Source organism: Rana temporaria, chromosome 2 (assembly GCF_905171775.1).
Source record: "Rana temporaria chromosome 2, aRanTem1.1, whole genome shotgun sequence".
Lineage (NCBI taxonomy): Eukaryota > Metazoa > Chordata > Amphibia > Anura > Ranidae > Rana > Rana temporaria.
The window spans coordinates 532,579,487-532,651,575 of record NC_053490.1 but is presented as its reverse complement, the minus strand read 5'-3'; the positions used below and the strand labels follow the sequence as shown (position 1 = coordinate 532,651,575).

The 72,089-nt window shown below is 45.6% G+C and overlaps 1 protein-coding gene across 1 annotated transcript; it reads left to right on the top strand.

The window, feature by feature from the left end:
* The first annotated feature begins 33,751 nt into the window (after positions 1-33,751).
* On the top strand, positions 33,752-59,728 carry LOC120928717 (cystatin-B-like). Its single transcript, XM_040339713.1, has 3 exons — positions 33,752-33,912; positions 48,940-49,041; positions 59,464-59,728. The coding sequence occupies exons 1-3, from the start codon at positions 33,826-33,828 to the stop codon at positions 59,581-59,583; spliced, it is 309 nt and encodes a 102-aa protein (XP_040195647.1). The 5' UTR covers positions 33,752-33,825; the 3' UTR covers positions 59,584-59,728.
* The last annotated feature ends 12,361 nt before the right edge of the window (positions 59,729-72,089 follow it).

Genomic DNA, 72,089 nt, shown 5'->3' with positions numbered 1-72,089 from the left:
CTAGTTATGTACTGACATAATTATAATACTATTCACAGATATTATTACCCTAACTGGCTGGAGTAGTACTTCTGAACTACAGCCAACGTTGGGCCAAAAAGACCGACTGTTGCTTATCCCCAACGCGGTTAACCCTTTGTGAGTATGCATGCTTATTATATAGGTCATTCACATTGACCTGCAAAAAATGTCCATCTGATCTTCACTTGCTCATGCTCTAATCTGCATACTTGAATACCCTTCCCTTCCCCCCCACCTCCCCTTCCCCCTCTGTCCCATTCCCCTCCCCTCTCCCACCCTCCCCTTCTTCCCCTTCCCTTTCCCCCCCTCTCCCACCCTCCCCTTCTTCCCCTTTTCCCCTTCCTGGGTGGGTCAGCTCTGTGGTGGGCTGTCCCGATGCGCTCCCACACATCTAGCATTGTATTATGTGTATATGTATTTCATCTTGTGTATATATTATGTATTCTTTTTATATTCTTATTTTTATGAATGCTTTTTGATGTACTTACACATTTAACTTATCTATGTTTTCTGTATATATTTTAACAGATTGAAATGTCTGTGCTCCTGAGGAAGCGCTTTGTATAGCGCACAACATGTAGAGCAAGTCCTCCTACTCCTCTGGATTACCACTCGGTTACACACTTTACAAATCAACCTTATAACTATGCTTTATATCTGAGCTTTTTTATGGTAGAACTGTAATATCATTGTGAGAACCTATGTGGACCAGTTATTTACCTGATTTCTTTTGATTTTATGTTTGTAACTGTTTTCATGACATTCCTATAATAAATTGATTTAGTTTTCTTACTATATTATCGTGTGCCTTCAAAGTCCAATTCTCTAGATTCCAGCCAATTCCATAAATCCTACAGAAACTGGCACTCCTATATCGGAACAATTAGCAGATTTCAAGGGAATCGGATGAATATAATCCAAAAAATTTTTATAGCAACCACAGGAATTTACAGCCATGACCGGGGGCGACAAAGCGAGTTTGTGAAGGTTGTACGTAGATTAGATAAGAATGAATGTGCATTTCTGAATTTCCTCAGAAACTGGTCCATAAGTACTACTTATGTGGTTGGCTGACAGGGTGAGGTTCAAAGATTCAAACAATTGATGATATTTACACTGATAAAAATGATTCTGTTGGCTTGTAATTTTAACATAACATTTTTATAATTTTGAACATACATTTTTTATAATTTTCAACATAACATTTTTATAATTTTCAACATGAATTTTTTTTTAACTAATTTACTTTGATATTTTAAGTACCTTACTTAAAGGGTCACTAAAGGAAAAAAAAGTTTTGCCTAAAATTAATGTCTGCAAGGTAGACAGACAGAATAGTGTAATGATTCTGTTAAAAAACGGGTAAATACCTATTAAATTCCTTCATCTATATCACCTCCGGCGTTCTAGTTTCTGTTCTCTCATTCACTTCCTGGTTTGCATCGTTTGTTCATGTAAGAACTACATTTCCCAGTATGAATTGCGGCACGCCCAGTAATTCACACCTCCTTGAAGTCTCTAACACGTAGAGAGCGTCCTGCCGCACTGATGTAGTTCCCAGGAGGGGGTGAGCACGTTACTGACCACCGCAGTAAACCCTCCCTTCACGGTGGTCAGTAAAATCAGACAAGCAGGAAGTGAACAGAACAGAGAAGAAATAGAGCAACTTCTGATCAAAAACGAACAATGAGGAAGTGAAAAGAGGAATGTCTGCAGGTAAAGGATGCTTATAATGAAAACAAATGTTTTCCTTTACAACCCCTTTAATTTTCATTAGTTCTTAACCACTTGCCGTCGCCGCACCGTCGAAATACGTCCACAAGGTGGCTCTGCTGGGCGAGAGCACGTAATATGACGTCCTCTCTCCCAGCCGCCACTAGGGGCGCGCGCGCGCCGCCGGAGGCGCGCGCACGCGCCCCCCGCTCGCCCCCGACTCCCGTGCGTGTGCCTGGCGGGCACGATCGCCGCCGGGCACACGCGATCGCTCGGTACAGAGCGGGGAACGGGAGCTGTGTGTGTAAACACACAGCTCTCGTTCCTGTCAGCGGGGGAAATGCTGATCTTCGGTTCATACAATGTATGAACCGTGGATCAGTGTTTCCCCTAGTGAGGCCACACCCCCCCCACAGTAAGAACACACCCAGGCATACTTAACCCCTTCCCCGCCCCCTAGTGTTAACCCCTTCACTGCCAGTGGCATTTTTATAGTAATCCAATGCATTTTTATAGCACTCATCGCTATAAAAATGCCAATGGTCCCAAAAATGTGGCAAAAGTGTCCGAAGTGTCCGCCATAATGTCGCAGTACCGAAAAAAAAAAACGCTGATCGCCGCCATTACTAGTAAAAAAAAAATAATAAAAATGACATAAAACTACCCCCTATTTTGTAAACGCTATAACTTTTGCGCAAACCAATCAATAAACGCTTATTGCGATTTTTTTTTTACGAAAAATATGTAGAAGAAAACGTATCGGCCTAAACTGAGGAAAAAAAATGTTTTTTTTATATATTTTTGGGGGATATTTATTACAGCAAAATGTAAAAAATATTCATTTTTTTCAAAATCGTCGCTCTATTTTTGTTTATAGCGCAAAAACTAAAAACCGCAGAGGTGATCAAATACCACCAAAAGAAAGCTCTATTTGTGGGAAAAAAAGGACGCCAATTTTGTTTGGGAGCCACGTCGCACGACCGCGCAATTGTCTGTTAAAGCGACAGAGTCCCGAATCGCAAAAAGTACTCTGGTCTTTGGGCAGCAATATGGTCCGGGGGGTAAGTGGTTAAAACACACCTTTTACATTTATGAAAATAATGTATAATATTGAGTAATCTAGACAAAACTTTTAAGGTATGTCCATTTCCATATTCAAATTGAGTTACATTTACTTAATAAAAAATCTTTAATTTGACTGAAATTGCGGGGATGCATGTTTGCCAAACGTGCAAATGCACAAGTTTTGATTCTGTATATTTTAAAGAGTTTGACGTCTTTTGGAACTTTGAAAGCCCACACAAGGCAGTTCCCATATGTTTGAGGCCCATCGGGACAAAAGAGCGCCACCAGTGACAAGAATGTTTCCAAGTCACTACAAAGCCATGCAATGCCATTGAAAGGTAATTGAAATGAACAAATTATCGTTCACAAGCTTTAAATGTTGCTTTCATATGATCCCAAATTTTTTTTTTTATTTGCCGATTAATACATTTATAATAAATGAACATCCGTCCATTGTATACACCTATTGAGACAACTCACTAGTGCACATTGCAAAGTTTGCACTTACTGCATTCTGCAGAACGCAACCAAGATGCAGACTGAGGGACCGCCGGCTGTTAAGCTTAGAAACAATTTTGTGCCACAAAAATGTATGTTTCAGCCGGTTCGGTTTTTCAGATATTGGAATTCAAATTCAGATTATGTTTCATAAAGTCCCGCCCACTTTGCACTCAATGTTATTAAAAAAAAACAAAAAAAAGCAAAGATAGCATTTGTTTGCACTGCATCTGTGCTGATTTGTGCTGCAAAAACAAACGTATGAGCCGGTTTGGTTTCAGAGATATTGCGCATTACAGTTGATGAAACTTCTCCCACTTTGCACCACATGTTATCACATTTTAAAAACAATTATGCCTTCAATATCTTTTTATTCGTTTTATAAACATTATTACATAATACAAAAATACCACATTTTCTCATTATCTATATACATTCTCCTCTACAATTGACCTGGGACTATGTTTTAAAATGTAGGGACTATTATCCCTAGTCTTCTTCTTTATATTTCCCCTTATCAATTATTGGGATCCCTTTATAAATTCCTTTGTTTCTCATTCATTCTTGTAACATTCAAACACATACACACCAAAGAAGAAGAAAAAAGACCCCCCCCCCCCCAACACTTTCCCCTTCCTTTGTTCCCTCTTATAATAATTTTGTTAGATTTGTTGAGGACCGAAATTCATCATATTGTTGCCACATTTTTGGCATTTGATTTTTTTCAAACCCTTCTTCCCTTATCTGTCTTTCCATAGGTTGTATTATGTTCATTTCACATATCCATTCAATTATTGTTGGTGATTCTGTATTCTTCCATCTACGGGCTATTATTGTTCTGGCCGGTGTTATCATGCGGTGAAAGATGTCTGATTTTATAGTTTTTATTGATCTTGATGTTATGGATAATATTATATCTTTTATAAAAACAATAGTATATAAAAACGTCCACAGTATAAAAACTGTATCAATCAGATACTATGAAACAGCGCTATTTGTTGAGTAAGCGTGGCCAACTCCACAAAGACAATCTTTTAGAAGAGTGATGCTAAATACAGTGATTCAGAGTATTGTCCATGGGTGAGCATAGAAATCAATGTAGTGTGCACCTTCCACCGATCACTCCAATTCCACCACGTGACATAGTGTCCCCTTAGGGGGTTAAACTCACCAGAGCTAAGCTCAAAAACAGCCTCAAAGCAGAATACTCCTCTGAACCAAACCTTGTGAGCACCACCATTCCAGGAGAACACAAGATGATTAAGGCTCCAATAAAGATCATGAAACAAAAGAGAGCGCACATAGCGTAATCCCGTTTTATTTATGAAACAATAAGCGGGATTACGCTATGTGCGCTCTCTTTTGAAATAGCGCTGTTTCATTGTATCTAATTGATACAGTTTTTATACTATGGAAGATTTTATATACTATTGTTTTTATGTTTTGTTTATTTTAAACAGCTGCTTAGTTAACTTTTGATCCTGTATTGCCTGCTAAGATAACTGGTTCTTCTTTAACCACTTGCTTACTGGGCACATAAACCCCCTTCGTGCCCAGGCGAAATTTCAGCTTCCGGCACTGCGTCGCTTTAACTGACATTTGCGCGGTCGTGCAACGTGGCTCCCAAACAAAATTGGCGTCTTTTTTTCCCCACAAATAGAGCTTTATTTTGGTGGTATTTGATCACCTCTGCGGTTTTTATTTTTTGCGCTATAAACAAAAAAAGAGCGACAATTTAAAAAATATATATATTTTTTTTACTTGTTGCTATAATAAATCTCCCATTTTTTTAAAAAAAAAACTATTTTTTTTCTCAGTTAAGGCCGATACGTATTTTTCGACGTATTTTTGTAAAAAAAAAAAAAAAAATCGCAATAAGCGACTGGTTTGCGCAAACGTTATAGCGCCTACAGAATTGGGAACAGAATTATGATTTTTTTTCATTATTTTTTTTTTACTAGTAATGGCGGCGATCTGCGATTTTTATTGGGACTGCAATATTGCGGCGGACGTATCGGACACTTTCGACACAAATTTGGGACCATTCACATTTATACTGCGATCAGTGCTATAAAAATGCACTAATTAATGTATAAATGTGACTGGCAGGGAAGGGGTTAACACTAGGGGGTGAGGAAGGGGTTAAATGTGTAGCCTGGGTGTGTTCTTACTGTGTGGGGGGAGGGGGGTGACTGGGGGAGGTGACCGATGCTGTGTCCCTATGTACAAGAGACACAGATCGGTCTCTTCTCCTCTGACAGCACGTGGAGCTCTGTGTTTACACCCCATCATTACACACAGAGCTCCACGTCCCTGCTGTTACCGGCTGTGTTCCCGACGATCGCATGTACCCGGCGGACATCGCGGCCGCCAGGTACACGCATCGGGTCCCCAGCGATGCGGCGGCACAGGGGTTACCCGCCGTGCGCCCCCCAGTGGCGCGCGCGGGTAATGCATTTCAAATGACGTCCAAAGACGTCCACTTGGCACCTGAGAACCGTGCTGTTGATGTCTTTTGTCAATAGCGCGGGTCTCAAGTGGTTAATACACATATTATTGCGATACCGGTTGGATAGTTTAGGAACGGTGACATTTTCCTTTGGCGCTGAGTGGTGTAAAAAATAGGCCTTATACTTACACCTTCTTTTTTTCATTATATCTTTTATATTTGGTTGTATCGCTATTCCTGACACTTTTTCGATAGATTTCAAATACTTTACTCCAAAAATCCCTCATCCGTCCACATTCATACCAATTGTGTGCCGTTGTTCCCCTATCCTTAAAACATCTCCAGCATATCTCTGTATTCTCTTTATTTATTTAGTTCAATGCTACTGGATTCCAATACCACCTCATCACAATGTTATCATTTCTTTCTTGATGTTTTACTGCCACTGATGTTTTATCTATTATTTCCATTGCCTTCTCCCATTCTACCAATGATATTGAAATCTCCAATTCCTCCTCCCATTTCCTCATATATATCAGTTCATTGATAGGTCCTGAGGGAAGTAATAGTTTACAGACTTTGGAAAGATTTCTGCTCCCTTCTTGATCGTCTATCAACAAGCGTTCAAAATCTGTTAATGGTCTATTTATTACTGATAATTGTATTTTTGATTCAATAAATGTATTAAATTGGTGGTATTGTATCCATCTGTTTTTATATTCTAGTTCCATATCTTGTCGTTTTGGTAGTTTACCCTCCACCAGATCCTGTGCCAATCTTGTAATCTCTAAACTAATCCATTTAAAAAATTTATTGACTTTTTCTGCTGGAGGGAAATCCGGATTGGAGAATAATTTAAAAACAATTATACAATTTGTTTTTGCTGATTTGTACCACAAAAGCTAAATTTATGTTTGTTTGGTTTTTGTGATATTGGACAATTTATCATTAGATAATGTACCCTAAAGCCCCGCCCACATTATTACATTTCAAAAACAAATATACCATATTTATGCTTTTGCTTTGCTTTTCATATTTATGCTGCATTGGCAGGAAAAACAAACATATTGGTATAGTGTATTTTTTTCATATAGCACTCTCATTTTATATTAGAGAGAATGATTATTGGACTCATTTATGCTTTTAGCCTGAGCTACCCTGAAAACCTAAAATATACCTTTGAAGTTTTTCAGAAGATATTTTTAGAGCTAGATGTGGGGAATCTATCTTCAAAAATTCACACTTTAATATCGCTTGCCGACCAGCCACTATGATTATACTGCGGCAGGTCGGCTCTCCTGCGCAGCATACCGCCGTAGGTGTACGTGTGTCTTTGCCCAAGAGATATTGGGCATGCGCCTGCTTCTTGCCGCGGTAGTGTGCCCACGGGTCCGTAGGACTCGAGGTTCACCGGCGACCGACGATCATGGCACAGGTAAAACGGGGATCTGCCTATGTAAACAAGCCGATTCCTGTTTTGCCAGATGACATGTCAGAGATCGTCAGTTCCCAGTGATCAGAAACAGCTATATCTGTCATGTCCCTGGTAGCCCATCCCTGGTAGCTCCATAACAGGCACTTCCTGTTATGGAGTGACAACTGTCTCCCAGTTGTGCTGCCACCCTATCACATGCACCTCTGGTTGAGACTACAGGAATCTGTGTCCACGCGCTTTGGGTAGACAATCCCCCTATTTTGTGTAATTTATGTATTTATGACCAGTAGATGGCGACCATAGGAAATACACATATTATACAAAATATGAGAATTATTCACAGTTTTTTTTTAATTGTCATCCAGTCAAGGGTTTATATCTGTAGCCACACTCACAGAGCTCGCAGCACGCGCAACCCCACAATGCCGTGTCTTAAAGGGCAACATATATATATACGTTGATCCGCCCAGCCGAGCCATTCTGCCGACTTGAGCCGGTCGGCAAGTGGTTAATCTAACATATTACTTGTCTTTGTCATGTTTATTTGTTCTATTTATTGCATTTGCTTACTCTTCAATAATACATTCATTTATTACTTCTTAAGTTTCTTGTGGTCCATCTCTGTGTGGTAGCATAGAGTGATAGAATATTAGCACTTAAAGCGGTGTTTCACCCTAAAAAACAACTTTCTAGCATGTCATTCAGCGTAGTAGCGCGAGCTACAGTATGCCTTTATATTTTCTTTGGCGCCGTACTCACTGTTTAATCACGTAGGAAAGTTTCAGACTCCCCGCGGGGAATGGGCGTTCCTATGCAGAGGGCTCATGATTGACGGCCGGCTATGGCGCGTCACGCTTCACGAAAATAGCCGGAGTAGGTCTCGGCTCTTCACGGCGCTATACGGCGCCTGCGCACAGACATCGGAGCTGACTGTGCAGGCGCCGTGAAGAGCAAACTCCTATTTCGGCTATTTCCGTGAAGCGTGACGCGCCATAGCCGGCCGTCAATCACGAGCCCTCTGCATAGGAATGCCCATTCCCCTGAAACTTTACTACGCGATTAAACAGTGAGTACGGCGCCAAAAAAAAAATATAAAGGCATACTGTAGCTCACGCTACTATGCTGAATGACATGCTAGAAAACATTTTTTTTTAGGGAGAACCCCCGCTTTAAACTACACTGGTTGGAGGAACTTCTGTAGGTGTGTCGGTGGGGGCCGAATGGATTAAATAGTTGTGGCAGTGAACAGAGGGCCAATCATACTAAGCAGCTCCTGCGGGGGTAGCGCTACACATCTATTTTATGGGAGATGAACACCTAAATCCTACAGAAACTGGCACTCCAATATCGGAACTATTAGCAGATTTCAAGGGAATCGGATGAATATAATCAAAAAAAATTTATAGCAACCACAGGAATTTACAGCCAATACCGAGGGCGACAAAGCGAGTTTGTGAAGGTTGTACGTAGATTAGATAAGAATGAATGTGCAATTCTGAATTTCCTCAGAAACTGGTCCATAAGTACTACTTATAGGGTTGGCTGACAGGGTGAGGTTCAAAGATTCAAACACTTGATGATATTTACACTGATAAAAATGATTCTGTTGGCTTGTAATTTTAACATAACATTTTTATAATTTTGAACAAAAATCTTTTATAATTTTCAACATAACATTTTTATAATTTTCAACATGAAAATGTTTTTAATTAATTTACTTTGATATTTTAAGTACCTTACTTAAAGGGTCACTAAAGGAAAAAAAAATTTGCCTAAAATTAATATCTGCAAGGTAGACAGACAGAATAGTGTCATGATTATGTTAAAAAACAAGTAAATACCTATTAAATTCTTTCATCTATATCACCTTCTGCATTCTAGTTTCTGTTCTCTCATTCACTTCCTGGTTTGCATCGTTTGTTCATGTAAGAACTATGGGCCAGATCCACAAAAACCTGGCGTAACTTAAAAAATCCCATTTAAGTTAAACTGCCTTAAAGTTTCTACCTAAGTGCCCGATCCACAAAGCACTTATCTAGAAATTTCAGGCTGTGTAACTAAAATTCCGCCGGCGCAAGGCGTTCCTATTCAAATGGCGCGAGTCCCATTTAAATGAGGCGCGCTCCCGCGCCGGCCGTACTGCGCATGCGCGAAGTTACGTTACGCCAAGTTTTGAGGATCGCGACGGCTTAAAAAAGTTGCGTTGGGAAAAAAAAATAAAAAATGACAGCGGCATGCATTCCTGAGGGAGAACTCCATGCCAATTTTCAAAGAAAAAAACGGCATGGGTTCACCCCCCAGGAGCATACCAGGCCCTTAGGTCTGGTATGGGTTGTAAGGGGACCCCCCTACGCCGAAAAATCGACGTAGGGGGTCCCCCTACAATCCATACCAGACCCGTATCCAAAGCACGCTACCCGGCCGGTCAGGAAGGGAGTGGGGACGAGCGAGCGCCCCCCCCCTCCTGAGCCGTGCCAGGCCGCATGCCCTCAACATGGGGGGGTTTTGTGCTCTGGGGCAGGGGGGCGCACTGCGGGCCCCCCCACCCCAGAGCACCCTGTCCCCATGTTGATGAGGACAGGACCTCTTCCCGACAACCCTTGCCATTGGTTGTCGGGGTCTGCGGGCGGGGGCTTATCGGAATCTGGGAGTCCCCTCAAATAAGGGGGCCCCCAGATACCGGCCCCCCACCCTAAGTGAATGGATATGGGGTACATCGTACCCCTATCCATTCACCTGTAGGCAAAAAGTTAAAGTTAGTAAACACACAACACAAGGCTTTTTAAAATAATTTATTATTCTGCTCCGGATGCCCCCCCTGTCTTCTTTATTAGCTCTATTAGCAGGGGGGGCTTCTTCTTCCGCTCTCCGGGGGTCTTCTCCGCTCTCCGGGGGGGGTTTCTTCTTCCGCTCTCCGGGGGGGGGGGCTTATCCGGACTCCGGGGGTCTTCTTCCATCTTCTCCCCTCTTCCGCTGTTGACTCGGCGAACCCCGGTTCTTCTGCAGATGTCCGGTGCCTTCTTCTTCAGCGCTGGCTGCCTGCTATCTTTGTGTGTTAGCTCAATTTCTAACAGGCAGCCGGCACGGTCTTCTGTGACGTCAGGGTCTTCTCTTCCTTTCTTCCGATGTTGCCTCGTCGCCTGTTGTCGCTGTAATGATGGAAGCGCGCCTTGCATCCCATTTATATAGGCATCACCGTCCCATCATGCTCCGGTAGGTACCCACGTGGTGGGTGCACGTGGGTAGCATGCTCGTAATTGAGCTAACACACAAAGATAGCAGGCAGCCAGCGCTGAAGAAGAAGGCACCGGACATCTGCAGAAGAACCGGGGTTCGCCGAGTCAACAGCGGAAGAGGGGAGAAGATGGAAGAAGACCCCCGGAGTCCGGATAAGCCCCCCCCGGAGAGCGGAAGAAGAAACCCCCCCCGGAGAGCGGAGAAGACCCCCGGAGAGCGGAAGAAGAAGCCCCCCCTGCTAATAGAGCTAATAAAGAAGACAGGGGGGGCATCCGGAGCAGAATAATAAATTATTTTAAAAAGCCTTGTGTTGTGTGTTTACTAACTTTAACTTTTTGCCTACAGGTGAATGGATAGGGGTACGATGTACCCCATATCCATTCACTTAGGGTGGGGGGCCGGTATCTGGGGGCCCCCTTATTTGAGGGGACTCCCAGATTCCGATAAGCCCCCGCCCGCAGACCCCGACAACCAATGGCAAGGGTTGTCGGGAAGAGGTCCTGTCCTCATCAACATGGGGACAGGGTGCTCTGAGGTGGGGGGGCCCGCAGTGCGCCCCCCTGCCCCAGAGCACCCAACCCCCCCATGGCCTGGTATGCTCCTGGGGGGGAACCCATGCCGGTTTTGTTTTTACAAATTGCCGTGGAGTTCTCCCTCGGGAATGCATACCAAATGCCGTCGCTGGAATGGGCTTTTACATGGTGTGACTAGTTTACACTTTGTAACATCAGCCCTAGTTTTACACTTGCAAAATAACACTTACGGCGAAAAAACGAAGCTGGAAAGCTTTGTGGATCGCCTTAAGTGCTAATTTGCATACTAGAAACGGCATTTCGACTCGAAATGCCCCCAGCGGCGGATGCGGTACTGCATCCTAAGATTCGGCAGTGTAATTCAATTACACATGCCGGATCTTCTGTCTAACTTTGGAAAAAGCCTTTTGAGGATCGTTTCCAAAGTTAGACACAGACTGAACAGCAGTTAAGTCTGCGTATCTCTTTTGAGGATCTGGCCCTATATTTCCCAGTATGAATTGCGGCACGCCCAGTAATTCACACCTCCTTGAAGTCTCTTAGGCCCCATATACACGGGAGGATTTATCCGCGGATACGGTCCAGCGGACCGTTTCCTCGGATAAATCCTCTCGAGGATTTCCGCGGATTTCTATACGATGGAGTGTACTCACCATCGCATTGAAATCCGCGCCGAAATCCTCTGGCGATGACGTGTCGCGCCGTCGCCGCGATTATGACGCGGCGACGTGCGCGACGCTGTCATATAAGGAATTCCACGCATGCGTCGAATCATTACGACGCATGCGGGGGAACCCTTCGGACGGATGGATCCGGTGAGTCTATACAGACCAGCGGATCCATCCGTTGGGATGGATTCCAGCAGATAGATTTGTTTGGCATGTCAGCAAATATTCGATCTGCTGGAATCCATCCCAGGGGAGAAATATCCGCGGAAACAGATCCGCTGGAGTGTACACACCATAGGATCTATCCGCTGAAACCCATTTGCTGGGATTTTTCAGCGGATGGATTCTATCGTGTGTATGGGGCCTAACACGTAGAGAGCATCCTGCCGCACAGATGTAGTTCCCAGGAGGGGGCAAGCACGTTACTGACCACTGCAGTAAAGCCTCCCATCACGGTGGTCAATAGAAACAGACAAGCAGGAAGTGAACAGAACAGAGAAGAAATAGAGCAACTTCTGAGCAAAAACGAACAATGAGGAAGTGAAAAGAGGAATGTCTGCAGGTAAAGGATGCTTATTATGAAAAAAAATTGAGGATACCGAATCAGACTCATCTATTTCTGTTTCTTCCCTACAGCATTCACAAGGACGAGGATTCAACACGGTACACAACGGAGACAATACAGCGCACAATGGTGGACGTAAGAGAACACATGGTGATGGGCACTACACACCCTATTCTAAGAAAAGACCTGAGAACCGTGACATTAGACCCTTTGACCAAGCACTGCATCACGGCTCAACACCTGTTAGTGGTAATGGGAATAATTCACAAAACAGACATATAGGAGCTACGGCACAACAAGCACTACAAATATTGAGTATGCAAAACCAACCTCCTAATACTGATACAAACCCTTACCCTTCAGGCCTTGGGCCTACCAACATGCAAACATCTACCGTTTCCATAGACACTAATCCTCAGGTTTTACCTCTGAGTATACCTAATACACCGAGTATACACCCTACAACTCAACTACAAACATTCAGGAAACAGAGTACACTAGACTCCCACATTAGTTCCAACAGCTCTCAAATACTAAATTTTCCAACACTGGGGATCCCTCTGCCTCCAACATAGAACGTGACATACTGAATTTAACCCCTTACCAGTTCTCCATTGATGAAATGGAGGTATTAAGATATGGTCTGAGTTTCTACCCCTCTGAAACGTTAGACAAATACGAATTATTAAAGGACATTTATATGTTTATTAGAAACCTTACTTTTAAATTAATTTTTGACAAAGATCGTTCACGAGCCAGAGAAGAAAGGGAGTTTTCTGAGAAAATCAAACACTTTAGAATGGAAGAGTTTAGGGCACTTTGTGACCTAATATTACTCTTGGAAGAAAATGTCAGTAGTGCATCAAGTGGGGAAAATACAGCTAACATCTCAATCCCAACCAAAAAATTCAAACTCAAATCCAAAAACTTTCCCGACCTTACTACCAGTCCCAAAGCATGGGCATTTATGTGCAATATCATCAGTGACATAAAACGTTTTAAAATTCCCTTCAAACACGACAACCTTACTCGACTACAGCGCCAGATCATCCCTAGGCTACAGAAGCATCCTGCCGTTATTGTCAAAGCGGCGGACAAAGGCGGCAATATAGTCCTGATGACTAGAGCATTCTATGAAGACATGTGTCTTAAAATCTTACAGAATGATGACTGGTACTGCCGCATTTCTCCAACGTGTAACGTCTTATTTAAGGATGAATTTTTGGATATCATCAATGATGCTTTCCAAAAGGGTCTGATTGACCAGGAACTATACGATTACCTGAATGTTCGGTCCCCCAGGGTGGCGACATTCTATGCACTCCCCAAGGTGCATAAGAACCCCTTGTCGCCCCCTGGGAGACCGATCATTTTGGGGATTGGTTGCCTCACGGACAACACAAGCAGACTTGTAGACTCCGTACTCATGCCACATGTTGTAGCCCTACCTTCTTATACTAAAGACACCCTAGCGTTTCTCAGACAAATTGAGGGCATGGTCGTTCCTCCCAACTCCCTTCTCGTGACTTTGGATGTGGAGGCTTTGTACTCCAGTATCCCTCACGAGCGGGGGGTTGGGATGATACGTACCTTCCTCAATAAAGAGGACCATCACCATTGGCCTTATAATGAATTCCTCCTTCGGCTTTTGGGTTTCATCCTCACTCATAACTGGTTCAGCTTTGATCTCTCCCACTACCTCCAGATGCAGGGCGTGGCCATGGGCACTTGCTGTGCCCCGGCTTACGCCAACCTGTATCTGGGGGGGTGAGGAATATTTTCTCTAGTGAACTTATGTCACAATACACCGATCGCATCCTTTGTTGGATGCGATACATTGATGATATCTTTTTCGTATGGACAGACACTAGAGAAATGTTGGACGAGTTTATCAAAAAATGTAATACCAACACCTTCAATTTGAATTTTACATTTAGCTGTGATATCAGCAAAACCAATTTTCTTGATTTGACTATACTTAGAAGTGAGGATGACTCCCTTGTAGCCGATCTATACTGCAAAACAACTGCTGGCAACACTCTGTTGCACGCAGCTAGTTCACACTCTCCGGCTCTCATTCGAAGTATGCCATACGCACAATACATCCGACTGAGACGAAACTGCACTTTACTATCAGATTTTCAAAAACAGGCTAGACTACTCCAGGCCCGCCTACTTGTACGTGGTTATAGTAAGACGCTACTACATCAGGCCTATAATAAAGCAGTAAATCAAACAAGAAATACCCTGCTATTTAAAACCAAAGCCAAAGCATCCAATACTACGGTCAAAGTGATAACCAAATTCTCGTCTCACCACGAGGACATTAGTAGTGTTGCTCACGAATATTCGCATTGCGAATATTCGACTCGAATATAGCATATTCGAGAAATCGCGCTATATTTCGAAATTCGCGGTGAATATTCGCAATTCCGAATATTCGATTTTTTACAATTTTTTTTTTGAATCAGATCACATCCTAGATATCTCCATCGACGTCTAAAAGCATTGCTGGTATCATTAGAGACCCTGGGCCGAGTAGCTGAAGCGTTCATTGAATTTTCCAGAAAGATCGCAATGCGATTATTCGGCAAACGCAATATCGCGCGATTATTTTCCTCGCCCCGATCTTCCGCATCAGAGCGATTTTTACAGTTTCATTTTTAAAACAGATCACATCCTAGTGATCTCCATAGACGTCTGAAAGCATTGCTGGTATGATTAGAGCCATTGGGCCGAGTAGCTGAAGCGATCATTTTATATTGCCGAATATTCGCAATGCGAATATTCGGCAATAGGAATATTGCGCGATTATTTGCTCCGCCCTTTTGCATCAGAGCCAATCAGAGTTCTCCTTCCACACTCGTCACAGGTTAGCAACCAATAGGAACCTGCCTGCATGGACATTATATAAGCTCACTCCCAGCACCATTTCATTGCAGATTCAGAAGCTTGCTATAGAGTGTGGAGGCTGTTTCTGTGTTCCTGGTTTCCTGGTTTCCTGTGTCTTTGTTCTTGATTGATTTAGATCATCACCAGCATTGCTATTTAGTGATTCCAGTGGATCTTTTCCAGTATATCAACTGCTTTTTTCAAAGCAATAGACCCAAGAGCTTTTTTCAAAGCTACGTTTTGTGCTGTTTTGTGCTGTTTTTTTCATTTGTGTTACTGTTTGATCCTGCAATCCTCCCTGTTCAGTTATATTTGCAAGAGATTTCAGAACACATATTGATCTGAGCTTTATAAAAGAGCTTTTCTAAAAGCTAAGTTTTGTTCATCTTGTGTTACTGTCAGATCTTGCAGGTTCACTGTTCAGTGATATTTGATAGGCATCTCAGTTCAAATTTTGTTTAGTTTTCCCTAAAGAGCTTTTATAAAAGCTAAGTTTTGTGTTCAGTTTAGTTAAATTTTGTGTAGTAAGTGTACACACTGTTAGTGTACATTTATTTCATCTAGCTTAGCTTAGTGTGTGTTTAGTGTCTGTGTTTTGTGTTTAAAAAAAAAAAAAAAAAAAAAGTTAGTGTTTGTTTAGTGCTTTTTTTTTTTTTCTTTAATTTTGTAGTCCTTGTCTGGTGTACTACTTTTCTTATAGTTTAGTAGCTGTCTGTGTACGTCTTTGTCTGCGTGCCTGTCTTGTAAAAAAAACACAAAAACACATTTTGTTCACATTTTCCCCCCCAATAAAGTTTAACCCCCCCACACACATATCAGCAATTATGAGCGGCATCCGTGGCCGTGGCAGTAGGGGTAGGGGAGTTACTCCCAGTGCTGGATCGCTGCCAGCACGGGGTACCTCTCGTGCCCCTACTAGTGGTAGAGGATCGGGTGCAAGGGGAGTACGCCTGATCCGGGAGTTCTTCCCATCGGGCAGCCGCCCGATATTGCCATCTCAGGCTCAAGTAGTGGTGGACTACATGGGGCACAGCAGTGCCACTGAGTCGTCGGTCCCGACTCACAGTAGTACCACCATTACACCGTTGCCTGTACTACCCCCCCTCAGCCCCCAAGAGTCCAGCATCTTACTGTTCGACAGCGACAGTGATAGGGATCTCTTGGGGGAGGCCATGCATCAGGCAGACCTCCAGCTCTGTCCTGATGGTCAGGACCTTTTTGAAGGGATGGATGAGGAGGATGGGATACCTGCTGGCAGTATCCCAGAGACATCCCTTCAAACTGGTGCTGCTGTTTTGGTGCAGGAAACAGCAGCACCTAGTCAGACCCAGGCGTGGGTGAGGGGACAGCGGAGCCAGGCTAGAGGCTCCATGTCACGTGGTTCCCTCAGACCAACACATCTCAGCCCTTGGTCTGACATCTCTGGGGGCGAAGAGGGTGACCCATCATGGTTGCCATCTGACGCGTCGGCTCACTACGTCAGTGACGACGGGGAAGGTAGGCACCCTGGTGAAACGGTGCGCCAGGTCACCACCAGGGAGACCATCGTCAGGGTCTCCACTGGTGATGGCAGCAGGAGGTGTCAGGAGGAGGAGCAGCAGCAGCAGCAGCAGCAGCAGGCAGCTCCACCTGTGCGCACCGAATCCCAGCAGGTGCAAGTAAGCGTCACCCCATCTGACAGGAGGGCGGTGCTGAAGTCACCTGTCTGGAATTTCTTTACCCTGGTGGCAGACAACCCTACCGTGGCCATCTGCCGGATTTGTAAAGTGAGGGTGAAGAGAGGGAAGTGTTTGGCTCGGGTGGGTACCACAGCCCTGAACCAGCACCTCAGGATAAACCACTGGGCGTTGTATGAGGAGATGAAGCGTGGTGGTGGTAGCAGCGCCACCACCACAAGTGAGCAGGGTACAGCAGCCCCTGCCACATCTTCATCTGTTTCCAGCAGGTCATGCCCCCCCGCTCCCTCTAGTAGAGGTACTGGTACCGGCAGCCAGACCTCTACTTCCACAGCACCCTCCACGTCTGTGTCCCGCACTGCCGTCCGGCGCCAGGCGTCGATTTCAGACGCCTTTGACCGCACCACTCCCTTCCCCCCTGGAGACCGACGTGTGCGTTCCCTCAATGGGCTCCTGGCAAGGGTTATTGCCCAACATCTGCTGCCCTTCAACATAGTTGACAGCAACCCCTTCAGGCAGATGTTGGAGCAGGCCCAACCCCAATGGCGTGTCCCCAGCCGCCATTTCTTTGCCAGGACTGGTGTCCCTGCCCTACACCAGCACATTGTTCAGAATGTAACCCTGTCGCTGGATCACGCTGTCAGCGACAGGGTTCATCTGACAATGGATGGCTGGACCAGCAGGCATGGGCAGGGACGCTACATCAGCTTCACGGCCCATTGGGTTTCCCTCCGAGGCGTCGGTGAGGGATCGTCGGCAACCGATCTTGTGGTGCCGCCCCGGGGTGTCCAGGGGAGAACTGCTGGTCTCCCTCAAGCCACTGTCTCCGCAGCTGCTGAGCCTCCCAGCAAGCGCCCCCGTAGCTACTCAAGTGTGGGGCACGTGCGCTGTCAGGCCGTGCTCCAGCTTGTTAGTTTAGGGGACCGGAGACACACTGCAGAAGAAGTGCTGAAAGCACTTCAAGCTCAGGTCCAGAAGTGGCTGACACCCCGAAGGCTCCAGCCAGGTATGGTTGTCTGCGATAACGGCAGCAACCTACTCGCCGCCCTCCATGCTGGCAGTCTGACGCACGTGCCCTGTCTGGCACATGTCCTCAACCTGGTGGTGCAGAAGTTCCTGCGCACTTATCCAGGGTTGAGTGACATTGTGGCAAAGGCGCGTAGGATTGCCAGCCACTTCAGGCGCTCCCCAACCGCTACCGCGTCCCTGTCCAAATTGCAGCGGAAGTACAATCTGCCCCTTCACAGGCTGATTGTGGACAGTGTGACGCGGTGGAACTCCACCCTCCACATGCTGAAGAGGTTGTGGGAGCAGCAAAGGGCGGTGAGGGAGTACCTGATGGAACTAGGCACTCAGAGGGCTTCACCACAACTCCCTTTCATCGCCTGTGCGCAGTGGGGGCAGATAAACCAGGTCTGCCAAGTGTTGTCCTCCTTCGAGCAGGCGACCAAGATGGTCAGCAGTGAGCAAATTGGCCTCAATAGCGTGCTGCCAATACTGTTCATGCTGGAGAGGACACTAGATCGCCTGCTCGAGGCTGGGGAGAGTGCCTTGGTGGAGCAGGAGGAGTCAGCAATGCTCCACCGAGACCAGGGCCAGGACCAGGAGGAGGAGGAGGAGGAGGAGGATGATGATGAAGAGGAGGAGGAGGTGGTTGCTGGTGTCGTCCCGGAGTCAGGGCCTGGTCAGGAGGGAGAGCCGGTGTTGGGGGCACCGATAGTCCGGGGGTTGGGCATGTCTGAGTTTGACCAGCAGCGCCTCAGGGAAGAAGAGTCGCACCTCATTCACCTGGCCAGCATTGAGGAGTCACAGCGGGCTGTGCTCTTCCCCATGGCTGCCCACATGCTCAGATGCCTCAGGAGGGACCCCCGGGTTAAGACCATCAAGACGAGGGATGATTTCTGGATGGCCACCCTTTTGGATCCCAGGTGCAAGGGGAAACTGGAGCAGTTCATCCCAGCCAGCCGGAGGCAGCACCGGATGGAGGAACTGCAGGCAGCCATTGTCAGACGGTTGGAGCAGGCAACTCCCCGGCCTCCAGTTGTCCCCCCTCATCTCACCCAGCAGGTGGCTGCACCCAGCTGCAGCCGAGCAGGGGACCTAATGGAAGAGATGAGGATGTTCTTCCAAACCGAGCGACCCAGTACCACCACCAGCAGCAGCAGCAGCAGTCACCACCAGCGGCTGGCCCACATGGTGGCAGACTACATGGCGTCCGTCGGTGCTTCTGACAGTATGAGCACCGACGACCCCATGGAGTACTGGGTTGCCAGATTGGACACCTGCCGCGAGCTCGCTCAGTATGCGCTGGAGTTATTGTCTTGCCCCCCCTCCAGCGTACTATCTGAGCGGACATTCAGCGCGGCAGGTGGGGTGGTCACGGACAAGAGGACCCGTCTGTCCACAGAGTCCGTGGACAGACTCACATTCATAAAGATGAATGAGTCCTGGATCGGCGGTGACTTTCTGGCACCCGTCGTCGGTTCAGGGCGCTGAAGGGTCCCTTGCCATGCATTCCCTGATGAAGCCCCGGACCTGATGTATTTACAGTGCTGAATATAACTATTTCAACATCAGAGAAAATCAATGTTAATATTTGGTACAGTAGGCTTTCTTTGCAATTACAGCGGTCAAAAATTTCTTGTAGTTTTACACCAGCTTTGCACACACTGGAGGAGGGATTTTGGCCCACTCCTCCACACAGATCTTCTCTACATCAGTCATGTTTCTGGGCTATCGCTGAGAAACACGGAGTTTGAGCTCCCTCCAAAGATTCTCTATTGGGTTTAGGTCTGGAGACTGGCTAGGCCACGCCAGAACCTTGATATGCTCCTTACAGAGCCAATCCTTGGTTATCCTGGCTGTGTGCTTTGGGTCATTCTCATGTTGGAAGACCCAGCCTCGACCCATCTTCAAAGCTCTAACTCAGGGAAGGAGGTTGTTGCCCAAAATCTTGCAATACATGGCCCCGGTCATCCTCTCCTTAATACAGTGCAGTCACCCTGTCCCATGTGCAGAAAAACACCACCAAAGCATGATGCTACCACCCCCATGCTTCACATTAGGGATGGCGTTCTTGGCATGGTACTCATCATTATTCTTCCTCCGAACACGGTTAGTGAAATTATGATCAAAAAATTATATTATAGTCTCATCTGACCACATGATTTTCTCCCATGACTCCTTTGGATCAGTCAAGACAATTATGTCAGCAGTTATTTCACACCCTATATACTCTTATTAAGACTGCTGTACATCATGGCAACTCCTGCCCATGTGATATGACTCTGTATCAACTACTACTGTTAATACTACTACTGCTGCTTCTGCTGCTGCTGCTGCCCAGTCAAGACACCTATGTCAGCAGTTATTTGACACTCTATATACTCCTATTCCTACTGCTGTTCATCATGGCACCTCCTGCCCATGTGATATAACTCTGTATCAACTACTACTGTTAATACTACTGCTGCTTCTGCTGCTGCTGCCCAGTCAATACACCTATGTCAGCAGTTATTTGACACTCTATATACTCCCATTCCTACTGCTGTTCATGATGGCACCTCCTGCCCATGTGATATGACTCTGTATCAACTACTACTGTTAATACTACTGCTGCTTCTGCTGCTGCTGCCCAGTCAAGACACCTATGTCAGCAGTTATTTGACACTCTATATACTCCTATTCCTACTGCTGTTCATGATGGCACCTCCTGCCCATGTGATATGACTCTGTATCAACTACTACTGTTAATACTACTGCTGCTTCTGCTGCTGCTGCCCAGTCAAGACACCTATGTCAGCAGTTATTTGACACTCTATATACTCCTATTCCTACTGCTGTTCATCATGGCACCTCCTGCCCATGTGATATGACTCTGTATCAACTACTACTGTTAATACTACTGCTGCTGCTTCTGCTGCTGCTGCTGCCCAGTCAAGACACCTATGTCAGCAGTTATTTGACACTCTATATACTCCTATTCCTACTGCTGTTCATGATGGCACCTCCTGCCCATGTGATATGACTCTGTATCAACTACTACTGTTAATACTACTGCTGCTTCTGCTGCTGCTGCCCAGTCAAGACACCTATGTCAGCAGTTATTTGACACTCTATATACTCCTATTCCTACTGCTGTTCATGATGGCACCTCCTACCCATGTGATATGACTCTGTATCAACTACTACTGTTAATACTACTGCTGCTTCTGCTGCTGCTGCCCAGTCAAGACACCTATGTCAGCAGTTATTTGACACTCTATATACTCCTATTCCTACTGCTGTTCATCATGGCACCTCCTGCCCATGTGATATGACTCTGTATCAACTACTACTGTTAATACTACTGCTGCTGCTTCTGCTGCTGCTGCTGCCCAGTCAAGACACCTATGTCAGCAGTTATTTGACACTCTATATACTCCTATTCCTACTGCTGTTCATCATGGCACCTCCTGCCCATGTGATATGACTCTGTATCAACTACTACTGTTAATACTACTGCTGCTGCTTCTGCTGCTGCTGCTGCCCAGTCAAGACACCTATGTCAGCAGTTATTTGACACTCTATATACTCCTATTCCTACTGCTGTTCATGATGGCACCTCCTGCCCATGTGATATGACTCTGTATCAACTACTACTGTTAATACTACTGCTGCTTCTGCTGCTGCTGCCCAGTCAAGACACCTATGTCAGCAGTTATTTGACACTCTATATACTCCTATTCCTACTGCTGTTCATCATGGCACCTCCTGCCCATGTGATATGACTCTGTATCAACTACTACTGTTAATACTACTGCTGCTTCTGCTGCTGCTGCCCAGTCAATACACCTATGTCAGCAGTTATTTGACACCCTATATACTCCTATTCCTACTGCTGTTCATCATGGCACCTCCTGCCCATGTGATATGACTCTGTATCAACTACTACTGTTAATACTACTGCTGCTTCTGCTGCTGCTGCCCAGTCAATACACCTATGTCAGCAGTTATTTGACACTCTATATACTCCTATTCCTACTGCTGTTCATCATGGCACCTCCTGCCCATGTGATATGACTCTGTATCAACTACTACTGTTAATACTACTGCTGCTGCTTCTGCTGCTGCCCAGTCAAGACACCTATGTCAGCAGTTATTTGACACTCTATATACTCCTATTCCTACTGCTGTTCATCATGGCACCTCCTGCCCATGTGATATGACTCTGTATCAACTACTACTGTTAATACTGCTACTGCTGCTTCTGCTGCCCAGTCAAGACACCTATGTCAGCAGTTATTTCACACCCTATATACTCTTATTAAGACTGCTGTACATCATGGCACCTCCTGCCCATGTGATATGACTCTGTATCAACTACTACTGTTAATACTACTACTGCTGCTTCTGCTGCCCAGTCAAGACACCTATGTCAGCAGTTATTTCACACCCTATATACTCTTATTAAGACTGCTGTACATCATGGCACCTCCTGCCCATGTGATATGACTCTGTATCAACTACTACTGTTAATACTACTACTGCTGCTTCTGCTGCCCAGTCAAGACACCTATGTCAGCAGTTATTTCACACCCTATATACTCTTATTAAGACTGCTGTACATCATGGCACCTCCTGCCCATGTGATATGACTCTGTATCAACTACTACTGTTAATACTACTACTGCTGCTTCTGCTGCCCAGTCAAGACACCTATGTCAGCAGTTATTTCACACCCTATATACTCTTATTAAGACTGCTGTTCATCATGGCACCTCTTGCCCGAGTGATTTGACACTGTATTGTCAATGTCTACTACTACTATTACAGCTCAGTCAAGACACCTGTGTCCCAATTTTTTGGTACACTATTGACTATTATGACCACTACTAATGCTGTAAAGTATTCCCCAAGTGTTTTTATGCTATGTATTACTATTACCACTACTGCTTGTAAATCGTGCCTGTGTGATACTTAGTGGGAATGCTTTAATAAGCATTCCTAGTATGGATACCCGTAAATGTATTAATCTTAATTAGTGTGAATGCTTTAATAAACATTTCCAGTATTGATATCCGTAAATTTAGTAATCTTATTATTCCTTACGTTTTTTGGTTCAGCGTAACTTCGGCATACTTTCAGCTATTGAGACCATTCAACTGTAAAAATGTTCGTCTCTTTCAGCAAATGATGGGACTTGTTCAAGTTTTTTCCTACTTTTTACACTTTTATAAATTTTTAGCTTTTAAGACCCTTTTTTTAACATTGAAGTCAATGAGAACATCCTTTTCCCCTTTGAATTCACATGCCCTGCCAAAAGTTTCAGCTACTTCATACTTTCACTTACAGACACTGAAAAAACTGTAAAGCGGTCACAAAATATTTAGCTATCCGGCTATGACTTTTCAGATAGTTAGCGTTTACAATTTTTTGGTGAAAACGCAATTTACGTTTTGCGAATTTTTCACAAAAATGCGATAGGTTATAATGTAATCCTATGGAGGGGATTTAGAGTCTGTCATGTGACCTTAACATTCTAGATCTTTGTAATTAAAAATATCTTTACAAAAAGGGGAAACAAATTGGTCTCACGCCCACAAGATCTACTTTTCATACACAATTTTTAGATCAAAACGTAGCTATGCTTGTCTGGTTTATGGCAATGTGATCAAGTCTGCGATACGTATTTTAGTTTTAGTTATTGGAGCAACAGCCAGAAATTATGTCTCATAGACTCTCATGTTAAATTATCTAAAAAATGTTGCTGCAGAACTCACAAAGACGCTCTTTTCTAAATCGCAGACATGGCCACATTTTTAAGTTTATCTACATAAATTTCATATCGATGCGTTTACAAGGGCCGTGTATTTCAAACGGTGTAGTCGTTGTATCAATTGCATGTACGTTTGAGGATTTATTAAGCTTTGTTTGGAGGCTTAAATCATGTATTAGATCTGTGAATTAAAAGCGTTTGTAATGTTATTTCTTTCTATAAATCACTTTCCTGACCTCAGTGCAATATTCCTCCTCACTGACCTGGGGAGGAGGGGAAACCTATTGAGGGGGGAGGGGCGACCAGGAAGTCAGCATACGCTATACTTTGCAGATAGAGAAAGAAGCTGTGTGTCCTAAAGATAGTGTAGTGGTTATGGTGAATGTCTTTGGCAAGGGGCTCACCAATTAAGCTATTCAGCATTCCCACTCGCATTTTCCTCAGGAAATGCATTGTCTAGTTATATTATATTTTAATACTCCTGCTGCTGCCTCCATGCTGAGTAAAGCTTCATGACCTCTCTGGCACAGCGGATCCACCAACAGCCTCCGCTACAAGCTACCAGACCGGATCTAAACAGCAAGTGTAACTATAACAATGAACCTTATGTTAAACACTGTTTTGCGGCATTTATACTGCAACCATTGGGCTGTCTGCAAGAGCTCATCTGCATTCTCTCTCTTTCTTGCTCTCCCTCTCTCTCTCTTTGTATATATATATATATTGTTGCTTTTGTTATGTTCATTTTTCAACTGTTTATTTTGTGTTCGTCGTGTCTGTGTCGTGTGCTTTAGTTTGTCCTAGGTTACTGTTAAATAAAATAATAGTATAAAATGTTTTTGCTTATTATGAAGTTAAATGTGTTGATGTTGATTTGTTTGATGTTAAGTTAGATGTGTTGAAAAACCTACAAATCTATCTCAAAAAGAAATGAAACATTTCCAAAAAATAATATTTATTAATAAAAACATAATTTCAGATATAACTCTGATTGAGCTTCTGAAGGCGCTCCAGCTTCTCAATATTTTTTAATTGCTGCTGCTCCAGCAGCACATTTTGCTGAATAAGATAGCGGATCTGGCGCTGATTTGCCTGGATCCTCTGGTGGGTTGTCTTTATCAGCGCGGTCTGCCTCCTCATCTTTCCTGATACTGTTAGGATATAATAAAAAAAAAAATTGGATTTAAAATAACGTTACCAAATAAATAAAATTTTTTTTTTGCTTATTAATCAATCATTATCATGTGTATACACTTGTTATGTGTCTAACACATCCCGGGAGTGCAGAATTATTAGGCAAATGAGTATTTGGACCACATCATCCTCTTTATGCATGTTGTCTTACTCCAAGTTGTATAGGCTCGAAAGCCTACTACAGATTAGGCATATTAGGTAATGTACAACTCTGTAATGAGAAGGTGTGTGGTCTAATGACATCAACACTCTATATCAGGTGTGCATAATTATTAGTCAATTTCCTTTTCTTTGTCAAAATGGGCCAAAAGAAGGATTTGACAGACTCTGAAAAGTCCAAAATAGAGAGATATCTAGCAGAGGGATGCAGCACTCTTAAAGTTGCAAAGCTTCTGAAGCGTGATCATCAAACAAAAGAAGCGTGTGGAAAAACAAAGGTGCAAAATAACTGCCCATGAACTGAGAAAAGTTAAGCGTGCAGCTGCCAAGATGCCACTTGCCACAAGATTGGCCATATTTCAGAGCTGCAACATCACTGGGGTGCCCAAAAGCACAAGGTGTGCAATACCCAGAGACATGGCCAAGGTAAGAAAGGCTGAAAGACGATGACCACTGAACAAGACACACAAGCTGCAACGTCAAGACTGTGCCAATAAATATCTCAAGAAAGATTTTTCTAAGGTTTTATGGACTGCTGAAATGAGAGTGAGTCTTGATGGGCCAGATGGAAGAGCCCGTGGCTGGATTGGTAAAGTGCAGGGAGCTCCAGTCCGACTCAGACGCCAGCAAGGTGGTGGTGGAGTACTGGTTTGGGGTGGTATCATCAAAGATGAGCTTGTGGGGCCTTTTCGGATTGAGGATGGAGTCAAGCTGAACTCCCAGTCCTACTGCCAGATTATGGAAGAGACCTTCTTCAAGCAGTGGTACAGGAAAAAGTCACCATCCTTCAAGAAAAACATGATTTTCATGCAGGACAATGCTCCATCACACGTGTCAAAGTACTCCACAGCGTGGCTGGCAAGAAAGGGTATTAAATAAAAAAAAGTAATGACATGGCCTCCTTGTTCACCTGATCTGAACCCCATTGAGAACCTGTGGTCCATCATCAAATGTGGGATTTACAAGGAGGGAAAACAGTACACCTCTCTGAACAGTGTCTGGGAGGCTGTGGTTGCTGCTGCACGCAATGTTGATGGTGAACAGATCAAAACACTGACAGAATCCATGGATGTCAGGCTTTCGAGTGTCCTTGCAAATAAAGGTGGCTATATTGGTCACTGATTTGTTTTTGTTTTGTTTTTAAATGTCAGAAATGTGTATTTGTGAATGTTGAGATGTTATATTGGTTTCACTGTTAAAAATAAATCATTGAAAAGGGTATCTATTTATTTTTTGGTTAAGTTGCCTAATAATTCTGCACAGTAATAGTAGTCACCTGCACACACAGATATCCCCCGAAAATAACTAACACTAAAAACAAACTAAAAACTACTTCCAAAAAAATTCAGCTTTGATATTAATGAGTTTTTGGGGTTCATTGAGAACATGGTTGTTGTTCAATAATAAAATGAATCCTCAAAAAATACAACTTGCCTAATAATTATGCACTACCTGTATACTTCTAGCATCAATACCATATTATGGTTCTACAATCTGACAGGTGCGCTTTATATGTTGTCCATTTTTATATCTACATTTTGTTGTTGAAATGTTATTAATCATTGTGCACATATTTACCTTCCTGAGCGAGGCTCACAGGACCGCTCTCTTCCTCCTGCTCTTCCGCTTGAGAAGTTGGGGTGGTGGGGGGGGGAATCTCCTCAGCTTGCTCCTCAGCAGGAGCTGGGGTTGGGGAGTGGGAGGGCCCTGGCTGCTCCTCCTCATCCATCTCCTCCTCTGCCGCATCCTCCTCTGCCGCATCCTCCTCCTCCTCCTCATCGGCCTGGCGCCTTCTGCGCTTGGCGCGGATAACTGGCATTGGAGCTTCTATAATAACACAATGTTCATATATTATAAAAATGTTTTCTAATGACGTATGCAAATTCTGTGTACTCTGCTGTATTGTATATGAATACAAATTGATTTATATAGACAGTTAACCAATGGGACAATGTTATATTAAAGGGTCTTGTGGGCACTACAGGGGACTGAGCGTGAGCTGGGATGCAACCATGTTAAAATGAGCTGTTTTTGTCTACTTTGTTTTGTTCAGACCATCTCATGTTAAAAAAAGGGCCTGATGGAGCACACGGGATTACTATAACAACCCCACTCCTAACACAGGAATTTAGTGGTAATCTATATATATAAAACTCAACGTGTGTGTGTGCATAAATGTATGTATGTATGTATGTATGTATGTATGTATGTTCCAGCATCACGTACAAACGGCTAAAGATATTTATATGAAACTTGGCACACAGGTTACTTATATGTCAGCCACAAACATAGGATAGGTGGTTTAAACCTTACCCACCCCCACTTGCCATGGTCGGGGTTTTTCTTTAAAGTCCCATGCAAAGCAATGGGAAAATTATGTTCCCACATAACTTCTGTGTTCCTGTCTGCTGCCCCATGTCTTTTTTCAACAGTACTATGAATACCTTGGCCGGTGGTGATATATGTTAGCACAACATGGCATCTTGGTTAACAACATCTGACCTTACATGAATTACATATGACCTTACATAACTGTCACCAAAGGAGCTGCGGTGGCTCCACGCGATTGCCACTGCACTGACAACTGATTCACCTCTGCAGCTAGGGGTTCGGATCCCGCTCTCGGCTACCTGTGAATTGAGTTTGGTGGTCTCAGCCCCGCCACTGGTGGGTGTGCTATGCGAGGTTGGGTTGGGAGGACCCCCTCACACCCGCCATTGCCAACCGGGGCATGGAGAAAGGTGGCAGATTGCCTCTGGGGGAGGCCTCCCAACTCCTGCAGGCCGGCTCCTCTCTCTTTCGAGTTCACGCACAAAATACACTTTTTTAAAAAAAAACATAACTGTCAACAATAACTTACCTGGATGATATTTAGCCCGAAGACGTCTGACATTACCCATTTGGCGCCTCTTTAGATCAGACCACTTCTTAACAATGGCCTTGTGGTCATGATGGCCGCCAAAGTCAGCGATTAGGGCGCTGACCACAGCCCTTTTCTGTGGCTGCCGCCGCAGGTCATCGTATCCTGTTTCCAGGAACTTCTGCAAGATGAAGAACAAAGTATATTGTAATACTTCTGTTGACAGCCTTATGGATATATGACGTAAATGTATGCTATTCAACAATTGGAAGCATTCTCGCCTTATTAATCAATGACAGGGGTAACATGAAAGATTTTATATCCTGCCATTTCGGTCGCCACCTTTTTTGCATAAATATAGCAGCCATTATCATTTGCATAATTATGAATATATTATTAACAACACAGGATACACGTATAGGGGAGATATGCGTTGCTAACTCTTTTCCCTGTCAGGAGCCTAACGCCCCGGGGGGTCAGAGACGGGACCTTTTTCGGAGGACCACTGACGTATGTACCAGTCGCAGTTTTTTGTGATGTCACTCTTTAGGTGTGTGCACATTTTTCACTGCATCCGGGTGGAGTTTTTGGGTTGTGTTTTGCACGCCACAGGCTTTTCAACAGGAAAAAAACAGCTGGAGGCAGAATGGTTGCAAAACACTACGTGTTTGTTACTTAACTCTGGGTTTCAAGACCAGTCCACCTCCAGCTGTTGCAAAACTACTACTCCCATCAGCCACGGTCTGTCAGTGCATGCTAAGAATTTTACTTTTGCTGCATTTAGGGTGCCACAGTTTAGAGACCCGTGCATAAAGGCCTGAAAAATGGGGGCCTGCAGAACTTACAATACTAGAAGTGCCAGCATTCCCAGGCATGCTGGAAGTTGTAGTTCTGCAACATCTAAAGGGCAATATGTATTCGAACGTCCTTGGGCCTTGAGGACACTGAAGTCAGGACGTTCGCATACGTCCTATGTCCAAAAAAATTTTAAATTCATTATGCTAAATAACAAGGAAAAGTGCCAATATACACATTTGCCAACCAGGGTGTCTGCAGCTGTCCAGGCATGCTGGGACTTGTAGTTTTGTAAAAGCAGGAGACACATTTTTTGTGAAATACTAATATATGATCATATATACTAACTTTTAAACTAGACTTAAATGCTGGGCTGGGCTGGGACTTGTAGTTTTGTAAAAGCAGGAGACACATTTTTGGTTAAATACTAATATCTGATCATATATACTAACTTTTAAACTAGACTTAAATGCAGTTGAAGATGATGAAATAACAGTGGTCAAAATACTTACACAAATCAGCAACTTTTCCTCAGACTTAGTGAAATTGCTTCCAACCATGTTGCTGTGTGATTGCGCTGCGATCATAAGTTGGAAACTGGCAAGGCTCCAGGAAATGGTCGCGTGTTGTTCGCGTGTTGATTGCGCTGCTTGGACCGAGATGGGTCCATATGGCTTCGGCTGTATGGACCACAGTAACTCTTTTCCCTGTCAGGAGCCTAGGAGCCTAACGCCCCGGGGGGTCAGAGACGGGACCTTTTCGGAGGACCACTGACGTATGCAACCGTCGCAGTTTTTTGTGATGTCACTCTTTAGGTGTGTGCAAATTTTTCCTTGCACCGGGTGGAGTTTTTGGGTTGTGTTTTGCACGCCACAGGCTTTTCAACAGAAAATAACCAGCTGGAGGCAGAATGGTTGCAAAACACTACGGGTTTGTTACCTAACTCTGGGTTTCAAGACCAGTCCACCTCCAGCTGTTGCAAAACTACTACTCCCATCAGCCACGGTCTTTCAGTGCATGCTAAGAATTTTACTTTTGCTGCATCTAGGGTGCCACAGTTTAGAGACCCGTGCATAAAGGCCTGAAAAATGTGGGCCTGCAGAACTTACAATACTAGAAGTGCCAGCATTCCCAGGCATGCTGGAAGTTGTAGTTCTGCAACATCTAAAGGGCAATATGTATTCGAACGTCCTTGGGCCTTGAGGACACTGAAGTCAGGACGTTCGCATACGTCCTATGTCCAAAAAAATTTTAAATTCATTATGCTAAATAACAAGGAAAAGTGCCTAAATACACATTTGCCAACCAGGGTGTCTGCAGCTGTCCAGGCATGCTGGGACTTGTAGTTTTGTAAAAGCAGGAGACACATTTTTGGTTAAATACTAATATCTGATCATATATACTAACTTTTAAACTAGACTTAAATGCAGTTGAAGATGATGAAATAACAGTGGTCAAAATACTTACACAAATCAGCAACTTTTCCTCAGACTTTGAGAAATTGCTTCCCACCATGTTGCTGTAATATTGGGAAACTGGCAAGGCTCCAGGAAATGGTCGCGTGTTGTTCGCGCAATTGCGCATGCGCGATCGAAAAATCGCAATCGCAATATGTATTTTGGTTAAAATATCATACATATTCGATTTCAGAGTGCTGCTACAGCAGTTTTCGAAATATCTGCAATAAATTTCGCATTCGCATGTTGCGATATTTCGATAAAATATCAGGAATATTCTGAGCCAATCAGAGCGCTCCTCCAGCATATCTCGAAATTGCGCAATAAATATCGCATTCGCATGTTGCGATATTTCGATAAAATATCACGAATATTCTGAGCCAATCAGAGCGCTCCTCCAGCATATCTCGAAATTGCGCAATAAATATCGCATTCGCATTTTGCGATATTTCGATAAAATATCACGAATATTCTGAGCCAATCAGAGCGCTCCTCCAGCATATCTCGAAATTGCGCAATAAATATCGCATTCGCATGTTGCGATATTTCGATAAAATATCACGAATATTCTGAGCCAATCAGAGCGCTCCTCCAGCATATCTCGAAATTGCGCAATAAATATCGCATTCGCATGTTGCGATATTTCGATAAAATATCACGAATATTCTAAGCCAATCAGAGCGCTCCTACCGCAGTTATTAAAAAAATCGCAATTATTTTCGCATTCGCAATAGCGAAAAATCGCATTCAATTAATTTCGATAAAATATCACGAATATTCGAATTTAGCGAATATATCTCGAATATTCGAATATATATTCGAGATATATCGCGAAATCGAATATGGCATATTCTGCTCAACACTAGACATTAGGTCATTACTAGAAACCCACTGGCATTTGCTGAGGGAAGACGTGACGCTCAACAAATATGTGGGGGTATCCCCACAAATAACATTCAGACGTGCTACCTCTATCCGCGACAAACTAGTCAAAAGTCATTATACCAAGCCAGACACTGCCTTGGTATACCTTCCCCTAGGGACCTCTCGCTGTGGCAACTGTTCCTTTTGTAGGTGGCTACTACCCTGGTATAGCGGCAGAGTGTCTTGTGTGGGGGTATAGCAGCAGAGTGTCTTGTGCGGGGGTATAGCGGCAAAGTGTCTTGTGCGGGGGTATAGCGGCAGAGTGTCTTGTGCGGGGGTATAGCGACAGAGTGTCTTGTGCGGGGGTATAGCAGCAGAGTGTCTTGTGCGGGGGTATAGCGGCAGAGTGTCTTGTGCGGGGGTATAGCGGCAGAGTGTCTTGTGCGGGGGTATAGCGGCAGAGTGTCTTGTGCGGGGGTATAGCAGCAGAGTGTCTTGTGCGGGGTTATAGCGGCAGAGTGTCTTGTGTGGGGGTATTGCGGCAAAGTGTCTTGTGCGGGGGTATAGCGACAGAGTGTCTTGTGCGGGGGTATAGCGGCAGAGTGTCTTGTGCGGGGGTAGAGCGGCAGAGTGTCTTGTGCGGGGGTATAGCGGCAGAGTGTCTTGTGCAGGGGTGTAGCGGCAGAGTGTCTTGTGCGGGGGTGTAGCGGCAGAGTGTCTTGTGCGGGGGTATAGCGGCAGAGTGTCTTGTGCGGGGGTATAGCGGCAGAGTGTCTTGTGCGGGGGTATAGCGGCAGAGTGTCTTGTGCGGGGGTAGAGCGGCAGAGTGTCTTGTGCGGGGGTATAGCGGCAGAGTGTCTTGTGCGGGGGTGTAGCGGCAGAGTGTCTTGTGCGGGGGTATAGCGGCAGAGTGTCTTGTGCGGGGGTATAGCGGCAGAGTGTCTTGTGCGGGGGTATTGCGGCAAAGTGTCTTGTGCGGGGGTATAGCGACAGAGTGTCTTGTGCGGGGGTATAGCGGCAGAGTGTCTTGTGCGGGGGTATAGCGGCAGAGTGTCTTGTGCGGGGGTAGAGCGGCAGAGTGTCTTGTGCGGGGGTATAGCGGCAGAGTGTCTTGTGCGGGGGTATAGCGGCAGAGTGTCTTGTGGGGGGGGGTATAGCGGCAGAGTGTCTTGTGCGGGGGTATAGCGGCAGAGTGTCTTGTGCGGGGGTATAGCGGCAGAGTGTCTTGTGCGGGGGTATAGCGGCAGAGTGTCTTGTGCGGGGGTATAGCGGCAGAGTGTCTTGTGCGGGGGTATAGCGGCAGAGTGTCTTGTGCGGGGGTATAGCGGCAGAGTGTCTTGTGCGGGGGTATAGCGGCAGAGTGTCTTGTGCGGGGGTAGAGCGGCAGAGTGTCTTGTGCGGGGGTAGAGCGGCAGAGTGTCTTGTGCGGGGGTATAGCGGCAGAGTGTCTTGTGCGGGGGTGTAGCGGCAGAGTGTCTTGTGCGGGGGTATAGCGGCAGAGTGTCTTGTGCGGGGGTATAGCGGCAGAGTGTCTTGTGCGGGGGATTGTAAGATATCCTAACAATTTAAGTAATGTTTTCGGCAGCAATCCTCCCCCCCATGCCTTAATCTAATAAAATTCGGTACGCCCCCCCCCCCCCCCCGCTTCTCAACTTGAAAATGTCTCATTTTTTCTTCTATGCTTGGGGCCCCCAAATTCCTTCAAACGGCCCTGCCCATAATGCCTTGTCCATGGATAACTGAACCAAACAAGTTGTAATAGTCTAGTATAAAATAAACACCAGGGGCCAGATTCACAAAGAGATACGACGGTGTATCTACAGATACACCATCGTATCTCTGACTTACACTGGTCCTATCTATGCGCCTGATTCATAGAATCAGATACGCATAGATAGGGCTAAGATCTGACAGTGTTACACTGTCGGATATTTTTTTCAATTTAAAAATGGCGCCGATTTACCTTGAATAATATGTAAATCAGCGAGATAAGCAAATTCACGAACGTACGCGGACCCGACGCAGTCTTCTTACGACGTTTCCGTAGCGGCGTACCCGTCGTATACTTACCCCTGCTTTTATCAGGCGCAGCCAATGTTAAGTATAGCCGCCGTTCCCGCATCTTATTTGAATTTTTTAACGTCGTTTGCGTAAGTCGTTCTAGAATACGGATGGACGTCGTTTACGTAAGTGTCGAAACCACTGACGTCCTAGCGACGTCAGTGGGAGCAATGCACGCCGGGAAATTCCCCGGACGGCGCATGCGCATTTAAATCGGCGCGGGAACGCGCCTGATTTAAATAGTACACTCCCCCTAGCCGCGGAATTTGAATTCCGCCGGGGGATTTAGGATCCGCCGCCGCAAGTTTGGAGGTAAGTGTTTTGTGAATTAGCCACTTGCCTCTCAAACTTGCGGGAGCGGATCTTAAATCACGTAGATCGAGCGGATCTATAGATCCGCTGATCTACGTGAATCTGGCCCCAGATCTGCATTGTCTGTTGTGCCCATAATAGTGCCCCGCACCTTGGAACCTTGGAGGGTATTCTTGTTCTTTCTGTACAAGGTTGTAGGGTGCATGTGGGTTCACCTGAATGGTCACTTTAGTTTTTGCTGCAGCATGTGTACATCCCCGAGCACCTCTGTGTCCTTCTTTAGGTGGGTGGTCTGGGTAAAGGGGGTGGTAAAACAAGAGATTTGCCTGCCCCCCTTTAAATTTATATCCAGGGTCCAACAGGCTGCTTGTACCATTACACCGATTGGGGGGGGGGGGGGTTGACAAATATAAAAAAATAATGATCTCATCACAGACTTTATTGCAGCAATTACAAGATTTGTGCTGCGTCATGTAAAGTCTAGTGTCAGTTTTCTCCTGAAAATGTCACATCACCTGCACCCCCCCCCCCCTCTCCTATGGAATGGTACAGTCCTCAGGTATATAAGTCCAGGTACTGGCTGATCTACACAGTCTGCTAAGAGCTTTGCAAAAATGAGTGACGCTAGTAAGAGTCCGGTATTTGGGGGGTGGAGTAAACCCAGGTCACCTACTAAAGAGGATCAAGATATTCTTGATAAGGTAAGTGGTTGGGCATCCAATGCTAAGGGCTCATTACCACCAATCAGCTTCTGTCTTCAGCTTGTTCAGTTGAGCGTTTTGATACATTCGCTCTCTATGTATTTTGCATAATGTTTCATTTTGTATGCAACTTCTATACCTCTCTGTTTGCTGTTCCATATTTCTGATACTGTATCAGACAATGTGTAGATTGGCCAGTAGAGGTGCATCTCTATATATCCTGCAATCACTCTGCCTTCCTGATGTTAAAATATCAATTTCAAAAGATAATGCATTGTTTTTATTCGGACAGACTGGCCGCTAGAGCCACACAGCTTACAATCTGATTGTACAACCTCATTTGAGAGTAGTATAAAATGTGAGAGCTCAACTGAACCCCGTCCATTCAAATTACATTCAGGGGCAGATCCACAAAGATCTGCACCGGCGCAGCGTATCTGAGATACGCTACGCCGCTGTAACTTACTTGGCTTTGGTTTGAATCCTGAAAGAATTTGCGCCGTAAGTTACGGCGGCGTAGTGTATCTCTCGCGGCGTAAGGGCGCGGAATTCAAATGCGGCGAGTAGGGGGGCGTGTTTCATTTGAATGAAGCGCGTACGGAAAGGTTTTTTCACAGTAAAAGCTGTGAAAATGTGGAACAGACTCCCTCCAGAGGTGGTTCTGGCCAGCTCAGTAGATTGCTTTAAGAAAGGTCTGGATTCTTTCCTAAATGTACAGAATATAACTGAGTACTAAGATTTGTAGGTAAAGTTGATCCAGGGTAAATCCGATTGCCTCTCGGGGGACCAGGAAGGAATTTTTTCCCCTGCTGTAGCAAATTGGATCATGCTCTGCTGGGGTTTTTTGCCTTCCTCTGGATCAACTGTGGGTATGGAGTTGGGTGTAGGGGATTGTACTATGTTTTTTATTTTGTTTGTTTATTTTTTTGTGGTTGAACTGGATGGACTTGTGTCTTTTTTCAACCTGACTAACTATGTAACTATGTCCCTGCGCCGAACGAACTGCGCATGCCCCGTCCGTCAAAACTCCCAGGGTGCATTGCTCCAAATGACGTCGCAAGGACGTCATTGTTTTCAACGTGAACGTAAATGGCGTCCAGCCCCATTCACGGACGACTTACGCAAACGACGTAAAATTTTCAAAATTAGACGCGGGAACGACGGCCATACTTAACATTGAGTACGCCACCAGATAGCAGCTTTAACTATACGCCGAAAAAAGCCGAACGAAAACGACGGCCGCTCGTTTGTGGATCGTCGGAAATAGCTAATTTGCATACTCAACGCGGATTACGACGGGAACGCCACCTAGCGGACGCTGAAAAATTGCATCTAAGATCCGAAGGCGTACACCTGTCGGATGTAACCCAGATGCCGTCGTATCTTGTTTTGAGGATTCAAAACAAAGATACAACGCGGGAAATTTGAAAGTACGCCGGCGTATCAGTAGATACGCCGGCGTACTTTCTTTGTGTATCTGCCCCTCAGTCTTTATCTACACAATTTTCTGTTGGATAAAAGTGTAATCACATTGTATTGTGTGTATGGTCAGATTCAATTGGAGTGGGCGGTATCTATCCGCCCTGAGCGGCACTGAAGAACAATGGATGCTACCACAAAGCAGTAATGTAAAAGGGCCCTTAAAGTGGTAGTAGACCCAAAATGTAAAATGTATTTTATTGCAGCTCACCAATCATTAGGTGGTGGCTGCATTATTGTTTTTTGTTTGTTTGTTTGTTTTGGGGATGTAGCAACTGGACAAACACAGTCGTTGCTCCCAATTTGAAATCCATATAGGTCTGGGTGAATGGCCCTGAGCTCACACTCTCTGGGGCAGATCCACGAAGAAGTTACGACGGCGTATCTATTGATAGGCCGCATAACTTCTATTTTGCTCCAGGTTATCTTTGTTTTGTATCTACAAAACAAGATACGCCTGAAGCTGGGCTCGATCCGACAGGCGTACGTCTTAGTACGCCGTCGGATCTAAGGTGCAAATTTACGCTGGCCGCTAGGTGGCACTTCCGTCGAATTCCGCGTCGAGTATGCAAATTAGCTAGACACGCGAATCCACAAACGTACGTCCGGCCGGCGCATTTTTTTTAAGTCGTTTCCGTAAGGCTTTTTTCGGCGTAAAGTTACCCCTGCTATATGAGGCATACTCAATGTTAAGTATGGACGTCGTTCCCGCGTCGAATTTTGAAAATGTTACGTTGTTTGCGTAAGTCGTTCGCGAATAGGGCTTTGCGTAGAATGATGTTCACGTCGTAAGCATTGGCTTGTTGCAGGTTAATTTCGAGCATGCGCACTGGGATACCCCCACGGACGGCGCATGCGCCGTTAAAAAAAACGTAATTTACGTTGGGTCAAGAGTAGACGTATTAACATAAAACACGCCCCCATCACATCCATTTGAATTGCGCGCCCTTACGCCGCCAAAGTTACACTACGCCGCCGTAACTTACGGCGCAAATTTTTTCAGGATAAGGAAAATATGCTGTAAGTTACAGCGGCGTAGTGTATCAGAGATATGCTACGCCGGACACAACAATGCGCCACACTACGTGGATCTGGCCCTCTGTGTTCAGGGCCACACCGATGTCAGATTGGGAGCAGAGGCTATGCCTGTGCAGCCGTCGCATCCCAATTAACATGAATGGAGCTGCCTGCACGGGGATGCATGGAACACCTGTGTATCCCAGTGCAGGGAAACATGGTGTGACGGTATTAGAATGATATCCCCGTCAACGTTCCCTTCTTCCCATAACGAAAATCACCCCAATATTCCACGAGGAGGAATATCCCTGGGGTCGCCCAGAAAGCCACACATAAGACAAGCTTACTGCTGGAACAACACAGTTTAATGGTTTTCTTCTCAGCTTTTTATACAGTCCAAGACATTCAAGCAACAATGAAATCTCCACCCCCCCCTAATCACACACTAAGGCTAATTACTAAAACATTCCAGACAGGTCGGCACCGACCGACAATTATCATGTCTAATCACTGCACATTCCTTAAACAGCATAACAACAAACCACCTTCACACACTGAGTTTCCTAAGTAGACATTTCGTCCCTGCATGCAGCTTGACAACTATTAACACCTCTGAGTATCAAAAGGTTTTTAGACAGCGTTATCACACAATTAAAGGCCTTTCAAAAGCTAGCCTTATTTAACATATGAACAGTGTTCACAGAGAGAGATGAATCACACATGAAACACCTGTTACCTCTAACCCACAGCACTAAATTAGCAGGGAGAGCATTAAACTGAGACATATAGGCAATTGCATCACACATGGCCCTGCAGGGGCATACACTTTTACTTAGCTTCCAACTGTCCCTGATTTGGTACAAAGTCCCTCTGTCCCTTCTTCCTCCTCATTTGTCCCTCATTTTGGTATGATCTATATAGTTGTACAGGGCTTTTTTCCAGCAGGAAGGCAGAGGAACGCAGTTCCGGCACCTCCATCACTGAATGTATGCAATGTCAAGGGGTGCTAGGGTATGCTGAAGGGTCTATTGGTGATGGATGCTGGGGGAACTATTGTCACTGGTGGGAATCTATTTTTGCATGGGGTTTATTGTTGCTAGGGGGGTCTCATGCTGGTGGGTGCTCAGTTGTTGCTGTAAGGAATCTATTGTTAAGGGAGGGGCTTATTGTTGCTGGCTGCTGGGGGTCTCTTGATGTTGTTTGCTAGTAGATCTGTTGCAACATGGTATGGTTTGGGGGTCTTTTACAAACCTTGAAAGCTGTACGTGAAAAATTAAAACCCCCTAAATTTTTAGAGCAAATTGTTCTTATTTACAGTTTTGCTTACCTTCATATTTTACCATTTCACAAAAAGGCGCAATGTAAAATTTACAAATATTTGTTATTTATTAACTCAATACAGTTTTTTTTAATAGGAATTTGCCATGTATGTGTCCTCTAATGATTTTAGTGTATTATTAGCCAAAATATTGTTTTGAGAAACATTTACGTAAACATCACAAAGCCTAAAAAATGTAGTAGCACCTTCCTTTTATTCTACTGGTCATGTGCTTTCAGAAAAGTATGGTTAAGGGGGCCTTTTACAAACTCTGAAAGCTGTACGTGAAAGGTGAAAACCTCTGGATTTTTAGAGTAAATTGTTCTTATTTGCAGTTTTGCAGACATTCAGTGACTACCATTTCACAAAAAGGCATGATGTAAAATCTAGAAATATTTATTACCTTAATACAGTTTAAAGCGGAGACACGTGACAGGTCCTAGGAGATCGCTTGTTCACTCCGGGAGTGCAGCGCAACTCGCGCATGCACAGTGCGTGCCCGGCTGTGAAGCCGAAAGCTGTCACGGTCGGGTACCCAGAGTGTGAATGGAGGCGCCGGCTGAAAGGAGCGGGGGGAGAGGAGCCGGGAGAGGAGCGACGCTCAGTGTGGCCACATCGCTGGACCATGGAACAGGTAAGTGTCTGTTTATTAAAAGTCAGCAGTTGTACTTTTTGTAGCTGCTGACTTTTAATAAACATTAAGGCCCCTTTCACACTGGGGCGTTTTTCGAGCGTTATTCGAGCGTTTTTCGAGCGTTATTCGAGCGTTTTTCGAGCGTTTTTCGAGCGAAGCCTCATCTGCAATCCCAATGTGCTGGTAAAGCACCGCTTAGACCCTAAAGTTTTAGGGCGTTTTTGCAGTGCCTCGGTGTGAAAGGGTAAGGCGTTTTTACAGCGATTTTCAATTCATTTCAATGGAGAGGGGCGTTTTTGAAGCGTTTTTTTCAGTGCTCAAAAGCTGCTCCAAAGATGCTGCTTGCAGGACTTTTCTTAACGCCCCGCCAGTTCAACGCCTCAGTGTGAAAGGGTAAGGCGTTTTTACAGCGCTTTCAATTCATTTCAATGGAGAGGGGTGTTTTTGGAGCGTTTTTTTCAGCGCACAAAAGCTGCTCCAAAGATGCTGCTTGCAGGACTCAGTGTGAAAGGGTCAATTGAGATGCATGGAGAGCGTTTTATGAGCGTTTTAAGAGCGCTATTTTTAACGCTAAAACTCTGTAAAAACGCTTCAGTGTGAAAGGGGTCTAAAAGACTGGAATTCCGCTTAAATTTATTAGAAGTTCAACAAGCATTTTGTAAATTTTGCTGTGTATGTATACACGCATAATGATTTAAAGTGGTTGTAAACCCACTTTTTTTACTTTTACCTACAGGTAAGCCTATAACAAGGCTTACCTGTAGGTAAGGAGAATATCTCCTAAACCTGCACGGTTTAGGAGATATTCCCCTCGCAATGCGCCGCATTTGCAGGGGGGATCTACGGCGAAAGGACAGGCAGCCGCCGGACCTTGCCGAGTTTAAATCTCCTGCGCGCACGTGCGGGAGTGACATCATCGCCGCTCCAGCCAATCACAGCGCTGGAGCGGCGATACCCGGAAGACACGCCGAGGCAAGATGAAATCTCGCTCGGCGTGGACCAGGTAAGTGCTACACACCTCGTTCTGAGGTAAGTATTTCATAATGAGCTAATATGCGGTGCATATTAGCTCATTATGACTTTTGTCTTACAGGAGAAAAAAATAAATAAAAATTTGATGCGGGTTTACAACCCCTTTAAGCATATTTTTTATGAAATTATCGATTTGATGAACGTTTTGCAACTATTGCAGGGCCTAAAAAATTCAGCAGCACATTTTTTTTATTCCATAGGTCATGTTCTTTCAGAAAATATATGGTTTGATGGGTCTTTTACAAACTTTGAAAGCTGTACATGAAAAACGAAAACCTCCAAATAAATTGTCTTTATTTACAGTTTTGTGTACCTTCACTTTACACAATTGCACAAAAAGGCGCAATATAACATTTACAAATATTTGCTATTTATTAACTCCACACAGATTTAGCTTTTTTTATTAGAAATTTAACAGGACTTTTGTACATTTTGCCATGTACAGTTGTGCTCATAAGTTTACATACCCTGACAGAATTTATGATTTCTTCGCCATTTTTCAGAGAATATGAATGATAACACAAAAACTTTTCTTTCACTCATGGTTAGTGTTTGGCTGAAGTCATTTATTATCAATCAGCTGTGTTTACTCTTTTTAAATCATAATGGCAACAGAAACTACCCAAATTACCCTGATCAAAGGTTTACATAACCCAGTTCTTAATACCGTGTATTGCCCTCTATAACATAAATGACAGCTTGAAGTCTTTTGTGGTATTTCTGGATGAGACTCTTTATCTTCTCAGATGGTAAAGCCGCACATTCCTCTTGGCAAAAAGCCTCCAGTTCCTGTAAATTCTTGGGCTGTCTCGCATGAACGGCACGTTTGAGATCTTCCCAGAGTGGCTCAATGATATTGAGGTCAGGAGACTGAGATGGCCACTCTAGAACCTTCACTTTATTTTGCTGTAGCCAATGACAGGTGGACTTGGCTTTGTGTTTTGTATCATTGTCATGTTGGAATGTCCAAGTACGTCCCATGCGCAGCTTCCTGGCTGATGAAGGCAAATGTTCCTGTAGTATTTTTTGATACCATACTGCATTTAGCTTGCCATCGGTTTTGACCAAATTTCCTGTGTCTTTGTAGCTCAGACATCCCCAAAATATCAGTTATCCACCTCCTTGTTCCACAGTAGGGATGGTGGACCTTTCATCAAAGGCCTTGTTGTCTCCTCTCCAAATGTAGAGTTTATGGTTGTGGCCAAAAAGACACATTTTTGTCTCATCACTCCAAATTACTTTGTGGCAGAAGGTTTGAGGCTTGTCTCTTGACCAGTGTAGTTCGGATAGCCCAACTTCCCCCCAGAACCATCAAACCCCCCATTTGTTAACATTACCTTACCCCCCTTCTAAGATTAACGAGAGACACAGATGTTGGAGTAAAAATGGCCACGACAGCCAATTTTTATTTTTAAACCACATAAATATTTAAATTAAATAAATAAATCACACCAAACTTTATTCCTTAACAATTTTAATAAACAACTTTTTTTTTTTTTTTTAACAGTGATGTTTTATTGAGACAAAAAAAGCAGGGTTACATAGACACATGTATACAAAGCACAGTACTACACAAACATCAGGGGGAGTTTGTAGGGCTCAAAGCGAGTCCAAGTCCCTAGCCACTGCACATTATCAGGGTGAAAAACAGGATGTCCAAATCCCCACCCGTACCATAGGAAACGTATCGGGGTCCTCAACAATGCCCGCCCCCCTCTGAGGATCATACAGGAAGGGGGAGAGCAGTAGACCAGAGAGCGCAGAGAGGGGGGGCTGGGGGGGGGGAAGGGTGAGGGGGGAGAAGGCAATAAGGAGCAGCTTTTATTATACATGAATAGTTCAGCAGCCGAACCTGGAACCACCTCTAGCCCCTGGCATCAATCCACACGGACCACACTTTGTCAAACTTCGCCGGGCACTGTCTACTCTCATACGTGATCCTGTACAGCGGGAGCACTTTATTGATAGACAGGGTCCAAGAGTCTACCGTAGGCGGATCTGCCGCCTTCCACTTGAGGAGGATTTCCCTCCTGGCATAGAAGAGGGAGAAAGTAAGAAATAGCTTGGAGTATCTGTCCCCCTCCACCTCCTCCAAATGGCTCAGGAGGAGAAGTAGGGGCTCCACCGGGATCTGCAGCCCAGACACGGCGCTCAGGACCTCGGAATAAACAACTTTAATAACCCAGCTTCTTGGTCTTTGACGGCAACCTGGCTTAACCTTCCTTTTAAACACTACACTGCGAAACCATTAACCATACCGGCCCCCAGCCGACCCAGCTCGGAGACAAACTTTTTTCTCCCCGCAGTGCAACCATAACCGTATTCCAGCGGACACCGTTCCACTGGAATAATCCCCCATACTGGTCCCATCCCACCGATGAGCCCACCACCGTTTCCATCACATCTGTAACTGCCACCATCAAAGACCAACGAACACCGCCAACCACACCGCCACGGCTGTCATGACGACCTTTTCCCCATAGACCTGTAATAAAAGAAAACAAACGAACGACACCAAACGCACAACAAATAGGGAGGGTGGGTGGGAAAAACCTGCCTCCTTGTAAGTCTCCTTCCCGCACTTTGCCTCGTGTGTGCACGCCCCCCTTTATATAACACTCCTCCCCCTCTTGCTCTCACCTCGTGTTAACCTCCAGCCAACCAGATTCCATCTCCTATTAACTCCTTGTTGCCCTACCTCCACCCAGTCATGCCCGGCCCTACGTTATTCTGCCCTGCTGTCTTTGCACTCCGGGCCTCCCTTGACCAGTGTAGTTCGGATAGCCCAACTTCCCCCTAGAACCATCAAACCCCCCATTTGTTAGCATTACCTTACCCCCCTTCTAAGATTAACGAGAGACACAGATGTTGGAGTATTCCAGCGGACACCGTTCCACTGGAATAATCCCCCATACGGGTCCCATCCCACCGATGAGCCCACCACCATTTCCATCACATCTGTAACTGCCACCATCAAAGACCAACGAACACCGCCACAGCCCGAAAGGGTAACACCTTACCCTTACGGGCCGCTCCACACCCGCAGGGCCCTCTGGATCCCCTCCTGCAAACCTAGGAACCATAACTCCATACCCACGTCGAATAGGTGAATACCATCTCCGCGCAGATACAGGCCCACATTACCCTCCAACTCCGTGTGTCTCACTACTAAACCCCCATGTCTCGCCACAAACCTCCCAATCACCTTATTCACCTTAATCCGCCCTTTATTTAACCTTGCCACAGATCTCGCCATGCGCCAGGTGGTCCGAGCAATTATGTCCGACCAGACCAGCAGCATTTCAGGATAAGCCGCGCGAAAGGTTAAGACATCCGCGATCAAGTCCCCAATAGGCCTAACACCCAGGCCATTCCCCCTTACATGGAGAACCAATATATCCGGAGGACGGTCCAGTCAGGCATAATGCTGCACCTCCGGCAGCACCCTGCCCCACTCCATCCCCCGCACCCCCAACCACCTGATCCTAGCCTCCCTCCTAGAGATACCCAACTGCCTTCCTTCAGGCCTAACATCCGCCCTCCTGGCCCCCAGTAAACAAAGGAGTGCCCCAAAATCCAAACGAGGCGCTCCTGACCCCCATCTGAAAAACAAATAACAACAATGAGCAACATGTAAAATGCAAACATCCCAACGGCCCAGTTACAAACTCCTGCACACCTACGTCCCTGAGGACCCTTATTCCAGTAACATATGTGGTCTAATATATGACCTGAATCTCCTGGATTCCCACCTCCCAATCCGCTTTACTGCTGCCTCATCCAACCCGCACCGAGCCGCCTCAGTAGCCGCCCTGATGCGGAAGGAGTGCGAGGCGAATTGTTTTTCAGTGAACCCAGCTGCCCTTAAGCACTTCCGAAACACTGCCACAAACTGGAACCTGGACACGAACGACCAATCCCTATGCATTAGCAGGGGCCCCTCCAACCCTTGGTGAATAGCCCCCCACTACCCTCACCTGGCAAACTACCGACCCCGGTAACGCATATAAAAACACATCCACCCCCTTACCTGCCTGATCTGTTTTAGACCTACGCAGCCTGAAAACTACTCTTCCCTCTGCCATGCGCACGTCCCCGACAAGCAACCCCCCCCCAACTGTCTTGGAAGGACTGACAAACTCCCCCACCCGGAACGCTCCGAAAAAAAGCTATAGTGAAAACTGCCCTAAACAAACTCACCTCATACCCTGAAGAGCACACTTCCGCAGGAACTCCACAGATCGACTGCAATACCGAAAAGGAAACCGGTCTCCTAGTATCCCTGCTCACCTTACCCTTCCTGTACCCCTTTACCGCTTGTCTTACCCAGAAAGATTTAGTAAAATCCGACCTGTCCTCCAGCTTAAACAAAAACGCCAAGGCCGCCAATTTTTTATCCAGGGCAGAAACCGACCCGCCCCCCTCCATATGTCTTGCCGCAAAATACAGTACCAACCATCCCATTTCCGTATCCCCCAGCTTGGCGTCCGCCAGCCGTGTAAAACTGGACCATTCCTTCCAGACCTTGGCATATGCCGCCCATGTAGGCCCACTCACCGACCGCCTGATCCATGTTGCGGCGATTCCAAAGCAATCCCCCACATCCACCCCGGGCAAGGCACCCCGTCTCTGTCCGCGTGCGGGGCCAACTCCCTGAACTTGTCCCACTGAAAGCGAGACAAAGCGTCAGCAAGCCTGTTGTCCACACCCGGAATATGCACAGCATATATAAATATATTCCATTGCAGACATCTCAACACCAGATGGGAAGACGTGGAGATCCGGTTGATGACTTGAACCACCCCCATGTTGTCACAGTTCAACCTGATCTTCAAATTCCTGCAAGATTCCCCCCACAACTCCATCGCCACCACCACTGGAAACAGCTCCAGCAGTACCAAGTTCTTCACCAACCCGTGACCCACGACTCTGGCCACCCTTCCGCACTCCACTGCCCTTTAAAGAAAGCCCCGTAACCAGTAGACCCCGCGGCATCCGTGACAAGGTCCAAGTCAAAGTTACTTACCGGGCCTTCCATCCACAAGGACCGGCCATTGTAATCCTCCAGAAACGCATGCTACACTCGCAGATCCGCGTTGAGCTCCTTTGTCAAACGCACAAAGTGCGTCGGTACCTTAACCCCCGCCGTGGCTGCCGACGGCCATCGGTAAAACACCCTCCCCATGGGAATGATGCGACAGGCAAAATTCAATTAGCCCAACAGAGACTGCAGCGCCCTCAGCTACACTTTATTGCGCCCCAACATACCTCTAATCTCCAGCCGAAGATTCTCCACTTTGTCCACCGGCAACCTACATTCCATGGCCACGAGTCTAACACGATCCCCAAAAAACTCAGTTCTGTAGTCGGGCCTCCGTCTTATCCGCCGCCAAAGGCACACCAAACCTCTCCGCAAAGTGCTGCAGCGTTGCCAACAAGGTCGCACATACCTTGGAAGACGGGGGACCCACGCACAGAAAATCGTCCAGGTAATGGATGACCGAATTAACGCCTGCCACATCCCTGACCACCCACTCCAGAAAAGAACTGAACTTCTCAAAAAATACGCATGAGATGAAGCAGCCCATGGGCAAACACTGATCTACATAGTACTTCCCCTGCCACCGGCACCCCAACAGCCAAAAACTGTCCGGGTGTACCGGCAACAAACAAAACGCGGCCTCAATGTCGGATTTTGCCATGAGAGCCCCCTGCCCATACCGCCTGACCCACCGCACCGCCGCATCAAACTAAGTGTACGACACCGTGCATGCCTCAGGGTCAATAGCATCATTCACCAACCCCCCCTTTGGAAAGGATAAGTGAATGAGGCGGAACTTATTCGGTTCTTTTTTGGGCACCACACCCAGGGGTGAAACCACCAACCTGGGCAAGGGCACAACGTCAAACGGCCCCCCCATCCTCCCTAACTCCACCTCTTTGGCCAACTTGTCTGACACCACCCCCGGGTTCTCCAAAGCAGACCGCAAGTTCTTCGCCAAGGGTGGCACCTCCAATAAAGAACACAGAATGACAAAACCTTCCGAGAAACCGGAGGCGAGCAGCTCAGCTGCCGCCCTGTCCGGGTACCTATTTAGGAAAGGAAGCATCCTTTCCCCCCTCACTGGCGTCCTCCCTTTTGTTCCCAGACTCCCTGGCCCGCTTCCCTTTTTTGAAACACCGGGACAAGGGATGACTGCCGCCGCATCCGGAGCATTCATGTTTAAAACGACAGGTTCCTCCATATTTGCAGGAGCCTTCGTTGAATTGGCAGCACACCCCCCACTTTTTTTCCGTCCGGCAGTCCAGAGGTGGATGTACCCCCGCCCCCCCATCCCCCCCCGGGAAAAAACTAGTTCGGAGTCCGTGGCGCCGACATCATCCGCATCCACAGACTGATGTCCTTATGATTCCATCTAAGGGAGGGGCGAACCGCCCTGCGCTGACGAAATTGCTCATCATAACGCAGCCACCCCGTCCCCCCATACACCCGATGCGCCTCCCCGATAGCGTCCATATAGCAGAACAATGCGGAACAATGCTCCGGGTTCTTCTCCCCTATGACGCTAGCCATGATTGCAAAGGCCTGTAACCAATTTACGAAAGTGCGCGGGATCAACCTGTACCTCCTCTTCCTTTTTGGAGTCATCCGGCTTGACCCTGTCCAGATTGAATTTCTCCAAAGGAAGGAGGGAGAATATTTCCACATACTCCCCTTTAACTATTTTGTCCCTCACTTCTTGTTTCAAATGACCCCCCAGAGGACCCTCATAACAAACGTAAACTTCGCATTTTGCGGCGTCAACTATGCTCACCACATCAGATCTGACCACCGCTGGCTTCCCCCCCCCTTTTTCCCCTGACGTGCTGCTATCCGGGACCGCACCTGCCCCTGGCGAGGAGGACGTCCACCACCACCGCGGGGGTACTGCAACCGCCGCCCCAACCCCTCCCCCCACCCACCCACGGTGCCACCTGCGGAGGCGGCTGCACCCCCCCCAGCGAAGCGCTGTACCAAATCCCGCAAAGCCCTGAAAAAATCCCCCAGCCCCGCCGGTGAACCCGGCATGGCAGGCGGGACACCCGCCACCCACGGGCCAGCAGTGGGGACAACATTAGGAGGCGAAACAACCCCCCCGACAAATCAACCCCTACCCCCCCACCCCCAACAATCTACACAAAACAGCAGTTACATCCCCCTCAATAGATTGCATGTGCTTACCGTGCTGGCTGGATGCGGCTCCCACAGCCGTGGCAGGCCCGTCCACCGCTGGCGACAACACCGCGGGATCATCCCCCTACGAGTCCGATGCTTCTCCTTCTGACTGATCTTCTGAAGCCGGCATCCTTTGCGACATCAACCCCCCAGGCAGCGCCGACCTGGAGGTCGTAGACCCCAGCCTAACCGCCGGGCGACCTCTGTCTTGTGACCCGGCTGTCGTTGGGGCGGAACCCCCGTCCTCTCCTCCAGGGCCCCGACTGGGCCCCACCGATCTTCCACCCTGGATTGGGGATTCCGGCCTCCCCCTGCCCTGGAGCCGGCGGCCGAGGAAAGGGGCAGCCCACTGGCCGTATCACGGCTCCTCCCACGGCTCCTCCCCCCCTCGTGGTTCCCGGGCTAGAGGGGGAGACCGACCGATCACGCTGTCCACGGCGGGCAGGCGAGGTCCGGGCGCCATTGTTACCCGTAGCCCCGTCCACCGAGCCCCGCCGCCGACGAGATTCCGGTCCGCCTCACCCCCAGCAGAAGCATTGGCATGCTTAGCTGGGGGGGGCGCCGGGTCCACAGGTCGGCTCCTAGCTTGGCGCTGGGCTCTTGATGAAGGGCCTGGCGAATAACGCTCCGGGGGCCTGGACCTCCGAGCGTGTGGTGACCGCATTTCCGCGTCCTGTGACCCCCCCGCCTCGTCCCGCAGCAACCCCCTGACCTCTTCCTCCAGCCATCCGGGGTCCCGCAATGCCGCCGACGCCCTTAGTCTGGCAAAAAGCCTGTCAATGTCCCCCATGCTTGCAGCAGAACAAGGAGCAGAGAGAAAAACCTGCCTCCTTGTAAGTGTCCTTCCCGCACTTTGCCTCGTGTGTGCACGCCCCCCTTTATATAACACTCCTCCCCCTCTTGCTCTCACCTTGTGTTAACCTCCAGCCAACCAGATTTCTTCTCCTATTAACTCCTTGTTGTCCTACTACCACCCAGTCATGCCCGGCCCTACGTTATTCTGCCCCGCTGTCTTTCCACTCCGGGCCTCCCTGTGCTGTTTGGCGTATTATAAGCGGATACTTTGTGACATTTGCATAGTAATGGCTTTCTTCTGGTGACTCGACCATGCAGTCCATCTTTCTTCAAGTGCCTCCTTATTGTGCATCTTGAAACAGCCACACCACATGTTTTCAGAGAGTCCTGTATTTCACCTGAAGTTATTTGTTGTTTTTTTCCTTGCATCCCGAACAATATTCCTGGCAGTTGTGGCTGAAATTTTAGTTGGTCTACCTGACCGTGGTTTGGTTTCAACAGAACCCCTCATTTTCCACTTCTTGATTAGAGTTTGAACACTGCTGATTGGCATTCTCAATTCATTGGACATCTTTTTGTATCCCTTTCCTGTTTTACCTTTTCCTGCAGATCCTTTGACAATTCTTTTGCTTTCCCCATGACTCAGAATCCAGAAACGTCAGTGGAGCACTGGATGAAAGATGCAAGGGTCTGTCAGGAGTCCAGAAACTCATTGACCTTTTACACACACACTAATTATAAGCAAACAGATCACAGGGGAGGATGGTTACCTTTAATAGCCATTCCAACCTCTTTGGGTCAACTTGTGTGCATGTTATCAGGCCAAAATCACCAGGGTATGTAAACTTTTGATCAGGGTCATTTGGGTATTTTCTTTTGTGATTATGATTTCAAAAGAGTAAACACTGTTGATTGATAATAAATGGCTTCAGCCAAACACTACCCATAAGTGAAAGAAATGTTTTTGTGTTATCATTCATATTCTCTGAAAAATGGCCAAGAAATCATAAATTCTGCCAGGGTATGTAAACTTATGAGCACAACTGTATGTGCCCACTAATGATTTTAGTGTATTATTAGCCAAAATATTGTTTTAATAAACATTTGCGCAAACATCACAGAAGCACCTTATGTAACTAGTCATGTGCTTTCAGAAAAAGTATAGTTTGGGGGGACTTTCACAAACCCTGAAAGCTGTAGGCTGTTGCTGTTAAAGAAATGAAGGCATGCCTGTGGATGTGGGGGTCAGCAGAAGGATCCAGAGAGCCAGCTAGGTACCAGGAGATCCGACACTCCCGGAAGTATGCCAGATGATCTTTTCTACAGTAAAGGGAGAGTAGTATGTATGTACTCACTCTTCAGATTTCCCTTCATTACCCTCCTTTCCTGAAGTTGCTGTCAGCTGCACTGTTCAGGGCCTGCAGTGACTATGTGGTTATACTGATCCTCTGAAGAAATTACTGTATTACAGTTGTTACTGAGTGCGGGTCTAGATTTGAGCCTCTCCAAACCTGATACAGTTTTTCTTGCTTTCAGGTAAAAGAACAGTTTGATGGTCGTAGAGATTCGCCTACCAGCACATTTCTGGCACTCCTTGTCCGTACTCAGAAGGTTAGCGGCGGAAAATACCTTTTCTTGGTAAGGCTTTGGGTTCTAAGCAATATTGACAGCTTGGGGTGTTCCTATAATGAGAAGCGCATTATGTGTGGTAGCTACACGGTGAAGGAACCTAAGGCATATTAACCATGGAGTGGATCAGCTGTAGGAAGCAGGAATGGGATTATTATACATTTATATAGCTTTGACATATACCGCAGTGCTGTACAGAGAATACTGAGCCAGTCACATCAGTCTATGCATGAAAGGAGCTTACATTCTAATATCCCCCCACAGTCACATACTATTATTATTATACATTTATATAGCTCTGACATATACTGCAGTGCTGGACAGAGAACAATAAGCCAGTCACATCAGTCTCTCCACCAGGTTGTAATGTTCTGCAAGGTGCTGCTGGCTCACTCTGCTTTGATCTCAGCTGGGAGAAGCATCAAGCCTGGGCCTGTGCTGCAGACTTCTCCCCCAACCACCATGAAGACGAAGGCCTACACCATGTGCTCAAGCTGAAATGGATCCTGGGCTTGTCCCTATGCAAGCATAGTCCTTACCAGCATTCCAGGATAGAGTGGTGAATAGACTTCACCGTATTACTAAGGAGGAACAGAAGATTGCTGTCCTGAAAGCAGATGGATAGTGCATGTGTAAGTACCAGCCAGAGGGTGGATGCTAGAGCAACGGTGACAGTATGGATGGGGGGGTAAGTAAGTGGGTTTACATGGTGGCTCCAGTACTACCCCTGTCTCAGGATCTGTCATGTCTGAGTCAGTATCTGCCCCCTTTCTTTCCCAGCAGCCTGGGTCATCTCAGGAGGAGGTTGAGGAAAGGGCAGATTTCTGCAGGCCATTACAGAAATGGAATCTCCGTTGAGTGGCAGGAAGTTTCGGTTTTTCACCGACTCATCAGATGAAGGTGAGGAGGAGGATGTCGTCCCTCAGCCCGTAAGGGAGAAAGTTGTGGAAAAAATTTCATTTGTGAAGTTTGATCAGTGCTGGAGAAGGAGTGCGTGTTGAGAATCTCTGTGTATGGATGCCTTTCCTGTAATTACTGCTACAGACAAAGAGACTGCATCTGTCAATGAATCCCTGCAATCGGCAAGGAAAGCAAGAGGAGATGGCGGGAATCCCAGACAAAGATGTTCCTGCTGGCTGTGAGATCAAGGAGCAGGAGTTCCACGTGGACACCAAGACTGCAGAGCCGGAGTGCCGCATGGATGCTAAAACAGCTGGTGTTTTTTCTAAGCAGAGGACTTTACCTAATAATAGGACTGATGGTAATTGTGGTACTTCTGGGACTATGGTGAGAGGGACTGCTGTGCTGGAGGGGAGGAGGAAGGGTCAGGTGTTGGGTAAATTGCCAAACCTGATGCAGCCAGTTAATATTCCTTTGCAGCGGGAACCAGTTGTGGGATTTTCACCTAACACACCTTCTTCCATTAAACGCAGGAATGTGGTACAGCTCAGGTAAGTGGAATACCTCCTCCCTATCCCTATGGTTGTGGTTGTGGATAGAATCCTAGTCATGAGTAGAGTTGAGCGAACCCGAACTGTAAAGTTCGGGTTCGGTACGGACTTTGAGTTTTTTACAAAGGGAAATAGGGCTTTCCCAGTCACGTAGCACAGTGTGCGTCAGAGGGGGGCGGGGTCACGTGACGCGTGGCCCGCCTCCCCTATAAAAGAAACGTCAAGCTCCCGCGCGTCATTCGCGGAGCTGTGCTCTGAATGGACGGATCTTCTCATCGCTGGACCAATCGTGGGCGAGAACACCCGTACACCCGTTTGTTTCAGACAACTACTATTTTCACTTCCTTCGTGAATTACCATTTCACACAGGGGGGGGGGGGGGGTCAGGATCTGGGGGTCCCTTTTGTTAAAGGGGTCTTCCAGATTCTGATAAGCCTCCTGCCCGCATACCCCCACAACCACTGGGCAAGGGTTGTGTGGATGAGAACCTTGTCCCCATCAACATGGGGACAAGGTGCTTTGGGGAAGAAAGAAAGAAAGAAAGAAAGAAAGAAAGAAAGAAAGAAAGAAAGAAAGAAAGAAAGAAAGAAAGAAAGAAAAATAGAAAAAAAGAAAAAAAGAAAGAAAGAAAGAAAGAAAGAAAGAAGGATAAAGGGAGAAAGGAAAAATAGAGAGAAAGAAAGGATGAAGGGAAAAAGATAGATAGATAGATAGATAGATAGATAGATAGATAGATAGATAGATAGCTAAAGGGAGAGAGAGAAAGAAAGAAAGAAAGAAAGAAAGAAAGATAAATGGAGAAAAAAAAAAGAGAGAGAGAGAAACCTTTGATTAAAGAAACATGAGAAGGAAGTTGGGACTTTGTGTGAGGCAAATGGCGATTAGACAAGGTAATACATACAAGGTGACTTAATGAGTTTGTTTACATAAATAGGGTATAGAATTGCACTCAGTATGGAAGAAATTAAAGGCCACTACATATATGTAAAATGTAAAAGTTGAGTAAAGTACAGTTCATGAACACATAAAATCAGAGAATACAAATACATAATCCAAATAACTCATATATTTACAAACTTAAAAACGAAATGGCAGTCCATTCTAGTAGCAATGTATGGAGTGAATACTCTGTGTAAGGAAACAAGTAATTAAAAAAATGAGGAATAGATGCAGTGATGATTGACTAAAAAGGGGGCATCCTGGCAGAGCTCAACGCATTTCGTGTGAAGACACTTCATCAGGAGAGAATGCATCCATTAGTCTGTAATATGTATATATATATATATTATATATATATATATATATTAGATAGATAGATAGATAGATAGATAGATAGATAGATAGATAGATAGATAGATAGATAGATAGATAGATAGATAGATAGATATAGATAGATAGAGATACTGATAAGTTCTGGTAAGAACTCCAGCATTAAAGAAAGAGGAAAGAATATTGTAATCTGATTACTTACATAGGACTGGGAAACAGGAGTATGTGGTACTGCACCTATGAGGAAACGCTAGGATTGTCGCCTGTCACAGGAGCTGAGGAGGATATACCATGCAAGGGGCGAATGCCCAGACACAGGGTCCCAAAGAAGTTGGATTCTCCATATGGTGTGTGTGGTAACACAGAGTAGGGCTCCAAAGGAGTCTGTGAAAAAAGGGGGTTATACTGTGAAGAACTCTCATGGAGTAGGGAGGGTGTGAAGCAAGTAAGGGCCAGAGAGCTGGTGAGGGGAAAATTTGAGTGGTGAAGGGAAATAAGGGTATACCAGAGAGAACCATAACCAGATGGATAGATCAAGGGGTGAAAAGTGTATATGGTGGTCAAATATATCAGGGGTCTCCAAACTTTTGAAACAAAGGGCCAGTTTACTGTCCTTCAGACTTTAGGAGGGCCGGATTGTAGCCAGTGGGGGGTAATAAATGTCTCAGGACCAACATCAATGAGAATAAATATGGCCTCAGGGTTGGTGGTCAGTAGGAGGAGGAGAAGTACTACTGATAGGGGAGGAATAGTATCCAATCATTGGTATCAATGAAAGAAATAGTGACCCATTGTTGGTGTAAGTGTGAGGATTCGTTCTTCATATTGTTGGGAGTAATAGTGCCCCAAGGGCCGGATAAAGCCTAGCAAAGGGCCACATCTGGCCCTCGGGCCACAGTTTGGAGACCCCTGATGTATATATATATACTGTATATATAACAGCCAAAGTGAAAAAGAGAACAACTGAAAATTGTGCACAGCAAGAAAAATTCCCAATTTAACAAGATAAATACCTCATGTGAAAATGTATCAGATGACATTTTGGACAGAAAGTGTGGCGTAACCAAAGGTGCAAATAAAGTCATGATCAAGAGAGCGTGCTCATGGCGTCCAGTCCACAAGCAGATAGCCTCCAACATCACGCTGGGCAGAGCCATCCGTGATGGCACCAGAAAGCTCCCCCTATGTATCAGCCATAGCGTGGAAAGGCGCACACGTTGTGACGCCAGGTTGACGCCCGGCGTGAAGCGTCAATCATGACGTCAATGCGCAGCGATCATATTTATTAGGGATGGAGGCATCTGGCCAGACCAATATACAGTTCTTCCCATTTACCCATATTTACCTGCGTGTCCTGTGTGGCTGACGGATCCCCATCCGCACGCACAGGATGTGTAGAGGTGTATATTAGTAACCTTTTACCCCTCCTTGTTGATTTGGCGGCCTGGCTTTCAGCTGTGCGTGTTCTTGCAGCTGTGGGGTCGCCTGACCACCTGGTACTAGGGAGCTGCTCGTCGCCCTCCCCTTCTCATGTTAGGGGGCGGGGGATTGCTTGCTGCACATCAGCTTCACGCTTGATGCTTCAAGCCGGGCGTCAACCTGACGTCACAACGTGTGCGCCTTTTCACGCTATGGCTAATACATAGGGATAGCTTTCTGGCGCTATCACGAACGGCTCTGCTGCCCAGAGAGGGACGCCTCTCTTCCTCCATCATGCTCAGCGTGACGCTGGAGGCTATCTGCGGGTGAACTGGATGCCCTGAGCTTGCTCTCTTGATCATGACTTTATTTGCACCTTTGGTTACGCCACACTTTCTGTTCAAAATGTCATCTGATACATTTTCACACAAGGTATTTATCTTGTTACATTTGGCACTTTTTCTTGCTGTGCACAATTTTCAGCTCTCTTTTCACTTTGGCTGTTATATATATGACCGCCATATACACTTTTCACCCCTTTATCTATCAATCTGGTTATGGTTCTCTCTAATATAACCATTAATGCCGCCAGCATAAAATCAGTAAGTGCTCGTAATATGGCCTTATTTTTACTCAGCAGGTTTGATGCTGATATTCTCTTTTTGCAAGAGACCCAGTTGTCTAGTTTGGCTGATATTCATCTGGCGAAAAAGGAGTGGAGGCACGGCCCCTCTTTCTGGTCTCTAGCGTCCAAGCCTTATGCCGGGTACACACGAGAGGATTTATCCGCGAAAACGGTCCTCCGGACCGTATCCGCGGATAAATCCTCTGGCGGATTTTGATCTCCTGGTTGTACTAACCAGGAGATCAAAATCCCCGCGGAATTCCGTCCGCGGTGACGTGTCGCGACGCTGTCATATAAGGATATCCACGCATGCGTCGAATCATTACGACGCATGCGAGGGATGGTTTCGGACGGATCGATCCGGTGAGTCTGTACAGACCACCGGATCGATCCGCTAGAGCCGATTCCAGCGGATAGATTTCTTAGCATGCTAAGAAATTTTTATCCGCTGGAAATCGGTCGGCCCGAAATATATCCGCGGATAAATATCCGCTGGATCATACACACCAGCGGATCTATCCGCGGATCAATTTCAGCGGATCGATCCTCTCGTGTGTACGGGGCCTTACACTGGAGTTGCAATACTTTTTTTCTGGCATGGTAACCTGTCAGCGGATTATTGAGTTAGAAATGGGGAGATGCATGGTCTTTAAAAATCTCCATGGGGGGGGGGGGGGGGAGAACCTGCGCCTGATAACATTGTTGGGTTTTTCAAGACCATAGAAAGAAATAAACAGCTTGATAAGTATGTCACCTACTAGCGTCTGCAGAGAAAGCTTGATAGGCTTGTGTCAAATAATGGAGATCTGGGCATGATCTCTGAGGTTAAACTCAACTTGCTCAGGGAGTGTCAATATGACAGGCATGCCACTTTGGTTCTGGAACGGGATTATGGAAAATATCACTCGCCCGACCATTACCGGAATTGCAAACAAGGTATAGCAGTTAAGTCAGTTGTAGGCCTGGTTGACAGTACAAGTTCCTTGACGAAGTCCAAGTCGGGGATCCTGGAAACCGCCAGGTCATATTATGCTGACCTCCTGGGCAAAAGGGACCTTGATCGGGCAGGCATATAACATTTTCTGGATTCTTTTGCAGGACTGGGAAATGGCAGTTCTCTTGTGAGTTTGACAGAGGACATCACAGCAGATGAGGTAGTTAAGGCTACTGATAAGCTTGCCATTAAGAAGTTGCCTGGGCCAGATGGATTGACAGCTAAGTTTTGTAAGCACTTTACGGTTACCCTGGCCCCATATTTGGTGGAGGTTTTTAATGGCTATCTGAGAGAGGGTTGGCTCTCTCCCTCCATGCGACAATCTGCGATGATTCTTCTGTCAAAGGGTAAGGAATCTTCGAAAATTGAGAATTGGCAGCCCATTAACCTTCTCAATGTTAATAGGAAGATACTGGCAAAAATAATTTTCTGGCGTTTATAGTCTGTAGCGGGCGATCTACTTTCCAGCCACCAGCACTGTTTGGTTCAGGGTATAAGCACTTTTTCAGCTAGGTTAGCTGTCCGGGAGGCCTTGGAGCAGTGCAGGGCTGCAGGCTGGAGAAAGTACTTGCTGGCATTGGATCAGGATAAAGCTTTTTATCGGGTCAATCATGAGTGCCTATGGCTGCTTCTTGGCAAGTATGACCTGGAGGGGGGCTTTATCTATTGGCTGAAGACCTTGTACAGAGGAACTGAAAGCTTCATGCTTGTGAATGGTTGGATCAGATGGCCATTTGAGGTTGGCTCGGGTGTGCGTCAGAGGTGTCCTTTGAGTACTCTGCTATATGCGTTCGTAATCGATCCCTTCATCTGGACGTTAGAGAGCGGACCGTTGTGCGGAGTGCCTTTGGGCATTCCTGGTGAGCCTTCTCTGAGGGTCGTGGCCTATGCTGATGACGTATCTGTTTTCATCTCTGGGACAGAAGAGGCGGAGGAGGTGGTCTCAGTGATAGAGCAGTATGCTGAGGCATCTGGCTCAAATATCAATCAGGATAAAAGTGAAGTTTTTTGGATAGGTGAGGAAGGCAACAGCTTCGGACTTCCGGACGTCTTCCTAGAGCCCCGACAGGAAATTTAAGTTTTAGGCATCAAATTTGGTCCCAGCGATTATGGTCTCGCAAATTGGGAAAGCAGACTACTAGATGCCGATGCCAAGGTTGCCACCTGAAAGGATTGTAAACTCTTTTACAGGGAAAGGATTGACCTGATCCCGGTATTTCTGCATGTCAGCTTTGTCTGTGTTTTGCCAGTGTCTCTCTATGCGAGAATCTACAGCCGTTTCTTCCAACTGTTATGGGGGAACAAACTGAATTTCGTTAAGAGGTCTGTAATCTACCTTCCCAAGCAGATGGGTGGCCTAGGTATGGTCAATCCGGTGGTTTGTTTCTTTTCTCTGATGTTTTTGAAACATACTGTAATTTTGCTAACATGCTGGCAGAGGAACCGCCAGGGTGAGTTGGTATTTTTTTAGTCCTGGCTTAGGCCTTTTCTGCAAAGCTGGGAGAATGGTGGGCCAGTGAAAAGCCTTTGGGTCTGACATGGTGAGCTCCCGCCTTATGTTGCCCCATGCCTGAAAATGCTTTGACAGTGACAAGTGAGGGCAGAGGAAATTAAGTCTCTTTCTAGGAAGGGCCTGGAGAGGAGGGTTGTTGAATCTGCCTTTAGCGAACCACTGGCCTTGAGGGATTGCCCAGGCCCTGTTATGGGGGAGGGTCTGCGTTTGCTCAATCTAGAGAGAATCCCTTTAAAGTTTTGGGATTTGGCCCGGCGCTCATTTCATGGCAGACTCTATGTAAAGGGAAACCTGAAGCATCGCTCTGCGGAGAACCGTGGTTGTCCAAGAGTGGAATGTGGTGCGGTGGAGGAGACAATGGACTACTTCTTGCTTCAGTGCCCCTTCAATAAAGAAGTCTACAAGCGGGTGGGTGGGGCTCTGGGTATCCCTTTCATTTCCCACTTGAGTTAGGCAGAGTGGTCATACGGGGTCTTAAAGACACATCGGAATTTTGATTTTGAGACACTTTTTCTAGTTAGCTTAGTAGTCCGTTTCTTCACATGGAATGCACGATGTCAGATTTCCATTTGTAAAAAAAATCCTTCTTTTTGAGGTGGTGGTACACAACATTCCGGGTGAGGTTGGGAAGTGCCGGGGTCTTGAGAAGGACAGGTGGCGGCCAGGGGCCTGGTCTCCGGAGCTGCTGTTTGTCAGTCTCTGGGTGTGTGGCTTTCTTTCTGCCCTTTCACGTCCCCTAGATTTTTATATAAGATTGTATTTTTGAAAAAAGGTTGCATGCATGGGTTAAATGTGTAATGGTTTCTTAGCCTGAGGCTGTGTTTAGGTGGAGGTTAAGGCTTTGTTTAGGTTGGTATATTTAGTTTTCTTTATGTTTTTGCTATTCTGATGTAAGCTATTTTTGTTTAAATATTTGTATTTATTTTGCATATGTAAAAATGTTTTTATTATGTTGGTAGGATTTTTTTTTTTCTAAAGTGTATTTTTGTGCGTGTACTCGAGAGAGGAGCCAGACTGCAGGAGTTGGGAGTAGGCAGGCCTCCCCCAGAGGCAATCTGCCACCTTTCTCCATGCCCCGGGTGGCAATGGCGGGTGTGAGGGGGTCCTCCCACACAACCCGCCCTACCTGCTCCGCTTTGAAGCCCAACGGGCAGAGGGACTCCCTATAAGGGAGTGAGAGGATCTAGCCCGCTCAACCAGCTCCGTTAGTCCTTTGTCTCTCTTTTTAGAGACCGCGTGGTCAAAGTGCGTGGATGTTAACCCAATTTCGAGTGCGTGTAAGTATGGTGGTTTTTGTGGGAGGGGTGGGCGTACTAAGCGCAGGCTTACCTCGCATAGCACACCCACCGGGGGCCGGGCTGAGACCACCAAACTCAATTCACATGTAGCCGAGAATGGGATCCAAACCCCTAGCTGCAGAGGTGAATGGCTTGTCAGCGCAGTGCCAATCGCGTTGAGCCACTGCAGCTCCCGTTGGTAGGATTTTTAATAAACAAAAATGTACACATAATGTTCTCACCAGTCACACACTATTATATATTTATATATCTTACACAGCGTTGTACAGATAACATTGCAGCAGTCACCTCAGTTCCTCACCAATGTCCTTGTGTCAAACATAATTACATTACATAGTTAGGCAGGGTGAAAAAAAACTAGTTTAACCAATAAAAGGGGGGAAAAAATCATACAATCCCATTTACACAATCCTATACCCACAGTTGATCCAGAGGAAGACAATAAAACCCAGCAAAGCATAATCCAATTTGCTACAACAGGGGAAAATTTCTTCCTGATCCCCGGAGAGGCAATCGGATTTTCCCTGGATCAGCTTTACCGATAAATGTCAATACCCAGTTATATTCTGTACATTTAGGAAAGTATCCAGGCCTTTTTTTTAAAACAATCTACTGAGCTGGCCAGAACCACCTCTGGAGGGAGTCTGTTCCACATTTTCACAGCTCTTACTGTGAAGAAACCTTTCCATATTTGAAATCTCGTTTCCTCTAGATGTAAAGAGTGCCCACTTGTCCTGTGTGATGACCAGAAAGTGAATAACTCAACACCAAGTTCACTGTACAGACCACTTATGTATTTATACATGGTGATCATATCCCCCCCCCTTATGTATTTATACATGGTGATCATATCCCCCCCCCCTTATGTATTTATACATGGTGATCATATCCCCCCTTATGTATTTATACATGGTGATCATATCCCCCCCCTTATGTATTTATACATGGAGATCATATCCCCCTTATGTATTTATACATGGAGATCATATCCCCCTTATGTATTTATACATGGAGATCATATCCCCCTTATGTATTTATACATGGAGATCATATCCCCCTTATGTATTTATACATGGAGATCATATCCCCCTTATGTATTTATACATGGAGATCATATCCCCCTTATGTATTTATACATGGAGATCACATATCCCCCCTTATGTATTTATACATGGAGATCATATCCCCCCCCCCTTATGTATTTATACATGGAGATCATATCCCCCCTTGTGTATTTATACATGGAGATCATATCCCCCCCCCCTTATGTATTTATACATGGAGATCATATCCCCCCTTATGCATTTATACATGGAGATCATATCCCCCCTTATGTATTTATACATGGAGATCATATCCCCCTTATATATTTATACATGGAGATCATATCCCCCCCCCCTTATGTATTTATACATGGAGATCATATCCCCCCTTATGTATTTATACATGGAGATCATATCCCCCCCTTATATATTTATACATGGAGATCATATCCTCTCTTAATCTCCTCTTCTCAAGAGGGAATAAATTCAGTTCCTCTAATCTTTCCTCATAGCTGAGCTCCTCCATGCCTCTTATCAGTTTGGTTGCCCTTCTCTGCACTTTCTCCAGTTCCCCGATATCCTTTTTGAGAACTGGAGCCCAAAACTGATCTGCATATTCCAGATGAGGTCTTACTAATGATTTGTAGAGGGGCTTCTCATGAGTTTGAAATCTAAAGTGGCCCCCATAGTATCTCAGAAAAGTTATTCCTGACAGAACGCTTACCCGTTACCAATACTTACCAACATAAGTAGAATATCAGTAAAAAAATATGAAATAAAAAGGTGGAATTGTTTTCTGAAATTTCTTTATCTTTTCAGGTTGACATTGGAGAGCCCAAAACTATCTGCCTTTTCATGTTCCTACCTCTGTATAAGGAACCAACTTTGGAGAATATCCTGCCGGCTATGAAAATACTGGAGGAACCGTTGCATCTCTAAAATGAAGATAAGAATGATAGCAGAGAATGAAGATGAAGAATCCTCATAGGACAAATATTGCCTAATTCACTTTTTAGTTAGCCCTCACAAATTCCTAATTATATCACATGTCATGGAGAATAAAGTACACAGCACATCTCTACAATACATGCATTCCAAGGCCCAGATTCAGGTAGATCCGCGCAATATTTGCGTGGGCAAAGGGCAACGATTTTTGCTCTGCGCCCACGCAAATATTTCTATTTGCCCGCGATTCACAGAGCAGTAGCTCCGTAAATTGCGCGGGCGCTATGCTAATTAGCCCTGCGTAAGGGCGCCTAATGTAAATGATCCCGCCGGGGGGGGGAATCATTTAAATTAGGCGCGCTCCCGCGCCGAGCGAACAGCGCATGCTCCGTCGGGAAACTTTCCCGACGTGCATTGCGGCAAATGACGTCGCAAGGACGTCATTTGCTTCTAAGTGAACGTGAATGGCGTCCAGCGCCATTCACGAATCACTTACGTAAACGACGTGAAATTTAAATTTCACGAGCGGGAAGGGCGGCTATACTTTAGCATTGGCTGCCCCTGCTATTAGCAGGAGCAACCTTACGCTAAAGTCGCCGTACGGAAACTCCGTACCTTGCGTGCGCAGGGCCCGCGCAACTTTTGTGAATCGGTGGTAGTATGCAATTTGCATACTATACGCCGATCACAATGGCCGCGCCCCCTAGCGGCCAACGCAAGAATGCAGCCTGAGATATGAAGGCATAAGGAGGCTTATGTCTGTCATATCCTAGGCTGCAGTCCGCGTAGCGATGTTCCTGAATCAGGGGCATTCGCTACGCGGGAGCAAAACAGCTATTGCGCCGCGCAACCTATGGTTGCGCGGGCGCAATAGCTTCTTGAATCTGGGCCCATATGTTTATCTCTATAACCTCTTCCTGCTGGTATGAAGCACATATGTGTTAGGATGGGTCCTAACGCTGGTTGTATAAATGTGTCGGTCGGCTCCAACGTTCTATGCAGAGTGGCCCTCAGCAGCGAGGGCCACTCACTGTTCATGAAAGGGAGCTGGTGGGTGTGGCTTTTGATCATGTGACTGCTGCAACAACCAATCACTGGGTCACATGAGTAGGAACTCCACCTCCCGTCAAACGCCTTAAAGGGCCAGCAGCAGCCAGCAGCAAGGGGTTAATGCAGTATTAAACTCAAAACCATTAAGTGTTTGATGTCTTCTGAGCTCAGTGTTAGCTCTTCTTTTGTCAAACCGAAGCTTTGATTTCCCCTTTCCCCCCTTTCTCTTCTACTCCCTCCCCCCCCCCCACTCCCTTTGTCCCTCCCTTCCCTTTTTGGCATTATATTATGGACTACTCCCCATTGGTTCATGTTGCCATTGCTCTGGGTCTTTATAACTTGGATAATCCAATAAAATATGTTTAAAAAAAAAAACTCAAAACCAAAAATGTAATATATTGCATCTTACCAATCATTAGATGTAGTGGCTGCATTTGTTTTCTTTCTTTTTTTTTCTTCCCCCCCCCCTCCCCTTTGATCTCACCTGGTGATCTGACCAGCAACACACCTCCTGTATCACAGGAAAAAAGGAGCACAGGAGGCACCTCTGGACAGCAGCATTGTTAGGGTAGGGGAGCAAGGGAATGTTCGATGTACTAGCAGCTTTGGATACACTCCAGCTCACATTGCTGTTACGTGAGACATTACAGAAAATATATATATTTTTTTCTTTTGGAATGTATAAAATCTTATTACTGTAAGTACCCCATCAGTTGAAGGCTCGGTTCACACTGATGCGACATAGGATCTTTCTTGTGAGACCCCAAATCATATGACATGGGAAATTCAATGTTTCCTTATGAGAGTTAAAATGTAAAAATATTAGTACTACAGCGCTAATTAAATATCAAATTATGAAGCATTAACAAAATTACCAAATAATAAACGCAGCAAAAAGTGATGTAGGTCAAACAAAATAGTGCAATGTATATATAAATAAATTTGCGCTGAATATTAACTTAGAAAATGCAAATCGTGCTGATAGGTGATTTAAAGAAACTACCAAGTGTCAAATTAATAGGCAATATGATACAAATAAAGTCCAATTGCATAAATATACACCAGTGGTTTTCAATGAAACAACACCCAAATCAGTGTGATGATTAAAGGAAGGTGTGATGTGATCTCAAACAACGTGCTCCTGCTTCACAAGTAGAACGCCTCTTCCACATTAACCACAGCTCATGGAAAACAAAAGAGAGAAACTCTCATAGCACAGCTGAGTATTAAACAATACAAGGAGGATAGATGGTCTCTAGCAATGGCACACTCACGAATCCACCGATTAAGAAGCGCATATAGCAACAATACACCGATCCTTCATTAAGCCGCTCAGCTCATATGATGTTTCCTCTCCTCATTCGAATCCTAGATCGAATCCTAGATCCGTCCCGCTCGTAACTCCTCCCCCACGCGTTACGTCAATAGTCACTTGACCCATGACTAAGTCAAGTGACTATTGACGTAACGCGTGGGGGAGGAGTTACGAGCGGGACGGATCTAGGATTCGATCTAGGATTCGAATGAGGAGAGGAAACATCATATGAGCTGAGCGGCTTAATGAAGGATCGGTGTATTGTTGCTATATGCGCTTCTTAATCGGTGGATTCGTGAGTGTGCCATTGCTAGAGACCATCTATCCTCCTTGTATTGTTTAATACTCAGCTGCGCTATGAGAGTTTCTCTCTTTTGTTTTCCATGAGCTGTGGTTAATGTGGAAGAGGCGTTCTACTTGTGAAGCAGGAGCACGTTGTTTGAGATCACATCACACCTTCCTTTAATCATCACACTGATTTGGGTGTTGTTTCATTGAAAACCACTGGTGTATATTTATGCAATTGGACTTTATTTGTATCATATTGCCTATTAATTTGACACTTGGTAGTTTCTTTAAATCACCTATCAGCACGATTTGCATTTTCTAAGTTAATATTCAGCGCAAATTTATTTATATATACATTCCTTATGAGAGTTGTCTTAAAGGATATTTAAAGTTTTTTTTTTATACAAAAATGTCATAATCCATTCCAGGAGAATGCTCGTAATCCAAAGTACTTGCATATCAAAGCGAGTTTCCCCACAGAAGTCAATGGAAACGAAAATAATTGGTTCTGCATTGACTTCAATGGCATGCAATACCGCATGCGGCCAGAGGCGGGGGGCACCGGAGAGCTTTGGAAAACAGCCGGAAAGGCCCGAGGACAGTTCGGCTGACCTCGGCAAACCTCGGAAAGACTCCGTTCCTGAGACTTTCAGAGGTTTGACAAGGTCAGCTGAGCTGTCCTCTGAGTTTTCCGAATGGCGCCGTTCGGCTCCTGCGCCCCCCCCCCCCACCTCAGGCTAAACGCGGTACTGCACACCGCTTTGGCCTGAATCCAACAACACTCGCAAACCGAGTTAGGATTTTTTAAAATACATTGCTCGTATTGCGAAACGCTAGTTAAAGCGGGGGTTCACCCTAAAAACTATTTTCTAACATTACATCCAGCATCTTAACGACATTTCCAGTATGCAGGTCATTTTTTTTTTTTATCGCCGTACATACCGTTATATTGTTATTTTCCCCCCGGCTTCCGGGTTCTGATTCCTGCGGGAGTGGGCGTTCCTATCCCTGGGTTAGATGATCGACGTCTGATGAAACAGTTCCCATGTCGCACAAGGCGCGTCACCAGTTTTCCGTAAATAGCCGAGCTGCAAGTCGGCGCTATACGGCGCCTGCGCCCGCCGTGTAGAGCTGACTGCGCAGGCGCCGTATAGCGCCGGCTCGCAGCTTGGCTATTTACGGAAATCTGGTGACGCGCCTTGTGCGACATGGGAACTGTTTCACCAGACGTCAATCATCTAACCCAGCGATAGGAACGCCCAGTCCCGCGGGAATCAGAACCCGGAAGCCGGGGAGAAAAATCACAATATAACGGTATGTACGGCGGTATAAAAAAAAAAAACCTGCATACTGTAAATGTTGTTAGTATCCTGGATGTAATGTTAGAATTTTTTTTTAGGGTGAACCCCCCGCTTTAACCACGTTACTCGCAATTTGAGGTTCCACTATACTTACCTCTTCTGTGCAGTTGGTTTTGCACATAGTGGTCCCGATCCTCCTCTTCTGGGGTCCCTCAGTGGCGCTCCTGGCCCCTCCTTTCCCCCCGTTGGAGAAGCGCTTACCCTTAGGCCTAGTACACACGAGAGGATTTATCCGCGGAAACGGTCCTCCGGACCGTTTCCGCGGATAAATCCTCTGGCGGATTTTGATCTCATGGTTGTACTAACCAGGAGATCAAAATCCCAGCGGAATTCCATCCGCGGTGACGCATCGCGCCGTCGCCGCGATGATGACGCGGCGACATGCGCGACGCTGTGATATAAGGACTTCCACGCATGCGTCGAATCATTACGACGCATGCGGGGGATGGATTCGGACGGATTGATCCGGTGAGTCTGTACAGACCAGCGGATCAATCCGTTGGACTGGATTCCAGCGGATCGATTTCTTAGCATGTCAAGAAATTTTGATCCGCTGGAAATCCATCCCTGGGGAAAAATATCCGCTGGATCGTACACACCAGGGGATCTATCCGCTGAAACCGGTCCGCGGATCAATTCCAGCGGATCGATCGTCTCGTGTGTACGGGGCCTTAGGGGAACTTGTGCTTCCTCCTATGTTCAGCTGCTGCGTCTATTGACACGTCATTGGATGCCTCCCGCGTCATTGGATTTGATTGACAGCAGCGGGAGCCAATGGCTGCGCTGATATCAATCTATCCAATCAGGACATGAGACACTGGCTGGAGCTGGTGTGCTCGTCCCCGTCGCTGGAAAGACCGGGTTCAGGTAAGTAAAGTGGGGGGGGGCAGCTGAATCACAGAAGAAAAACCTTGAGGGTTTAAAAACCCCTTTATAGGACACTACACTTAAAGCGGTTCTCCACCCTAAAGTGGAGTCCCGCTGTTTGGAACCCTCCCCCCCTCCGGTGTCAAATTTGACACCTTTCAGGGGGGAGGGGGGTGCAGACACCTGTCTAAAGACAGGTATCTGCACCCACTTCCGGCCACACGCTACGGGCGAAAGACGTTTTTTTCTGACTTCCCGTCTGTCGCCCGTTGTGTGCTGGGAACACTCGGCTCCCAGCACACAGCGTGTAAGCCAATCGGCGGGCGCAGCGCGACTCGCGCATGCGCCGTAGGGAACCGGACAGTGAAGCCGCAGCGCTTCACTTCCTGGTTCCCTCAGCGTGGATGGAGGGGGGAGCAGCAGGGTGACGAGCGATCGCTCGTGCTCTGCTGCGATCGGCGCTGGACTCCAGGACAGGTAAGTGTCCTAATATTAAAAGTCAGCAGCTGCAGTATTTGTAGCTGCTGGCTTTTAATATTTTTTCCCCGTGGCACATCCGCTTTAAGTCTGTCTGACTTTAGAAAAGGTTCCTACACTACTTTGGTCCGACTTTGATATGGCTTCAATGCCACAGAGTGTAAAAAGTCACATCAAAGTCGTATCAAAGTCGAAATCCAAAGGTGCACTGAAAGTCGCGACTTTGGGGGCGGGCTAGTGTGAACCGAGCTTTAAATGGTTTGACTCAGCACTCAAACTGATACATTTTCAGGACAGCTTAAAAATAAAAGAAAGAATGCCTAAAAAAAAAAGAAAATGAATGCAGCTGCAATATAATAAATGTTTGAAAATGTTTAAAGAATCTGAAAGTAGCTACAAAAAGGATGTGCCAGAAATGCGCTTGGCTGACAATGCAAAGCGATTTTGTGGACTGAGGTCTCCTGACTTTAAACCTGAACACCACCTTGATAATTGTACCTATTTGTAAAATCCTGTTCAATGTTATATCTTCATCATTGTAATAAAATATTTGAAAAAAAAAAAGTTTTTGTTTATTACATCTACAAATGCATGTAATGTCACACTGTGCATCAATGTCCCTCTAAAAGTGCAAATCCCAACCCTAAACTATCTGAGCCTCCAACTTATTTATCCTGGTTCCTCCCCCTTACATACCTGAAAAATGTTCCCCTTTTAAATAAAATAAAAAAAATATCTGATACCTTTTTAGAGCAGCAAGGCAGATCTTCCCTCTTTTCTGGCCTAGGCCCCCCTCACTACTGCCTGAGAAGTCCACATCCAAAAGGTTTCTTATGGACGCTTGCGCATGAGATCCTACTTGTGCACAGATGTACCCGGGGCCTTCTTTAACCACTTAAAGCGGTGTTTCACCCTAAAAAACAACTTTCTAGCATGTCATTCAGCATAGTAGCGCGAGCTACAGTACGCCTTTATATTTTTTTTTGGCGCCGTACTCACTGTTTAATCGCTTAGTATAGTTTCAGACTCCCCGCGGGGAATGGGCGTTCCTATGCAGAGGGCTCGTGATTGACGGCCGGCTATGGAGCGTCACGCTTCACGAAAATAGCCGGAGTAGGTCTCGGCTCTTCACGGCGCTATACGGCGCCTGCGCACAGACATCGGAGCTGACTGCGCAGGCGCCGTGAAGAGCAAACACCTATTTTGGCTATTTCCGTGAAGCGTGACGCGCCATAGCCGGCCGTCAATCACGAGCCCTCTGCATAGGAACGCCCATTCCCCTGAAACTTTACTACGCGATTAAACAGTGAGTACGGCGCCAAAAAAATATATAAAGGCATACTGTAGCTCACGCTACTATGCTGAATGACATGCTAGAAACATTTTTTTTTTAGGGAGAACCCCCGCTTTAAGGACTGCCGCCTGCACATTTACGTTGGCAGAATGGCACGGCTGGGCACATCCACGTACAAGTACGTCCTGTGCTAGTACCCAGCCATGGGTCGCGGGCGCCCGCGACCCGGTCCGAAGCTCCGTGACCGGGACCGCGGGACCTGTGGACCCGATCGCCACTGGAGTCCCACAATCGGTCCCCGGAGCTGAAGAACGGGGAGAGCTGTATGTAAACACAGCTTCCCCGTTCTTCACTGTGGCGGCGGGAATCAATCGCGTGGTCCCTTATAGGGATACACAATCGATGACGTCACACCTACAGCCACACCCCCCTACAGTCAGAAACACACATGAGGTCACACATAACCCCTTCAGTGCCCCCTAGTGGTTAACTCCCAAACTGCAATTGTCATTTTCACAGTAAACAATGCATTTTAAATGCATTTTTTGCTGTGAAAATGACAATGGTCCCAAAAATGTGTCAAAATTGTCCGAAGTGTCCGCCATAATGTCGCAGTCACAAAAAAAATCGCTGATCGCCGCCATTAGTAGTAAAAAAAAAAAAATTATAAAAATGCAATAAAACTATCCCTATATTGTAAGTGCTATAAATTTTGCGCAAACCAACCGATAAACGATTATTGCGATTTTTTTTACCAAAAATAGGTAGAAGAATACGTATCAGCCTAAACTGAGGATTTTTTTTTTTTATATATATTTTTGGGGGATATTTATTATAGCAAAAAGTAAAAAATATTGTTTTTTTTCAAAATTGTCGCTCTATTTTTGTTTATAGCGCAAAAAATAAAAACCGCAGAGGTGATCAAATACCACTAAAAGAAAGCTCTATTTGTGGGGAAAAAAGGACGCCAATTTTGTTTGGGAGCCACGTCGCAAGACGGCACAATTGTCTGTTAAAGCGACGCAGTGCCGAATCGCAAAAAGGGGCCGGAACCTTTAGCTGCCTAAAGGTCCGGGTCTTAAGTGGTTAATTTTGGCTGGACCCTGGGAAATTATTTTCTTGGGCCCCCTCTTCCAATTTCACTTTCCACCTGCTTTGAGACATAATAGCAACTAGACTCAAAATCAGTTTACTGTATCAGATCAGGAAACGATTGCGATTGGTTGCCAGAGGTTACAGTGTATCATTACCACTCACTGACTGGCTGCTAGAGGTTGCAGCACACGTTATGACTCAATGTTTATTTTCTAGAGGTTACAGCACATGACTTCTGCTTGTTACATGGTTGCTAGAGATGAATGTACATCAATACTGCGCACTGATTGGTTGCTAGAGGTTACTGGACATCTATACCCCTCACTAATTGGCTTCTAGAGGTCACTGCACATTATTAGGCGCCTTTCACGCGAGCGGCTGTTTTGCCGCAGGTAAAAGCATAAATATTTTATCTGAAAATCAAGACTCCAGGCACAGCGATCAGCTGCATTTGCACACCGCGATTACTTGCGTTTTCATGCGTTTACGTGCGTTTAACTGCGGTAAGAAATGTATAGTCACTCCCACAGCTTTTTTTTTGTCCCTTGTCCCTTGATCTACCCATGATGCATTTCGCTCCTCTGCATGCAAACCTGTGTCTTTGTTCTCTGCCTCAGTGTGCGGTGCAGTTTTGCAGAGAGAGGAGAGATCTGTGTGTTTTTCCTCAATTTATTTGGAAAAATGTCAGCTTATAATTTTCTTGCAATGGCCATATTGCTGATGATGAGGATGAGGATGAAGAGGAGAAGAGAGATTGAGTCTAGGAGATGTCCTCGTCGTTATTGGGTCCATCCCTTAACCTCCCAGCGTCTGTCTATCGGGTACTTTGCCCTCATGTACGGTGAGCTGAGGTCTCACGGAGACAAGTTCTTCAATTTTACGAGGATGACCAGAACCAGGACCAATATGAGATAAGTCCAGAGGAACGGCTCTTACTTACGTTAAGGTAGGCTTATGTACATGTATGTATGTGTGTGTGTGTATGTATGTATGTTCTTGCATACTATATGTGTGTGTGTGTATATATATATATATGTGTGTCTACATCTATATATCAGAGCAGCAATGTGTCTGGCATCACTGCCCTTAATTAATATCTACAGTTTACTCCTATGTCTATTGATCTTAGTTTTGTTATATTTTCTGAACTCTTCTCAATTTTGTATTGCAGATACCTTGCCATTGGTGCCAGTTTCACCTCTCTCCATCATCAATTTCTAATGGGAATCTCCACCGTGTCTACCATAGTGCACAGTACCTGCCTGGTTGTTTGGGAAGAGATTAAAACAACAGTGATGCCGGAACCAACATCAAGTCTGTGGGAGGAGATTACAGAAGAATTTTGGGAGAAGACCAACTTCCCAAATTGCATTGGTGCTTTGGATGGGAAACACATACGTCTCATCAAACCACCAAAATCTGGTACCCGCTACTTCAACTATAAAAAATACTTTTCCATTGTCCTGCTGGGACTCAGCGATGCGAACATTAAGTTCATTGCTGTGGATGTTGGTTCTTATGGAAGTTCTGGAGATTCCTGAAATTTCCGTAATTCCGTGATGGGCCAGCGTTTTGAAAAAGGAGAATTTGAGGTGCCACAGCCAAGGCCTCTACCTGGTACTGATAGGCCGGATCTCCCCTTGGTAGTACTCGGAGATGAGACATTTGCCCTATCCACCCGCCTTCTAAGACCCTATCTAAGACCCTATACGAGGCATGGTCTCACTTCCAGGAAGAGGATTTTTAACTATCGCCTCAGCAGAGCCAGGAGAATGGTGGAGTGTGCATTTGGCATTTGTACAGCCAAATGGAGGGTATTGTTGACCGCGGTGCACCTTGAAGTGGATCATGCGGTCAATGTTGTCTTAGCATGTTGTGTGCTCAATAATTTTATGAGGGGTAAGGAGATTGGGCCAACCGAATCCCTGTTAACTGTTTCCGAGGAGACCGGAGGTCGTGTTGGCACTCGTCCCAGCAATCATGCTTTACGAGTTTGTGAAGATTTTACAGACTATTTACTAGACATGTGCACAGAATTTTTTTTCGTTTTTTTTTGTTCTGTTTCGTATCGTTCCGTAGGTTCGTTTCCGTTCGTTTTTCGTAAGACGCCCGTTTTCCTGTTCGTTCCCGTTCGTTTTTCGTACGACGAGATTTTTTCTTATTCCGATCGTTTCGTATTTTCGTTACCGTTTTATTTTCGTACATGCGGGATGGTTCGTTATTCTGTTTAATTCATGTTCGTTACTTGTCAGACAATAATTTTCGTGAATTTTCGTCAATGATTTGCATTCTGTGTTTTGAATTCCTTTTTCTGTTCGTGTTTTCGGTCGTGTGTTCGTGTGACATCTATGACAATTTGTTGTGGATGTCATGTGGGCATGCGACTGAAGATACAAACAGAAAAAGGATTTTCGTCATTTTGTACTTTCGTAAATATATCGCGGGATTCGCTGCACTTTCAACACGCGGCTCATCCATATTAACGATTGTTAAGCCCCATACACTTGGTCAGACTTTTTTGTCTGAAAATTTGTTCGTTTTTAAACTCCATCAGAAAACCATTTTTGGGTTCAAAAGTCTGGCCAACTGATCTCCCTTCAGTTGGCCAGAAAAGTTTATTTGGCTTTACTGTACTACTCAGCACAAAAGAGAAGCTGCTTTACTAACTACACTCACTGCCCATTCAAAAAAACGAAAATGACATCTATAATAAAAGATTTGCATTCTGTATTTTGGGTCCTTTTTCTTTTGGTGTTTTCGGTCGTGTGTTCGTGTGACATCTGTGGCAAAAGATTTGCATTCTGTTGAATCCAAAATACGAACAGAAAAAAGGAATTCAAAATACAGGGTGCGGGTCTTTTGTTGTGGATGTCGTGTGAGCATACGACTGAGGGTGCGAACAGAGAAGAGATTCAAACAAGATACAGAGTGCAAATCTTTTGTTGTGGATGTCGTGTGAACATACGGCTGAGGATACGAGCAGAGAGGGGATTCAAACAGGATACAGAAGGAAATCTTTTGTTGTGGATGTCGTGTGAGCATGTGACTGAGGGTGCGAACAGAGAGGGGATTCAAACAAGATACGGAGTGCAAATCTTTTGTTGTGGATGTAGTGTGAACATACGGCTGAGGATACGAGCAGAGAGGAGATTCAAACAGGATACAGAATGCAAATCTTTTGTTATAGATGTAATATTTGTTCTTTTGCCGTTTTGTCGTATTTTCGTCAGATCGTTCGTTCGTATTTGCGGTTGTTCGTTATGCGGCTCATTCGTAATCCCGTCGTTTTCGTATTTTGGTGCTTTAATTTTTTCGTATGTACACATTATTCTGCGGGTACGAAAATGAACATTTTCGTACGAAAATAACATTCGTAAGAACGGGAATGCACATATCTACTATTTTCTGACCGATGATGGACAGCTCCCATGGCAGTATGACTTTGCATAGTTATTATCCTTGTTATTACCCTTGTTACTACCCTTGTTACCCATGTTGCATAACTTATTGTAACAGTTTTAATATTTCACATGAAATAAAGCAGTTGTCAATTTTTTTTGAATCATGCCTTCACAAAAAAAAGGTATAAAAATATACAAACATTTCAAAAAAAATTTAAAACATTGATGCTTGCATGTATATAAAACTTTACCTTAAAATTCTGAATTTTTTTATTTTCAAGTACAACAGGTAACATAAGTCCCAAAATATTAACATACATTATTCCTAATGTGATCTTACAAAATATTTTTTTCTCATGAGGCACAGCAAGACTATGATAGCCACATCCATGACACCCAAAAGGCAGAGTCATGATGGGACTTGTAGTTGTCACGCAGCTTGAGGACCACTAATTGAATATCCCTTATTTTAAGGAAAGAATTTAAAGAAGTTTTGGAAGTGCTTCAGATTGTCTCTATTCTGCTTAAAGTGGTTTTAAAGGTAAAAAAAAGACTTAGTTAGACTTACCGGTGACGGTATTTCTAAGAGCCTTTCAGGACAACCTTGGGGAGAGCGCAGCTCCGCCTCTTCATTAGGAAACACATGCTGATCCTTTAAAACCCTCCTCTTCCACCATGGCCTCAATTATTGTGGTCCGACTCTCTGGAAGATAAAGCACAGAAAACCACAACACCATGATAGATTTATACTTACTACTTCAACATACATTAAGGGAGGGAAATAGCGGTTGTCCTGAAAGGCTCTTAGAAATACCATCACCGGTAAGTCTAACTAAGTCTTTCTCAACTCGCCTTTCAGGACAACCTTGGAGAGGATAAACAAGTAACTTTCCCTAGGGTGCGACTGCTTGCAGTACCTTTCTGCCAAAGGCTTGATCTGCGGCAGACAATAGGTCCAACCTATAGTGTCTTAGGAACGTTGAGTAGTTGGACCAAGTGGCAGCCTTGCAAATCTGCTCGGGTGTCGCACCGGCCCTTTCGGCCCAGGAGACTGCAGTTGATCTTGTTCAGTGTGCCACAATACCTGAGGGAGGCACAATTACTTTGGCTTTATAGGCTTCTGTAATTGCAAGTTTAAGCCATCTTCCCAGCGTACTTTTGGACGCTTTTTCCCCTTTACGGGGACCTGAAAATGTTACGAAAAGAGCATTTGATTTCCTGAATTCTCTGGTGACTGAAAGAAACTGCAACAGACACCTTTTCACATCTAAAGTATGAAATGCTTCTTCTCCAGCATTAGAAGGGTTTGAAGAAAAAGTGGGTAGAACTATTTCCTGTGACCGATGGAATTT

Coding starts and splice junctions, on each gene's coding strand:
- LOC120928717 (XM_040339713.1), top strand. CDS start 33,826: ATGAGTGACGCTAGTAAGAGTCCGGTATTTGGGGGGTGGAGTAAACCC. Junction 33,913..48,939: donor ATCAAGATATTCTTGATAAG/GTAAGTGGTTGG, acceptor TCTTGCTTTCAG/GTAAAAGAACAGTTTGATGG. Junction 49,042..59,463: donor GCGGAAAATACCTTTTCTTG/GTAAGGCTTTGG, acceptor TTATCTTTTCAG/GTTGACATTGGAGAGCCCAA.